Source organism: Pipistrellus hanaki (assembly GCF_964339955.1).
Source record: "Pipistrellus hanaki genome assembly, chromosome: X".
Lineage (NCBI taxonomy): Eukaryota > Metazoa > Chordata > Mammalia > Chiroptera > Vespertilionidae > Pipistrellus > Pipistrellus hanaki.
Genome location: NC_140524.1, coordinates 77,744,069 through 77,816,157, shown reverse-complemented (window position 1 = coordinate 77,816,157; position 72,089 = coordinate 77,744,069). Strand labels below are relative to the sequence as shown.

The 72,089-nt window shown below is 37.9% G+C and overlaps 1 protein-coding gene and 2 pseudogenes across 3 annotated transcripts; 2 read left to right on the top strand and 1 right to left on the bottom strand.

Moving 5' to 3' along the window:
- Window positions 1-26,767: 26,767 nt before the first annotated feature.
- On the top strand, window positions 26,768-27,508 carry LOC311615786 (small ribosomal subunit protein eS8-like; annotated as a pseudogene). Its single transcript has one exon. The product of its transcript is annotated as a small ribosomal subunit protein eS8-like (transcript).
- Window positions 27,509-32,216: 4,708 nt separating this feature from the next.
- LOC311614974 (F-box/LRR-repeat protein 20-like) lies at window positions 32,217-33,529 on the top strand (annotated as a pseudogene). The gene has a single exon. The product of its transcript is annotated as an F-box/LRR-repeat protein 20-like (transcript).
- A 16,580-nt stretch (window positions 33,530-50,109) lies between these two features.
- Window positions 50,110-51,313, bottom strand: POU3F4 (POU class 3 homeobox 4; the record flags this gene model as incomplete). Its single annotated transcript, XM_084869358.1, has 1 exon — window positions 50,110-51,313. The coding sequence occupies one exon, from the start codon at window positions 51,311-51,313 to the stop codon at window positions 50,228-50,230; it is 1,086 nt and encodes a 361-aa protein (XP_084725484.1). The 3' UTR covers window positions 50,110-50,227.
- Between the last annotated feature and the right edge of the window lie 20,776 nt (window positions 51,314-72,089).

Below are 72,089 nucleotides of genomic sequence, written 5' to 3'. Positions count from 1 at the left end.
CCATCTTGTGGTGGCCATCTTTGACCACATGGGGGCGGCCATCTTGTGTGTTGGAGTGATTGTACATTTGCATATTACCTCTTTATTATATAGGATGATTATAAATATATAAGTGATTTTGTTTTGATTTCTTCTTCCTCCACATCTTCTTCCTTCTCCCTCATTATTTAATTTTTTAATAGTTATTGATACAAAAATGAACATAAGTTTGGGTGAAAAACATTGCATCATATATGACAGTTTTCAGATTTCAAATACATTTGAAATTCAAATTTTTTTAAAGAAAAGATAGCATTAATTTGTGAAAATGACTCTGGCACCTCAGTCTGAGTTCATTTGACAAATAGCTTACTGGGATCAGAAATTTCCCCTTTTTATAGTAACTAGTTTGCATTCAAGTCCAGCGTGGACCTGTGCTTCCTTCCACCAAACAGACCTCATTGACACCAAGTTCTACAGATTCTGGGCACTTCTTGTATACACCTGAAACCCTAAATCCAGACTATCTAATGTCTAACAGTTTATGTAGTTCTCTGCAGACAATACTTCTTTTTAAGTGGCCTTATAGAGAGGCCAAATTACAGGTGAAATATATTCCTTTATTGAGTCATAGGCCACACTCTGAAGTATTATGCTTAAGTCCTGGTGATGCCAAATCAAGAGGACCCATACATCTCTAGGCCTTTTCTTCTCTTATATATGTAAATTACATTGGTTTATATAAGTTCTCTTAATAAAAACCTATCCCTTAAATCATATAGTGTGACATTAAGCTTGTCCCAAATTCTGGTGTAGGTCAGACAAGTTTGAGTTGTTTAAATGTTGTTTTCTGGAAATATGTTTTACTTGAAATTGTAGGTTCTAGAGAAGTGGTTCTCAAACTTGTCCATGCATCAAAATCATCTGGAGGGCTTCTTAATACACAGATTATTAGATACCAACCCAGAGTTTGATTTAGTAGATTTTTATTGGGGCCCAAGTATATTTATTTATAACAAGCTCCAAGCTAGTGCTGCTGATACCTGGAACACATATTATGAATCAGCAATATCTATAAATCCTCTTGGTAAATTGGGAGTGTGTTGTTTCAGTGAGGTTTAGGTTGCTTCTGCCAAAGAAATGCAGAGATATTAACAGCATAAGGCTGCTTTTATGTTAACTTATTGGTAGTACTTTGCAGATAATCTAAATTCACAATCCCAAATCATGTGAAGGCAGACTTATTGTTAAAAATTTTTGGAGAAAGTTACTGATTTGTGACTTGGTGCAGTAAATAAAACAACAAAAATTCCTTGTTACCTTTGATTATACTGGTGAATAGAATTTTATAATTTATGCTTTCATTGAGGTTGATGTCCTATATGATTTCTGGCTTTAGGTAGAAATCTTAATTTCAATTATTCACATTCTGTCAGCCTAAGATCATTAAAACTCACACACCTTGATTACTAGGAGCAATCAATTTCCCCCATGGCAGCTGCAGCTTCAACTCATATTTACTGTACTGGCTTTGAGTTTCCTTTTAATTTGGAGCCTAAAGACATTTCTTTATCATATGGGATTTTATATGGAGGACTATATATTATATCCATATTTCTAAATGTATGGTAGAGAACAGATTTTCAAGTTATTTAGCTTTGTATATCGCTGGAAAATTAATCATAGGTTTATTATTTAAAGATAAACAATCTTGTCAAATGCAAAACAGTGTTTATAGCAACAGTTTTCCTATAGATTAATCCAAGTAAATGTAAAAGTGCAGTAGTATAGATCAGGCATAAAGATTACTATATATATAACTTCCATAATCACACACAATAGGGCTTTCTTCATTAATCACTGGCTCTGAGTATTATTTATTTAGTGGCATGGATATGACAACTAATGTGGAAAAGGAAAGTAGGTTTCAACTGGAGAACCACCCGCAATAGATTTGTTCTGGCTCTGGACAGAAATTTTGAGATTAAATTTAGGATCACATATTTAAATGTTTATAATGTGCCATTCTGAAAAGTACTTTACATATATTATAATACTTAATCTTTACAAAAGCTCTGTGAGATTAGTACTATAATTACTCCCATTTCACACATGAGGAAATTGAAGGTTACAAAAGGTAAAGTAACTTTTCCAAGGTCACATAACTAACGAGTGTAAAACAATGATTAGAACACTATATAACTGTAGAAACTAAGGTATTAATTGCCATGCCAAGTCTTTTCAAACTTCATAAATGGTCTCTTTCAAAAGCGAATATTATTGACCCAAACATATATTTAAATGATTTTTCATATTACATTAGTTCTTAATACAGTATATATTCCTTATTATAACTTTTACATGAATATAATAAAAATTATAAAACAGCCGAAACCGGTTTGGCTCAATGGATAGAGCGTCGGCTGGGGACTGAAGGGTCCCGGGTTCGATTCCGGTCAAGGGCATGTACCTTGGTTGCGGGCATATCCCCAGTAGGGGGTGTGCAAGAGGCAGCTGATCGATGACTCTCTCTCTTTTTTTTTAATTTTTTATTTTTTTATTTAATATATTTTATTGATTTTTTTTGCCCCCCTTCCTCCCTCCCACACATCCCCTCCCTCCCCAGAGTTTTGTGTCCATTGGTTGTACTTATATGCATGTATGAAAGTCCTTCGGTTGATCTATTATCTCCCCCAGATCTTCCTCCCCTCCCCGCTGTAATTTGACAGTCTACTTGTTGATATACTGTCTCTATATCTATCTTTTGGTTCATCAGTTTATAATGTTCTTTATTATCCATAAATGAGTGAGGTCATGTGGTGTTTCTCTTTCATTGATTGGCTTATTTCACTCAGCATGATCTCCAATTCCATCCAGGTTGCTGCAAATGATGAGAATTCCTTCTTTTTTATGGCAGCATAGTATTCCATTGTGTAGATGTACCATGGTTTTTGGATCCAATCATCTGCTGAGGACACCTAGGCTGTTTCCAAATTCTGGCTATTGTAGATTGTGCTGCTATGAACATAGGGGTGCATATATCCTTTCTGATTGGTGTTTCTAGTTTCTTGGGATATATTCCTAGAAGTGGGATTACTGGGTCAAATAGGAGTTCCATTTTCAGTTTTTTGAGGAAACTCCACACTGTTCTCCACAGTGGTTGCACCAGTCTGCATTAACACCAGCAGTGCACAAGGGTTCCTTTTTCTCTGCAACCTCTCCAACACTTGTCGTTTGTTGATTTGTTGATGTTGGCCATTCTGACAGGTGTGAGATGGTACAGCATTGTTGTTTTGATTTGCATCTCTTGGACAATTAGTGACTTTGAGCATGTTTTCATGTGCCTTTTGGCCTTCCTTCTGTCTTCTTTTGAAAATGTTCTACTTAGGTCCATTGCCCATTTTTTAATTGGATTATTCATCTTCCTTTTATTTAGTTGTATAAGCTGTTTGTAGATGTTGGAGATTAAACCTTTATCAGTGGTATCATTTGCAAATATGTTCTCCCACACAGTGGGCTTTCTTGTTGTTTTGTTGATGGTTTCTTTTGCTGTAAAAAAGCTTTTTATTTTGATGTAGTCCCATTTGTTTATTTTCTCTTTAGCTTCCATTGCCCTAGGGGGAGTATCAGTGAAGAAGTTCTTTCGGCATACGTCTGAGATTTTGCTGCCTGTGGATGCTTCTAGTATTTTTATGGTTTCCCGTCTGATGTTTAAGTCCTGTATCCATTTTGAGTTTATTTTTGTGAATGGTGTAAGTTGGTGATCTATTGTAGTTTCATTCTTTTGCATGTGTCTGTCCAATTTTCCCAACACCATTTATTGAAGAAACTGTCTTGACTCCATTGCATATTCGTGCCTCCTTTGTCAAATATTAATTGAGCATAGTGATTTGGGTTGATATCTGGGTTCTCGATTCGATTCCATTGATCTATATGTCTGTTCTTGTGCCAGTACCAGGCTGTTTTGAGAACAGTGGCTTTGTAATATAGTTTGAAGTCTGGTGTTGAGATCCCTCCTACTTTACTCTTCTTTCTCAGGATTGCTGTGGCTATTCGGGGTCTTTTATTGTTCCAAATGAACTTTTGGAGAGTTCTTTCTAGGTCGGTGAAATATGTCGTTGGTATTTTAATGGGGAGTGCATTGAACCTATAGATTGCTTTAGGAAGTATGGACATTTTGATGATGTTGATTCTACCAATCCATGAACATGGTATGTTCTTCCATCTCTTTACATCTTCCTCTATCTCTTTTTTCAGTGTCGTGTAGTTTTCTGCATATAGTTAAATTCCTTAGTTAAATTTATTCCTAGGTATCTTAATTTTTTTGGTGGATGGTAAATGGAATTGCTTTTTTAGTCTCTGTTTCTGCAGTTTCACTGTTGGTGTATAGAAATGCCATGGATTTCTTGGCATTAATTTTGTATCCTGCTACATTGCCAAATTCATTTATTAAGTCTATTAGTTTTTTAATGGAGTCTTTTGGGTTTTTTATGTACAATATCATGTCATCTGCAAATACGGATAACTTTACTTCTTCTTTTCCAATTTGGATGCCTTTTATTTCCTCCTCTTGTCTAATTGCAATGGCTAGTACTTCCAGTACTATGTCAAGCAGGAGTGGCGAGAGTGGGCATCCCTGTCTCATTCCTGTTCTTAGAGGGAATGGTTTTAGTTTTTGCCCATTGAGTATAATGTTGGCTGTGGGTTTATCATATATAGCTTTTATTATGTTGAGGTATGATCCTTGTACTCCCACCTTGTTAAGAGTTTTTATGAGGAAAGGGTGTTGGATTTTATCAAATGCTTTTTCTGCATCAATTATATGACTATATGATTTTTATCTTTCAATTTGTTTATGTGATGTATCACGTTTATTGATTTGCAGATATTGTACCATCCTTGCATTCCTGGAATAAATCCTACTTGGTCATGGTGTATGATCTTTGTGATATTCTTCTGGAGTCGATTTGCTAGAATTTTGTTGAGGATTTTGGCATCTATGTTCATGAGGAATATTGGCCTGTAATTCTCTTTCATTGAGTTGTCTTTATCTGGTTTTGGTATTAGGGTGATGCTGGCTTCATAGAAGGAGTTTGGAAGTGTTCCTTCCTGTTGGATTTTTTGGAATATTCTGAGTAGGATAGTTTTAGTTCTTCCTTGAATGTTTGGTAAAACTCTCCTATGAAGCCATCTGGCCCTGGGCTTTCGTTTGCTGGAAGCTTTTTGATGACTGTTCCAATTTCTTCCCAAGTCACTGGTTTATTGAGATTTTTAGATTCTTCCTGATTGAGTTTTGGAAGTTTGTATTTTTCTAGGAACATGTCCATTTCCTCCAGGTTGTTCAGTTTGTTGGAGTAGAGTTGTTCATAGTATTTTGTAACAATCCGTTGCATTTCGGTGGGGTCTGTTTTTATTTCACCTCTTTCATTTCTGATTTTGTTTATTTGGGTCCTCTCTCTTTGTTTCTTGCTTAGTCTGGCTAGAGGTCCATCTATCTTCTTTATCCTTTTAAAGAACCAGCTCTTTGTTTTGTTGATCTTATGTATTGTTTCTTTGGTCTCTATGTCGTTTATCTCCGCTCTGATTTTTGTTATTTCCTTCCTTCTGCTTACACTGGGCTTTTCTTGTTGCTCTTTTTCTAACTCTATGAGTTGTAGAGTTAGATCATTTGTTACCCTTTTTTCTAGTTTTTTGCAATAGGCTTGTAAGGATATGAACTTCCCTTTCAAAACTGCTTTTGCTGTGTCCCATAGATTTTGGATTGTTGTGTTTTCATTGTCATTTGTTGCCAGGATGTTTTTAATTTCTTCCTTGATTTCTCTGGTAACCCAGTCCTTGTTTAATAGCATGCTGTTTAGTCTCCATGTTTTTTATTTCTTTGGATTATTTTTATTGTAGTTAATTTCCAGTTTTATGCCATTATGGTCTGAGAAGATGCTTGATATGATTTCTATCTTCTTGAATTTGAAGAGACTTTGCCTATGTCCCAAAATGTGGTCTATCTTTGAGAATGCCCCATGTGCATTTGAGAAGAAGGTATATTCTGTGGCTTTGGGGTGGAATGTTCTGAAGATGTCAATTAATTCCATCTGGTCTAGTGAGTCATTTAGGATTGATATTTCTTTGCTGATTTTTTGTTTAGATGATTTGTCAAAGGGTGACAGTGGGGTATTAAAATCTCATACTATGATTGTATTGCTATTAATCTCTCCCTTAATGTCCTCCAGCAGTTTTTTTATGTATTTGGGTGCTCCAGTATTGGGTGCATATATATTTACCAGGGTTATTTCTTCTTGTTTGATTGCTCCCTTTAGTATTATGAAGTGGCCTTCATTATCTCTTGTTATGTCCTTCACTCTGAGATCTAATTTGTCAGATATAAGTATTGCTACCCCAGCTTTCTTTTCATTTCCATTTGCCTGGAAAACCTTTTTCCATCCCTTCACCCTCAGTCTGTGTGCATCTCTTTTTCTGAGGTGGGTTTCTTGTAGACAACAGATGTATGGGTCTTGTTTTCTTATCCAATCTGTTTCCCTATATCTTTTGATTGGAGTCTTTAATCCATTTACATTTAATGTTATTAATGATAGGTACTCATTTGACACCATTTTTATTCTATACCCCTGTCTTCCTACTTCACTTCCTATTTCTTTATTTTTATAGTAGACGCTTTTGCATTTCTTGCATTGCTGGTTTGTTGGAGATAAATTCCTTTAGTCTTTTTTTGTCCGTGAAGCTCCTGATTTCCCCTTAAATTTTGATTGATAGTCTTGTTGGGTACAGTATTCTTGGATTCAGACCCTTTCTTTGCATGACATTGTATATTTCATCCCATTCCCTCTGGCCTGATAAGTTTCTGTTGAGAAATCAGTTGCTAGTCTGATGGGGGTTCCTTTGTATGTAACTTTCTGTCTCTCTCTGGCTGCTTTTAAGATTCAAACTTTGTCGTTGTTGTTTGCCAATTTAATTATAATATGTCTTGGCGTCAGTTTTCTGGGATCCATTTTGCTTGGGACTCTGCGAGCATCTTGGATTTGTGTGGGTTTTTTCTTCTCTATCTCAGGAAAGTTTTCTGTCATTATTTCTTGAAATACGTTTTCCATGTCTACCTCGGTTTTCTTTCCTTCCGGAACCCCTATTATTCAAATATTGTTTTGTTTTGCATTGTCCCAAAGCTCCCGTAGGCTCTCCTGCTTTTTAACTTTTTTTTTCTAGAAGCTGCTCTAATTGGGTATTTTTTTCCATCTTGTCTTCTAGCTCACTGATGCGATCCTCTGCTTCTTCTAGTCTGCTCTTGATGCTTTCTATTGAGTTCTTCATAGTAGCGGTGTCATTTTTCATTTCATCTTGAGTCATCTTCATTTCCTCTTGGTTTTTTTTCATTTCCTCTTGGGTCTTACTCATATTGTCAAATTTGTCTTCCATTCTTTTTAGCCATCTTAAGATCGTTACTCTGAATTCTTGCTCTGGTAGGTTGCTTGCCTCTATCTCGTTTACTTCCTTTTCTGGTGATGCCTGCTTTTCTTTCATTTGTGGGCTGTTTCTTTGTCTCCCCATGGTCTCTCTTCAGGATGTCTCTCTCCTGTGTTGATTTATCTCTCCTGCGTTGATTTAAAGGCACAAAATACAACACAACCAGGTACAATACACAAGGCACAGAACAGAAATGTGTTTGCAATATTAATAAATTCCAATAAAGGTAACCATTAGGGAAAGGCAAATTAGGTAATAGGGGAGAAAGAGGAAGAGTAAAAAGAGAGGAGGGAGGGAGCAAAAGAAAAAGATAGGAAAAAGAGTGTCAAAATGAATTTGGGAAACAGGGAGGAGAGAGAGAGAGAGAGAGAGGGAGAGAGAGAGAGAGAGAGAGAGAGAGAGAGAGAGAGAGAGAGAGAGAGAGAGAGAAGGGGAACAAACTATATATATGGGGAGAGAATTTCAATTGAACAACCACTAACCCCAACAAATGGTGTCAGCAGTACCTGGAGAATAATACAATCTACAACATCCCCTAATTTCCAACACAGTAAGGGAAAACAGAAATAATAAAATAACAACTAACAAAAACCAATCAAATAAGAAAATACTGAGGAATAGCAACAACAAAAGATTAAGCAAAATATTCTCACTTAAAAAGCATAAAAATACAATATAATCATCATTCTCCCAAACAGCATCGAAAGAACTGTGAGGAAACCAATTATTATTATTTTTTTTATTTTTTATTTTTTTTGCTAGTTAATATAGCTGAGAGAGGGGTGTGTATGCACTTGGCACTAGGGAATGGAGATTAGATATATAAGTAGGGTAGAAATTTTAGCAGGGGCATACAGAGAGAGTAAAGAAATCTAAAGCAGGAAAGGATTAAGATAAACAGGATAGCAAAAAGGGGGAGGGGTAGAAAGAGAATGATGGTGTAAAGGTTGTGTTGAGTTAGGGTTAAACAATGTTAAAGGAGAAATGAAAATAAAATGAAGAACGCTAATTCCAACTGTAAAATAAAGAGAAAATAAAATGGCACTTAAAAAAATTAAAATAACAGTGTTAAAAATGCTTATTGAACCTAAAAATGTAATAATTAAAAAGTTAAAATCTAGTGAGGAAAAAAGGAAAAAAATTGTTTCTTAAGTAAAAGATGCAAAAAATGAAGAAAAAAAAATTAGCAAAAAAAAAAAAATGTCCAGTTGTGAAGGCCATTCACTTCTGTTATTCTATTTGACACGCCCGTTTCTTAGTCCAGCCCGTATTGCAGTTCCCTGCGTTCTGCTGCACCTCAGTGGCGATTCCTTAGTTTCTTGGTTTTTGATCAAATAAAACTAATAATAAACACAGTCAGATTGCACTCCAGACCCTAGGTGGCAGTGTATGTGGATTGATGTCCCGTCTTTTTGGTTGCTTTAGCCTTCTTTTTCTGTGGCCCTCAATACCAGTTTTTTTATTTTATTTGTTTATTTTTATTTATTTATTTATTTATTTATTTATTTATTTATTTATTAATTTTTGCCTCGGAGCTGAATCCTGGATGATTTCTCCCTGCTCTGCTTCTCATTTTCCAGAAAAGCAGTTCCCCCCTGCTGTCTCTTAGGGTCAGCCAATCTGGGTGATCTCTCCTTTGTAATCAGAAGCAAAGTGTTGCAGGGGAACCAGCCCAGGTGCGCGATGGGCGAGTCTGCGTGCACTTACAAACAGACTGCTTTCCAACTCGTATCTTCTCCCTCCGTGTGGGGTCAGAATGGGTTGCTCCTTAGAGAACCCCACTAGTAGCAACCTTGGGGACCCCCGTCCACTCTCTCGAATCACGCCAGCCCCAACACTGGGGGGCTTCTGTGGACGCAGATTTCCGGGGTCCCAGCGCGCGCTTTTTTTTTTTTTCTCTGCCACCCCAGTGGCCGCGCTGTTGTGGCTGCTGCAGCTGCTGCTGCTTTCACTTTCGTTTTCGCGACACAGACACCCCGTGTTATCCCTGCAAAATCCAACCTTTCTGTGGAATCCGCCTGTCCGCTCAGGTCGGACTGCCCCGATTCTTAACAATCTGTTCTGTGTCCCTTGGCGTTTTAAAAGAGTCCCGCTTCTGGGGAAGATTATGCCAGACCCAGACCCGGCACTGGGTCTCCCCAGGCAGGATATTCGCTGCAGCCAAGCCTTCTTTCAGCGCCACTGGGCCTGGGGCGCGGTGGCTGCAGTTGCTGCCAGCGCAGCTGAGCCCCGGATCCCTCACGCTATCCCTGCAAACTCTGAACTTTCCATGGGTGATTGAAGAACTCCCTTATATCCACACTTTTGCGCCAATTGGGGTGTCTCAGCTGCTGGATGGTCTCCTCTGCGGTGGTTTTTCCAGGCCTCCTGTTCCAGTCTTACCAGCGTAAGGAGATCAGGCTCACAAGCTGGGAACTGTGGCGAAACAGGGACAAGCTGCCATCTTGGTCCTAAACTCTCGATGACTCTCTCTCATCGATGTTTCTAACTATCTCTCTCCCTTCCTCTCTGTACAAAAATCAATAAAATATATTTAAAAATTTATAAAACAAATATTTTTCTAGAATATTCACTTATTTCAATTAGCCAATTTAAATTAGCCTGAAAACTTGACAACTATTTTACTGTCAAATTTCATACTCTAACAACAATCTTATTTTACCCTGTAAATATTAGTAGAAAGGATTATTTGCCTTCTTGAGTAGGCCCTGAGCATTCTTGGTGGTAGGCTAGATTTTAGATATCAAAAACCCACTTCCCCACACCATGGGTATAAGACAACTCAAACAAGTCTTGTTGCAGTGAGAGGGCAGCTGCTGTTGGCCAAGTCTCTGTCTGTTACCTGAGTCCTGATTTGAGCTGGGCATGGGAAGTTAAGCAGCCATGGGGGCAGGAGATTTCCCTCAGAAGGGGTGAAGGTTCAGGCTCCTGCAAAGTTGGGGGGATGAAGGTCTGTGCCCCACCTCTGTTGATCCCCAAGTTCTCTCCTGATGGCCCCTCTGCAACTATGCCTGTCTTAGGTTGTTCATTGCTTGAGGAATCTTACCCATCTCTGGCTAACCAGCCATTTTCTGGGTGATGTGAGGTTCAGTTCTGTCTCCTTGGTACCCTATGCTCCCACGGCCTCCATGCCCAGCACCTGCTTTGGGATTTCCTCGCCTGCTGGTGGGGCCCCAGCACTGATCACATATCTTGGGGGACCCGGGTTTCTTCTCCAGAGAGGGCCTAGCTCGCCCCACTGGGCAAGAGACAGATCCATGGTACCAGTCATCACAAGGCTTCAACCTCAGCATGAACAGAAAGCTCAGGCAACAGTTGTGGACAATTGGATTGTGAGAAGAGGGTCCCTCTTGGCCAAAAGGGCAAGAGGGGGCAATAAAGAATGTTCAGGTGCCTCCCCATGGGGCCCTCTACACAATGGCAGAGATTAAATTCATGTCCTTTTTAAATTGCTGCCAGACATTAAAAGAATTGGTTTGTAAGTTTGCTTGGGATAATTGTGTATTATGCTGTTGTAATTCTAAAATATCAAGAGATGTGTTACCTTTGTCTCCAAGGACCAAAAAGATGAATTTTTATTGATTCCCAAGGGTGCGAGGTACTATTATAGATAATGGGGGTAACACAAGTATGGGAAAATTTATAATGACATTGTAGAATAATATCATATAAGGATATTCTTTGCTCTAGGTCATGGCAATTCCATTTCAAACTGGCTGTCCATTTCTTTTTGTATAGACGAGATCTTAGTTACATTTTCTGTACCTCTCCCAGGGGCCAATAACATTAATTTAATGTGATAGATAATGCCTTTTGCTTAAGCTAAATAAGAAACTTGAATCTTTTTTAAAAAAATCCTCATCCAAGGATATTATTCCATTATTTATTTATTTATTTATTTTAAAATATATTTTGTTGATTTTTCAAAGAAAGGAAGGGAGAGGGATAGAGAGTTAGAAACATCCATGAGAGAGAAACAGCCCCAGTGACCATCAGTAGAATTGATTAAACAAGTTGAAGTAAGACTTTTTTTAAACACAAGTAATAAACTCACAGAAATAGAAACTAAAAAAACAATTCCATTTACCATTGTAACAAAAAAATTAAGATACCTAGGAATAAATATAACCAAGGAGGTAAAGAACCTCTACTCAGAAAATTACAGGACGCTGGAAAAAGAGATAGAGGAAAACATAAACAAATGGAAGAATATACCGTGTTCATGGACTGGTAGAATCCACATCATTAAAATGTCCATACTACCAGAAGCAATATATAAATTCAATGTAATCCCAATTAAAATACCAAAGGCACATTTCAAAAATAAAGAACAAACTATCCAAAAATTCACCTGTAGTAAAAAAAAGACCCCTATTATCTTCAACAATATTGAAAAAGAAGAAAGCATTGGAGGGATCACAATACCAGATATCAAGCTATATTACTATTCTCAAAACTGCCTGGTACTAGCACAAGAACAGACACATAGATAAATAGAACAGAACAGAGAAGACGTAAAATTGTCACTATTTGCAGATGACATGATACTGTACATAGAAAACCCTAAAGACTCCATAAAAAATTATGACCTAATATTGTAAATTAATTCGTCAACGTAGCAGGATACAAAATTAACGCCAAGAAATCTATGGCATTTCTATACACCAATATTGTGAACTTTCAGAAAGAGAAATTTTAAAAAAGCAATCCCATTATCCTCACACCAAAAACAAAAATAAGATACCTAGGAATAAACTTAACTAAGGAGGTAAAAGACCTTTACTCAGAAAACTAGACACTCCACAAGGAAGAAAGGATACGGCCAGCAGCACCAGGGACGACCAGCAGTGACTGCTCTCCCTATGCTTCCTCCAGGTCACTCAAGCCTGTCCCACTCCAGATGAAGTGTGATCACTGAACACGGAAAGAATGTAGTAAAACAAAAAACAAAAACAAACAAACAACAACAAAAAAAACAATGACCAGCCCTAACCAGTTTGGCTTCCTGGATTGAGAGTCGGCCTGAAGACTGAAGGGTCCCAGGTTCGATTCCAGTCAAGGTAATCTACCTTGGTTGCAGGCACATCCCCAGGTGGGGGTGTACAGGAGGCAGCTGATCATGTTTCTCTCTCATTGATGTCTCTAACTCTCTATCCCTATCCCTTCCTCTCTGTAAAAAAATCAATAAAATATATTATAAAAAAAGAAAAAGAAAACAATGCCCAAGTGACCAGAAGGACAACCAAACACCATGCTCACTGTATCCACTTACATAGGGCTAGGCACTTGAATGTGAGCAGACAGAAGGAAACAAGACCTTCAAGGCCTGCTGGTGCCCCAAGGCAGGTTTGCACTTAAAACCAAGTGCGGTGACATCGGAATTGCCCAAATGCGCCCCTACCCCTTTCACCTGCCCAGATGCCTAGGGTCCCCTTACAGCTGGGCTGAACTCTGTTCAATACTCCCCGTCCCCAATGCACAATGACAACACACAACTCTGTGCCACGCCTGAGCAGGATTTCTGGCTGAGCTCCTGCTAACTGCCAGGGAAGGCATAGGTCCCGCCCCAGCGCCCAGCCCCAGGCTCTGGGCAAATGGACCCACATCTTAGCAGACCAGGGTCTGAGTGGTGCAGGCTCTGGGTGGAGACACCCTGATGGTGGCGCCTCATGATGGCTTTCCCTCTCTGGTCTCTCCGCAGGAGTGCAGCATCAGCTCACTACACATGGCTCTCCCTGCAGCCAGCAGCATGGTTTGGAGCCGCAGCTCCAAGGCAAGGGATGGCTCCATCTGGAAGGGTGCTCACGCGGGGAGCTCCCCTGCTCACTCGGCGATGGCTCTGTCCAACAGCAGTGCACCCCCGCCCTGCACTAGGAGATGGTTTGGTCCAGTAGGGGTGCCCCTGGATGGCAGCTTGGATGGTGGTGGGGGCTGTGGCCTGCGCCCCTGGTGTAGGCCAGGACGGGGAGGTGGAGGGTCTGGGTTGGCCCCGCCGCCAAGCCCAGTGCCGCCCAGTGGCCTGGACACCTGACCGCCTCTATGGTTTGGCCCAAACATCTAAAGTTTGAATTAGTTGCCAACTTAAGAAATTAGAACATTCATGTAAAATCAGGATTCTCTACTTCTCTTTCCAAGGTGGCCGATTGGGCTTCCAACCAAGGGTGGTGAGTGTCACTTCAACCCTAAGAGGAACCCCCAGCTTGGGGGTGTATTGAGGAGGAAGATATCTGTGCAGACAGCACAGTTGCGTAAACTCCCGCTGACTGTGGCATAACCCAATAGTGTGACCACGCAGCTGCGACTCAGCACAACCATGAAACAGTGCAACTGTTAAAGGAGGCCCCTCTCCAGCTTTCAGAGGGCTCCACCTGGTCCAACACAGTGCACCCCACTCTGTCCTTAGCTGCCCAGTGCACCCCACTCTGCCCCAGTGAGACAGCTTCAGTGTTTCAGCTCCAGCAGACAGAACACATCCCAGTGAAAAGGGAAAGTGTAGCCCTGGCCAGTGTCGCTTAGTGGATAGAGCCTCCGCCTAAAGTCTGAAGGGCTCAGAGTTCAATTCCCAGTCAGGGCACATGCCTGGGTTGTGGGCTTGATCCCCAGTGTGGGGCATACAGGAGGCAACCAATCAATGATTCTCTCTCATCATTGATGTTTCTATCTCCCTTCCTCTCTGAAATCTATCTATACTAATAAAAGGGTGATATGCTAATTAGACCAAACATCTCTGAATGTCCTTTTGGACAAAGCCCTGGTGGCAGGGCCAAGGCAGAGGTAGTTAGGGGCAATCAGGCTGGCAGGGAAGAGTAGTTAGGGGGATCAGGCCTGCAGGCAGGTTAGCAGTTAGGAGCCAGCAGTCCCAGATTGTGAGAGGGATGACCAACTGTCGGACATCCTCTGAGATTGGAGAGGGTGCAGGTCGGGCTGAGGGACCTTCCCCAGCCTCCCCCCCCCCCGCCCCCATTGCACAAATTTCATGCAACGGGTCTCTAGTAAAATATAAAAGGACAATTTGTGTGAATGTGTGTGTAGTCAATTGAAGATTAGTGATGCGTAATTCATTGGGTCCATAAATTACTCTTTAAAATAGGAAAATCACATCTTTTTAATTTTTAATATTTTTAAATTACTTTTCCTAAGGGGTTTGGGGAACTGGGGAAAATCACATCTTACAGGGAACTGCAATCTCTTTTCCACACCTCTACCAAGTTGCCTTTACATTCACATTTACTGGTGTTAGACTATGCAGCTAGTTAGATATTGAGGAAATGGAAGGATCCAGATATTGAATTAAGCTGGATTAACTAGGAAGGTGGAGCTTCACAGATACCCCTAGGGACAGCTGCATCTTCCTCAGCCAAACGAAAAATTCCAGAATAGGTAGGAAAGCCAGCTCTCCAATCTTCCCAGGGAACAGTCAGCTCCTAGCCATAGATTAACAGGGGAAGGGTTAAAACAGTAAGAGGGAAATTCCTTTGTTGGGCACTTGATCAGTAGAAGCCAAATGGTGCAGGGAGAGGTCGTTCTACTGGGGCATGCACAGTAGAAGCCAAATGATGAACTAGAACTTTATAGGAAAAGGGTACAGATCCCTGGAAGATTGAGAAAAAGGATTGGATAGGGGGAGGGCCCAGTACAATCCCACAAAAAATTAAGAATATTGGAATGTTTGAAAGAAAGCCTGCTCTTTTCCAAGCCCAGGGAAATATAATCAAAATTTAACAAAGGTATGAAGTTCCTTCTTGCACTTTCTCATAACAGCCTCCTAAGCCTGAGTGTGGGAGATTCCAAGTGCCAAAGTACAGCACGGAAAGGGGCTTGAATGGGAATGGAGACTGTGCTAACTGTTACGTAGAACATCGGATGGATGTCAGGCACAGAAACTCTGGGTACTGGTCCTCTTCCTGGGATTGTTGAGGCAAGTATGGGTTTCAGCCCTAGAGGCTGGATTTCTTCTACATCTAGAAGGAACTAAGCTGCCTGGTTGTGGATGAGTCAATGCGGCAGCCTCTTCAGGGGCTTCTATGCCCTGTGAAACCTTTCATTCAATTTTGTCATTGCCAGCTTCCATGGAAGTCATGGTTTGATTCCTGGTCAGGGCACATGCCCAGGTTGTCGGCTTGATCTCCAGTGGAGAGTGAGCAGGAGGCAACTGATCAATGATTCTCTCTCATCGTTGATTTTTCTATTTCTTTCTCCCTCTGGCTTCCTCTATGAAATCAATAAAAATATATTTTAAAAAATCTTGTCAATATATCTTAAATCCTCTCTTTATGAATCCCCAAAATGCTTTTCTCATAACTTCACACGAACCCATTTCTAGATCAGTCCAACAGACGAGCCTTGGTCCTGGTCTAAGTCAGACAACACTGAAAACTATTTTACAAGGGAAGAGATCAGAATAAGGTCAAGTAGTTATAAGTATGATCATTTTGACTGGCTCAGGCTACACACACTGTGAAGTGAGAGACAACTGTCAAAATAATTCAAGGCAAAAAAATATTGCTTTAATGATCTGACTATTTCAAATGAATGTGTTTTGAATGGAGTTACCTAATTGCTTCAATTTTTCACTACACTTTGGGTGGAGTGCCAAATTTGCTAGGGTATTGAGCTGATGAATATGCCTACTCAAATCTATTTTTTCCTTTACCAACTTTACACTAGCCTGCCTTTTCAAGAATCAAGTCCTCAACAGGAATTTTAGGTTGTGCCAGACTTAGAGATTTGAATTCCAATGTGATCTTCAGTGGTTAATGCTATTGTTACAGGATTTCAGGGCAGGAGTAATAGGGAAACTGAGATAGGAAAGTCAAAACAAGACCAAACAGTGTGGGCAATTTGCAGCCAGCTTGTAACTTACAATCCATTATCCTCCTCAGCCAAGGACACGGAGGGAAAATGGTTAAAACCTCCCTAATGAAAGAATGGGGAAAAAGAAAAGGAAAAAAGGGCAGTTTTACTTCCTAAGCAAGAAGCCAGCAGTCTCAAGGCTTGGCAAAATAAAGCTGCCAGGTGTTTTTCATGAATTCTGGGAAGGCCACAACAAAGTAAAAAAGAGACCTTGAGAATTAATCTGTACCAAAATAGTCAAAAGAGGGATTTGAGACCTATAGACAGGGGGCTATACAACACCTTGGACCCCTACCCAACCTGCTCTTCAGATTATCTGCGACCCCATCTGTGTTTCATAAGCCAGATTTGCTTGTTTTACTTTTTCAATAAAGGTGCATGCTTTAATAAATTGGCTTTTCACAATACAGTCAAGGTGTTTCGTATAAATTCTTTTCTATGTGAAAACAAGAATTGAGGTTGAGGACAACCCGCTACTACTGACTCAGGGGGCTGCCCGGTAACAACTCTGTGGTGTCAGTGAGAAGTGCATCTAACTAACAGTACTTTTCAGAATCTGCTGGAAATTTTAATAATCTCATAGGACTCTTTCAGCTCTTATATTCTGTTAATGTTTTTGTCTCGTCAAACTAGGATAAGAGATGTCTGAACAAACAGTAAAGCTTGGTCACTTATATCCATATAGCCAACATCCATGCAAATGCTGCTGGACACTGACAGTCTTTGGTGGGGTCTTCATGTCCATAGCTTCAATCCCAGAAACAATCTTTATTTTGCTACACAGCCTTCTAACTATGCCCAATTCTGAAAATTTGGCTGGGAAACCACCATAATTTTTGAGAGCAAAATATACCTTGTGTTTGCCCATATATACATTAAATTGTCTGATGCTGGTTCTCCTGTAAAATATTTCCTCTCCACAGCAATGACAGGCAAAGGAGATTGGCCACAAGGAACAAGAGGAAAGTGAAAGCTGAAAGAATCTGGTGGAATTGCCTATAAATGTCTAATACTTATTAAATGAAACCATCAAGCTGATTTTCAAAGGGCTTTGTTTCAGAGACCTGTTAATGAGTTGAATTCGTTTTCCATTCCAATTACTTGGAATCCATGTTTCTACAGTAGCCTGCTGTTAGCCTCTCATGTAAACACTATCAACTACTTTTGTAGTTCCTCTTACAGAACCAAGCAGACTCAAAGCTGAACTAGGTTTCACTTGCAAATGGAAGACTATTGGTAATTTTTTCACCCTTGGTCTGGGAAAGTTAGTCATCAAAATCTCTGTCTTCCTTTTAGGTTTAACTTGTCCAGCTAATATGTTAACAAACTTCTTGATGAGCTATAATCATATTGGTAGAATTTCCAGAACTGAGTTGACAGCCATATCTCTAAGTATTGTCTTAGCCATTAGAATCATTTGAATGTGGAGGGAAAATTAATGGAACATCCCCAGCCTACATCAAATAATTTATGATGCTGTCTAAACAGATGGTTGAATATATGATCACTTTTTCCAAACTTCTTGTTTTATTTATAATTTTCTCTAGGTTTAAATGTCAGAGTTATAAAAAAGAAAAAGAAAAAAATACAAATTCTCTTATTTCCTGCCCTATTTTCAGACCATGAGACCCAAAGTTTGAAATACTTTTTCTTATTACAAATTAAGGGTCCAGTGCATGAATTCATGCATCTTGAAAGGAACTGTGGGCCACGAGGCTGTGGTGGGCACAGGGGTGGGTCTTGGCCCATCCTCCCCTCCCCAGCCTGGCCCCTCACTTCTCATCTTCCCCATCCCCTTTCTGCCAACAGCCCAGCTCCTGCTGAGGCCACTCCCACATGCTGACAGTGCAGGCCATAGGCAGCAGGTGCTAGCAGCAGTTTCAACGCCGGCTGCAGGTGCAAACGGGGCCAGCACCGGTGGTGGATGCAAGCAATGATTCCAGCACCAGCAGCAGTGCAAGTGGGGGCCATCGCCAACAATGGGTAGAAGAGGTAGCTTCTGGCCCCAATCACCCCTCAGGAGCAGGGGGAGGTGGAGAAGCCCTGAGGGGCGATCAGGGCTGGCAGTTGTCACTTGCACCCACTGATGGCACTGAGTGATTGGGGCTGCGCCAGGTTTCAGCAGCAGTGCGAGAGGGATCAGCACCTGCAACAGGTGCGAATGCTGGGCAGGACCTAAGTGTGTGGGAGCAAAGTATTTTCAGTAACCACCAGAGGCTCGCCCCAATGACAGTGACCGGCACCCCACCTTGGTCTAATGCCCCCACTCACCTGCTTTACTATTTCACCATGGCCAACATCAGTCACTGTGGAAAAGAGAGATGCCTTGCTCAACTTTTTTTCTACTTCTAGAAGGGCTTGGTATGTTTATCCAGTGGTTGGCAGGAGGAAGAACACAGCAGATGATGGATATGCATGAAGTAGTGGGCAGGCGTCTGGCTTGTAGTTAGCCAACAAGTATCTTCATCCCTGAGTGATTACATTATTAGAAATAAAATAAAATGCACTATGACAGGTCAAGAGCGACCGTGAAAAGGAAGGAAAAAAGCTTTACAATATTTTTTTGGCTTTTAGAATGGAGGTCTTACATTTTAATTTTGTACTGCAACCTACAAATACAGTATTGCATCCTTCCGCGCAGGCACTGCAGGCAGTCGTTAGTCACTGCGCTTAACTTAAGCACGTATCGCGGCAATCGTTCTTCATTACGAATTAAATCACGCACGTATCACGGCAGTCGTCCTTTTAAGTTAAACTCAATACACTGTATCCGGATTCAGCTGAAGCAAACAGGATCAACGATCTTTACTCCGATACTCTTGTCCGTTATTTCCGGCAGATGTTGGAGAAAAGAGAAAAACAAACGACTTTGGACAGGTTTTTCATGAAACCATCGGCCAAAAAGCAGAAAATGGATGAAGATGTGCAAGATTCGGTAGACTCTACTTAGTCTGTCTTAAAATTAAAAAAATGTGTGTTTTTTTTTTAAAAAAATTATGTTTTTAGATGTATCTAAATAAAAATAATAACAAAAAATTTATCTTTTTTTATGTCATCTTAGCATATTTTATGCTACAGAACGAATTATTTTTTTTAACATGTATTGTTATGGGAAAACGCGTTTCACATAACGAACTTTTCGCATAACAAACTTGCTCCTGGAACGAATTAAGTTCGTTGTGTGAGGCACCACTGTATATTGAAATGCACAAGTCAGACCCCACCCCCTATGTCAAATAGTTTTCCAGCTTAAAATGTCAATAATGGCAAGCTTGAAAATTTTAGTAAGTCATACTATCACTTTGGATTCAGATTAATTAATTTCCCATTTTTTTCTTAACAATGGGTTAAGGCTTGCTAATGATAGAATTATGACACAATAACCAAATCAAAACTGAAGAGGTGTTGACGAAAGTTGTTATTGGAGCCTGATGTCTAGAAATGGGAACATATGTCTTCTGTAATCTTTTGTTTGCCAAGGTAGGAAAAGAATGAATAAAAGTAGTTATAAAAGTCTTTTACACATAACATACAGAAGCATAAAAAGTTAGGGCTTCATTCTTGGACTAATTATTGAACAATTTTTTGACTGGTCAACTTTATTGTACTGGTGGAATATTGAAGGTGATGATTTTCAGCTACCATATTTTTGCACAGGAAATAAGCAGAGAGCTTTTTATCAAAGCTAGTCATCACTATCATTAATAAACTGTGGAAATACAATAAGGATGCTACTAGTTAACTACAAGATTTATTTTTCCATTAATTAATGCATTCAATATTTTTATTAAATTATCATCATTTTCCATTCTTTTGAATAATTATTAAAAATTATTTTTTAAATGCCTAGATAGACACTCATTTGCATTCTAATAGTTGTAGTAAGACATACACAAATAACTAAACCAAAATTTAACTAATAATATGTAGCCACAAAATAGTATGGAATAAGTGCCATAGGTTGTAAAAGAAGAGAGAGAGAGAGAGAGAGAGAGAGAGAGAGAGAGAGAGAGAGAGAGAGAGAGAGAGAGATCTTTAGAAGTTAAGGGAAGAGAATGGCTGTTTTTGACTAAAGTGGTCAGGAAGTCTTTGTGCACTAGGTGATTATTGACCTGAATTTTACTCATATAGTAGAATTTGGATAACTGTATTATCTTTATTATAGTGAATACCCAAGTGAAGAAGATACAAAATGAAAATCCATTATTAGAATCAGAATTCTGTAATGAGATGATATATACACAGGGATTTGGGGAATGTAAGTATTGGAACCCCAATTCAAAGTACTTTGACCCAAAAGAGCAGTTTATATTTAGGGTCCTGGGTATTTCATAGAAACCAAAGATGGAAATTAAAGAAAGAAAGAAAAATGAGGCATGATAGCAGAAAGAAGCAGAGACTAGAGGAGTGTTATGATTTAATTTCAGGCTCTGTTTCCAGTGGTTCCTGAAACCCAACTAAATTTCCTCTGAATACCCAAAACTGACTGGGGCATTACTTGGTTTTGTGTTCACCCTAAATTAATCAACTGTAACTAGAGGTGGCTATGCACATGGTACTCCCAGCACTCTCAGTTCTTATGAATGGAGTTAGAGTGGGGTGGAAAAGTCCAGAATGAAAGAATTCTGCAGGAATAGGGAGAAATATACTTGGAAAAGGGGGCCCATCAGTTATATTTCATTCTAAGACATTCTTTTAAAATATATATATATTTCATTGATTTATTTTTTTACAGAGAAGATGGGAGAGGGATAGAGAGTTAAAACATAGATGAGAGAGAAACACCTATCAGCTGCCTCCTGCACATCCCCTACTAGGGGTGTGCCAGCAACCATGGTACGTGCCTTTGACTGGAATCAAACCTGGGACCCTTCAATCTGCAGGCCGACACTCTATCCACTGAGCCAAACCAGCTAGGGCCTAAAACATTCTTATAGTCTCATGTAATCCCCTTAATAATTAAATAACATACTTTATATTTGTAGAGTGATATATGCCAACCAGTGTGTACACCTATGAATTGTCTCACCTAGAACTTCAACATAGTCTTATGAGGAATATTATTTAATTGCCACAATAATTGTAGATGAATAAATTCAGTCTTAAAAAGATAAAAATAACTTGATCAAGGTACTATACAAATATGATGTCAAGGGACCAAGATAAAAATGGATACTCTGACTCAATGACTGCACAATAATTTTGCCTCAAACATTTTTGTGACATGGTTATAAGGCCAACTTCATGGGCATATATCAGTACATTAACACAAGGCCATATGCTAAAAAAAAGTTCCCCCATGCTTGGGGTTTAATGGTTTAAGCTCCTTGTCTTAAAATTTTTAACATATTTATCCTTGAGTATATGTTTTCTAAGTGATCTCCAATGGAGAAAGGGAACGTGTGCTAGGGGCTTGCAGTTTTGGCTCACATGCGACCCAACCTCATCCCATCTATCTGCTTTCCTATGAATATCTTTATGCCTGAGAGACTGTATCATTCAATAGCAAATAAAAAATAACATGTCAGGCTGTGGAAGAGACTGCAGAAGAAAAGAAAAAGGTTTTTTATTATCTTTAACAGCACTTTCCCCCTACCTCTTGAACAAGGGGCCATGCACTTTTTTATTTTTGCATTGGGCACTGAAAATTACTAGTATGTACTTAGCCCAGAATAGTTAAGAATATGTCAGTGACCAAATAGAGTTTCTGTGGTCCAAAGCTAAATTCCTAATAAAAGGAGAAATGCACTATTCATAGTCTAAAATCTCAGATCCCTATTCAAGAAAAAAGTAAGTAATACCAACAGATATAATTAAAGCAGGTGTATTGCATCCAATTACATAACTCTCCAGAAGCATCACAGCATAATATATTGAGGGCATATTTTAGAACCAAATACCTTAGTTCACATCCTATCTTATTATTTTATGTGTGTCCTTGAGCAATTTTGTTAACATCTCTGTTGTCATTTCCTTATCTATAAGAAGGACAAAGGTGATAATAACACATATTTATAGGACTATTATGAGAATTAATTGAGTAGATGTACTATGTAAATATATCTACTTCATGTAAAATATGCTTTGAATATTGCCTGGTACTTAAATAAATAATAAACGTTGTTATTCTGAGTAGCTATGGAGACAACATATGAGGGCAATTCTATCACATAATAAATGTTATCATAGAGCTTGTGTCCAAAAAATACTATTGACCTCAAATTTGAAATTTATATATCTCATTTCTAAAAGCTTACTAAAAATGTTATTTTCCCAGAAAATGTTTCCAATGTTTTAATAAGTCATAGAATACACTGTTCCAAGATAATAAAATTTTAATTAATGAAGCAGTTAATAATGAAGGAACTGTGTGGAGCATGCTCAATTTTGAAAACTTTTTCGACTCCAAGGGAAAATATTTAAATTAGATTGAACTTTAGTATCAGGCTCAGCACATAGGGCTTTAATAATTGTATTTATCCTTGCAGCCCAAGATGCCATGACTATAAATGTACACAGGAAATATCATTGTTTAAATAAAATTATACATGTTAAACATTTAGCATAGTTTCTGGCATAAATTAAATGCTCAATAAATTATAACTATTATCATACTATATAATAAAAGGGTAATATACAAATTAATACTAAGGGCAGAATGACCAGGAAGAACTGATTGCTATGAAACACACTGACCACCAGGGGGCAGATGCTCAATGCAGGAGCTTCCCCCTGGTTGTCAGTGAACTCCCACGGGGAGCTCCTGATGGCTGAGTGCAGTGGTGGTGGTGGGAGCGTCTCCCGCCTCCTCAGCAGTGCTAAGGATGTCCAAATGCAGGGAATGGGTCTAAGCCATTAGTCAGACATCCCCCAAGGGCTCCTAGGCTGCCAGAAGAATGACTGACTGCCAGCTTAGGCCCAATACACCAGAGAGCAAGCCTAAGCTGGCAGGTGGACATCCCCTGAGGGATCCTGGACTGTGAGAGGGTACAGGCAGGGCTGAAGGACCCCTCTGAATGCACAAATTTCATGCGCCAGGCCTCTAGTTAGTATTGAAGTCTGCTGAAACCTCAGTAACTAGGATGTACAATAATTCAGCTCTCTGACCACTGGGCATCTCTTGAGAGTGATTGAAACTGATGCTCTTTTAAAGGATTCCAGATCATCCATTATAATGCTACATTTTATGGCTGAATAAGTCAGTGGCTATTACCTTTTGGGGAAGAATGTCAAGAAAGGAATGTTATGAGAAAGGTCACAGATGTGAATTTTATGAACAGTTTTATGAAAATACCATTAGGTGGCAACATTAGTTCACAAAGTTGTTCTGCTATTTAATACTATTACCTACATGTGCTAACTTGCAGTGTAAAATCATAGAAACATAGACTCCCAGAGCTTCAAGAACCTGTGAAAACATACAACACAATGTAAAGCAGACAGAAGTTACTCAATAACTGCTAGAATCCTTGTCCCTTTCCTTTGAGATTGTATAGTTCAACCCCCAATTTTGCAAATGGAAAAAATGAGAGATGACTTGCTAAGCTTATACAGGTAATTTTATGATTAAGTAGGAACTGAGATGTCCACAAAATGTCTCAAATCACTCAGCTTATGTTCTTCACCGTTTTGGGGAAAAAACAAAAAACAAACAATTGAATCTGGAGGTTAGAGCTTTGAATATATTATATAACAGCATGAACAATGAGATGTCGTTTTTCTCTTAATAGCAAAACAACCAAAAGCAACCTGTGAAAAAAAGCCTCTGCCCCAGCATATCTATCCCACTTCTCTCCAGTCTGCTAAACAATATTCCATGCAAGGAAATATCTAAAATAATCATACACACTCAAAGTGCTAGAAGAGTTTTATCCAAACTTTTCCACAAAACAAGAATTCCTTTTTAACCATCGCTAATGGGTTTTATGTTCTACAAGCTAAAATTTCCAGCTCTTTCAGCAAGTCAAAAGCTTGGCAAAGACCCATGAGTGAGAAATATAAATGCTTGGGTTGCAATTCATTGTGTTTTGGGGGTGGTTTATTACATAATATTATTGAAACAGTAATCAACCAAGAATTCCTATGGCTGACTACTTAGCAGAGCTACAGTGGTTTAGAATCTAAGAATGATGCAGGCTAGTAGGTTTCTTTATTTTCTTTATTTAATTTTTTCATTAAAAAAGCACTTTGAATGTGTAAAAGATTTTAGTTTTATATATTTCTTTTTTAAAAAATATATTTTATTGATTTTGTACAGAGAGGAAGGGAGAGAGATAGAGAGTTAGAAACATCGATGAGAGAGAGTCATCGATCAGCTGCCTCTTGCACACCCCCTACTGGGGATATGCCCGCAACCAAGGTACATGCCCTTGACCGGAATCGAACCCGGGTCCCTTCAGTCCCCAAGCCGACGCTCTATTCATTGAACCAAACCGGTCCTGGCTATATATTTTTTTTTATAGAAGTATGATTGACATACGAAAGCTGAACATATTTAATCTATATATATATATATATATATATATATATATATATATATATATATATATAATCTATATATATAGTAGAAAAATATGCTAATTAACCAGGATGCTGTAAGGCACATGTGTCAAACACAAGGCCCGCGGGCCAAATCCAGCCCGCCAGGCCTTGCAATGTGGTCCGCACCGCGCTGTCATCACTGCACTCCGCTGTCAGTTTATGACATTGTCAGTTTATGACTGTTCAGTAAACCATTCGGCCCGAGATTTAGGCTGGATTTTAGATTTTGGCCCCTTCTCTGATTGAGTTCGACACCCCTACTGTAAGGGGTTGACTGGACATGAGGAAGTTGTGTACACAGTGTCAGGGGCAGGGCAGCAGGGGCCTCCACGTACCTGTGCTGGGGGAGGGCCTGATCAGCAGTGTCTATGGATGCTTCAAGGGCCAGAGAGGGAGGCAGGGGCAGACCAGAAACTCGAGGGTGGGAGACACTGCGCGATTTCAAATCCCAAGCTGGGCTCCTAGTGTATGCATAATGATGAATTTGAAGATTAGATATGTTGTCACAAGGGGTAGCATTTCCTTCTTTGTAAGGCTATAAAATATTTCTTTGAGTGTATATACCATATTTCTGTTATCCATTTATCTGTTGATGGATATTTAGGTTATTTCCATGTCCTTGCTATTGTCAACAATTCTGTATTCTACATGCATTGATAAATATCTCTTTGAGATATTTATTTCATTTCTAGGTATAAGTCCAGAAGTGCTAGATCACGTGGCAGCTTTATTTTTAACTAGAGGCCCAGCGCACAAAATTTGTGCACTGGGTGTGTGTGTGTGGGGTGTCCTTCAGCCCAGCCTGCACCCTCTCCAATCTGGGACCCCTCAAGGAATGTCTGACTGCCCGTTTAGATCAGGTCTAAATGGGCAGTGGGACATCCCTCTCACAATCCAGGACTGCTGGCTCCCAACTGCTCGTCTGCCTGCCTTCCTGATGGCCCCTAACTGCTTCTGCCTGCCAGACTGATCACCCTCTAACCACTCCCATGCCAGCCTGATTGATGTCTAACTGCTCCCCTGCCAGCCTGTTTGCCCCCAACTTCCTTCCTCTGCCGGCCTGGTCACCCCTAACTGCTCTCCCCTGCACGGTTGATCGCCTCCAACTGCCCTCTCTTGCAGGCCTGGTTCCTCTCAACTGCCCTCCCTTGCAGGCCTGGTGCCTCCCAACTGCCCTCTCTTGCTGGTCATCTTGTGGTGGCCATCTTGTGTCCACTTAGGGGCAGGATCTTTGACCACATGGGAGCAGCTATTGTGTGTTGGAGTGATGGTCAATCTGCATATTACTCTTTCATTAGATAGGATAGAGGCCTGGTGCATGGGTGGGGGCCAGCTGGTTTGCCCTGAAGTGTGTCCCAGATTAGGGTGGGGGTTCCCTTGGGGTGTGGGGCAGCCTGGGCGAGAGGCCTGTGGTGGTTTGCAGGGTGGCCATGCCCCCCGGCAAAGCAAGCAGAGGCCCTGGTATCTGGGATTTATTTACCTTCTACAATTGAAACTTTGTAGCCTGGAGTGGAGCTAAGCCTCCTGCTAGCTCCGTGGCTGCCACCATTTCTGTTTGAATTTGTTTACCTTCTATAATCAAAACTTTGTAGCCTTGAGTGGAGGCCTAGGCTGGCCAGGGTGTGTGGAAAGCTTGGCTTCCTCTATTGGCAGAGAAACCCAAACTTCTCAACTGTTCTCTGTGGCTGCAGCCATCTTGGTTAGGGTTAATTTGCATACTCGCTCTGATCGGCTGGTGGGCTTGGCTGGTGGGCATGGCTTGAGTGGAGTGATGGTTAATTTGCATATTACTCTTTTATTATGTAGGATTATTTGAGGAACCTTCATACTGTTAATGACTGTACAAATTTAATTTCCACCAACAGTGTACAAGGATACCCCTTTTTTCTCCTCATCCTCATCAACACTGTTTTCTTTTTCTTTCTTTCTTTTTTTTTTTTAATAATAAGCATCCTAATATTGATCCAGTTATTTTGTCTATTTTAAAAAATACTTAAGAATAGACTTAACCATCTCTTTCCAGCTGGCACCGAGCTATGGGTATCTCTCGGGACAACTGGCATGAGGGCCGCAAGACCAAGGGGAAGAGAAAGCCCTACCACAAGAAGCAAAAATATGAGCTGGGACGCCCTGCTCCCAACACGAAGATTGGACCCCTCCACATACACACAGTGTGAGTGCACGGAGGCAAGAGGAAGTACCAAGCCTTGAGGCTGGATGTGGGCAACTTCTCCTGGGACTCAGAGTGTTGCATGCACCAAACAAGGATTATTGATGTTATCTACAATGCATCCAACAATGAACTGGTCCGCACCAAGACCCTAGTAAAGAACTGCCTCATGCTGGCTGACAGCACACCCTACTGACAGTGGTAGGAGTCCCACTAAGTGCTGCTCCTGGGCTGAAAAAAGGGGGCTAAGATGACTCCTGAAGAGAAAGAAAATTTGAACCAAAAACAATCAAAGAAATTTCAGAAAAATATGATGAAAGGAAAAAAGAATGCCAAAATCAGCAGTCTTCTCGAAGAGAAGTTCCAGCAGGGTGAGCTTCTTGCATGCATGCTTCAATACCAGGCCAATGTGGCTAAGCAGATGGCTATATGCTCGAGGGAAAGGAGCTGGAGTTCTATTTGAGGAAAATCAAAGCCCAGAAAGGCAAATAAATTCTCTTTCCTTCTATCTTAGCTCATGTAATAAAAGTGTTTATTCTAAAAGGAAAAAAAAAATAGTTTAACCAAGGAAATAAAAAACTTATACACTAAAAAAATATAAAACTTGGTGAACAAAATTGAAAAAAATGGCTAAATGAAAAGACATACTGTCTTCATGGGTTAGAATAAATAGTATTGTCAAAATATAAATATTATCCAAAGTAATCTAGAGATTGAAGGCAATTACTTTCAAAATACCAATGGCATTTTTTACAGAAATATAAAAATATTATACTAAAATTTATAGGGAACCACAAGAGACCCCAACTAGCCAAAGCAATCTTAAACAAAGTAGATGGCATCACACTTCTTGATTTCAAAATACATTACAAAGTTATAATAATCAAAACAGTATGATATTGGCATTAAATATATATATTGACCCATGGGACAAAACAGAGAGATCAGAAATAAATCTATACATTTATGGCAAACTTATCTTTGACATAGTAGGAAGTGATACACAAAAGGGAAGGGATAGTGTCTTCAACAAATTGTATTGGGAAAACTGTATGTACACATGCAAAAGAATGAAATTTATCTTATAGTGTACACCAAAATTAACTCAAAATAGATTAAAAACTTAAACATAAGACCTGAAACTAAAAATTTTAGAAGAAAAGAGGGATAAAGGTTTTTAATATTGACCTTGACAATGTTTTGGGTTTGTTAAAGATGATCCAAAAAACATAGGCAACAAAAGCAAAAATAGATTAGTGGAACTACACATACTAAAAAGCTCTCACCTAACCACTTTGGCTCAGTGGATAGAGTACTGACCTGCAGACCAAAGGGTCCCAGGTTTGATTCTGGTCAAGGGCATGTGCCTTGTGTGTAGGCTCTCCTTTGCTGGGTCCTGGTCAGGGCACATGCAGGAGGCAAACAATTGATGTGTTTCTCTCACATTGATATTCCTCTCTGTCTTTCCCTCTCTCTTCCACTCTCTCTGAAAATCAATGGAAAAATATCATCAGTTGAGGATTAAAACATAAAAAAATAAAAAAATAAAAACTCTCTACAGCAAAGGGATCAACACCAGCAAAGAAATCAACACTAAAGTAAAAGGGTAACCTACAGAATAGAAAAAAAATATGTACAAACCATATGATATGCAAATTACACTTTTCCTTTTGTTAAGCCTCATCATGTGAAATTTTAGGTGGGTTGAAAAGACCCACTAGTGGGCTCTTAAATTCATTTTGCATAACGTGACCTAACACTGTACAAAAAGTGAATTCATTCGAATAGGAATTTTCTTAGGAAGAAAAGTGGTTTATAAAATGAGATGTTGCTCAAGTCTACTTTCAATCTTCCAATGCCCCTTGATAGAGTTTCTGCAGAAACCAGTTTCTAAATACATTTTCCATTGTTTTATTTTTCACTTACATGCTCCAATTTTATTATAGAACAAATTCTTTTTTTTTCAAATTTCCATAAAATCCATGACAATGGAGCTGAGAAAAAATATTAAAATTTGATGGTTGCAAGAGTTAGATAACCAAGAGACAAATTATCAAGGGATCACAAGTAGGTTTCTAAATTTGTTTTCATTTCTATCTCAGGTGCAACTAGTTATAGGTCCCAAAAGTGCACCCATACTTTGTCACTGAATATCCTAAAAAGGGGGAGGGGGAAGTGGCCAATTATGTTAGCAAGTGGCTAATTGTGCACACAAGGAGCCAATTGTAGAAGTGAAAGTACAGACCCCAAAATTGAAAGAAATCTTTAGTACATTGAATCTTAGAGTGGCTTATATATACTGTGTGTTTATCATGAACAGATATAAAATATTTATTTATGTATTCAGGTATTTATTTATTACTTTTTTGGATTAATAACTGTTCGATGTGCTATGGAAGATACCGAGATGAAAAATAATCTGTTTCTGCTTTCAAGAAATAAAACAAAAGCAAAAAAGAAACAGAGTTTTGCTGAGATATGGCATATGCAGGAAACAAAGCCAGTAAGTAAAGACAGTACATCAGAGGTTGTCTTTTTACAAAATATGTTTAAAATGAGATAAAATAAACTGCAGTGTCCTAAATCAGCAGCTTCCAATGTCCATTATTAGTTTAATGTTAATACACAATTCATATTCATGGAGAGTTAACCTAAATAAAATGAAAAATAAATTGAAGCGCTTTTGAAGAAGAAAGGCCTGAAATGTGATCTGGGATAGCTAGAGGTGAGTATGATATTGGTAGATCATGTGGAGAATGATGGTCTACAGTGGAGGAGTTTGAGAAAGAGAAAGGAAGATGCTAAAGAGAAACTTTAGAATACTACTTTAGCAGGCTTCTTTGTCTCCTAGACTATAAACTGAGTGAGGATAAATCTGTTAGCCTTGTTTGTTTATCTTCTTGAATAGATTGTGAGAGAAGATTATAATTTTATCTCTAGGGCCTAGCCCAATATTTACACATAGCAGTCACTTAAAAAACATTTGTTGAATGGAAAATATTTCAGATATCTGCTAAAATGATGGATAACTATTTTCCCATCCATTTATATTTAATTATTTGGAAACCCATCTTATTTTTCCCCCATAAGCAAATCCAACTTATAAATAAAATTTGTTTAGCTAATATCTAATTTTAATTTTCTTTTTTACACAATGCTTTCAAAAGTGGCATTCATTCTACAGTTATCACTACTCCTTAAAATCAGGTACTAGTGTATGTTTGTCCCCACTTTAGCTCTTTGCTCCAGAATATGTGTGTGTTGCTTTCTCACCTTTTTTTCTTCCAAATTTTTCTTCTATTTTATTCCACAAACATTTTGAATCATTTATTATGTACCAGATCCTATAATAGGCAATTGTATAATAAAAGACACTTTCCCTGTCCCAGGGTAGCTCACAATACAGTTGGAGAGATGGACATATAAATAATTATAGATACCATGTTGTAAGAACACATAGCCACTCATTCCTTTCATCTGTTTTATTTTCCATTTTAATGATCTCTTTTTATTATCTTTTAATCTTTCCTTTTTTCTGGCACTAAGAACTATTTTAACTCAGAAATGAGATAAGAAGCTGGATTAAAATTATTGTTTATCCAGAATGGAGGAAAATTAACCATCTACTCATTCACTCATCCTTGCAAAATGATGTCATGAGAAGCCCATGGTCTTTGGAATATAACGTAAGTTTGAATGATGCTTCTGTCAATTAATAATTTGTACAAATGAATTAAACTATCTGAACCTCAATTTCTAATTTGTAAAATCAGGATAATAACTATCTTATATTTAGGTTGTTAAAGTATTCAACATAATATAGTTAAATCATGATGCACAGTGCCTTCTACTTGGTAGGTAATCATTACTAGTAACTCTAATTCACTTAGTCAGTGTACTTATTAAATATCCATTTTATATTACTGGTGGCCCTGTGCACAAATCTGTGCACAAGTAGCTCTCTGCCGCTTGCCTCAGCTGGCCACCCTGCCCACCACCGCTGTAGCTCTCAGCTGCACATAGCTGGCTGCCCTGCCCTCCTGGTGATCGGTCGTTATGTGGTGTAACGACCAGTTATATATTACCTCTTTATTATATAGAATGACTCAGCCTTGTCTCTAGGTTTTGAGGAAATAAGGTATAGTCCCTGACTACAGGATCAGATAATGACTATTTAATCTAAGATAACTGAAACTATGAATCTGATCATAAAATAAAAATAAATGTATAACAAAATTAGGTTATATTTACTTAATCATTAGTATAGAGATCAAAAGTGAATTATTAAATACAATATTTTAGTTTCAAAATTAAGAAATTAAGAATGGAAGCTTTAAATTTGTTACATTAAATATATAACTCAAATAGGCTTTGGTAAACTCTCAATTTATAGGCTTTTACTATCTTTATGAGTCTCAGGCACTAAAACTTTCTAATTTTTAATTTGTTACCTCATTTCTCAGTCCTGGAAACAAACGAATATTCCCATAAAACATTATTATGGGAAACACACACATGTATACAATATACATACACGAGAAAAACACTACTATTCAAAGAAAAAATATCATCATGTACAGTTGAGAACACAAATTAAATTGTGTTGGATACACTTACAGTGGGGAGGCAGTAAAATACTGTACTTAAGAGCACAGATTCTAGAGCCAGATGTCCAAGTTTGAAGCTCACTAACACTTATTAGCTATATGTCCTTAGGCAATTTCCACAATTTATCTGTCCTGTTTCCTCTCTGTAAAATGAGGATGAAAATAATAATGCCTGCATTTTAAGATGACTGTGAGAAAAAGATGACTTAATGTATTTATAGTACTTAGAATAATGATGCATAAGTGCTGCACAAACAGTAGCTGTCATTGTTGCTTATATAAAGCCACATACCTTCGTAAACACCTTATATTAATAATAATATTTTCTATGACTATTCTCAATTAAAGAAATGGCAGGCTTCTGGAGCAAGGAAAGAAAGATACAGGGAATCTTCTTTTAAAATTAGAAAAATAAGAGAGAAAAGCTAGTGACCATCAGTCACTGCCGCCGCTGCTGGAGGTGGAGGAGGCCCAGCCGGAGTCCAGATGTCTTTTCTCCAGGCCTGCGGCCCCTGACCGCTGCTCCTCTGCCTCCTCCCAATCCCGGAACTCCCTAGCCTGCCCGGGGCGGGCCAGTCGCACCCACAGGCCTCATGAGGTGGGACATGAACGGAATCACCAAGAGCAGGTTTGAGATGTTCTCAAATAGTGATGAAGCTGTGATCAATAAAAAGCTTCCCAAAGAACTCCTATTACAGAAATTTTCTTTTCTTTATGTTGTTACCTTATGTGGCTGTGCTCAGGCCTCCAGGGCCTGGAACGTTCTGGCTCTAGATGGCAGCAACTGGCAGCGAATTGACCTGTTCAATTTCCAGAGGGATATTGAGGGCCAGGCAGTGGAGAATATTTCACAAAGATGTGGGGGCTTTTTACGGAAGTTAAGTCTTCATGGGTGTCTTGGAGTAGGAGACAATACATTAAGGACCTTTGCACAAAACTGTAGGAACATTGAAGTACTAAATTTAAATGGGTGTACAAAAACTACAGACAGTACATGTACTAACTAGCCTTAGCAAGTTCTGTTCCAAACTCAGGCACCTTGACTTGGCTTACTGCACATCAATAACAAACATGTCTCTAAAAGCTCTGAGTGAAGGATATCCACTGTTTAAGCAATTGAACATTTCCTGGTGTGACCAAGTAACCAAGGGTGGCATCTAAGCACTAGTGAGAGGCTGTGGGGGTCTCAAAGCCTTATTCTTAAAAGGCTGCACACAGCTAGAAGATGAAACTCTCAAGTACATAGTTTCACACTGTCCTGAACTGGTGACTTTGATCTTGCAGACCTGCTTGCAAATCATAGATGATCTCATTACTATATGCAGAGGGTGCAATAAGTTACAGTCCGTCTGTGCCTCCGGCTGCTCCAGCATCTCAGAAGCCATCCTGAATGCTCTGGGTCAGAACTTCCCACTACTTAGAATATTAGAAGTGGCAAGGTGTTCTCAATTAACAGATGTAGGCTTTACCACTCTAGCCAAGAATTGCATTGAGCTTGTAAAAGATGGACCTGGAAGAGTGTGTTCAAAAAACAGATAGCACCTTAATCCAACTTTCTATACACTGTCCTCAACTTCAAGTTTTGAGTCTGTCTCACTGTGAGCTGATCACAGATGATGGAATTCATCATCTGGGGAATGGGGCCTGTTCTCATGACCAGCTGGAGGTGATTGAACTGGACAACTGCCCACTAATCACAGACGCATCTCTGGAGCACTTGAAGAGCTGTCACAGCCTTGAGTGGATAGAACTCTATGACTGCCAGCAAATCTCATGGATTGGAATCAAGAGACTCAGGACCCATTTACCCAATATTAAAGTCCATCCCTACTTCGCACCTGTCATTCCACCCCGGTCAGTGGGGGGCAGCAGCCAACGCTTCTGCAGATGCTGTATCATCCTATGACAGTGGAGGTGGCAGCCATGGTGAACTGAATATTTAATGACACTTCTAGAGTTATCACGGAGTCTCCAGTGGAAGTGACCCAGTGTTCTGGACAAGGGTTACTACGTGAGTCAGTGTTCAGATTCCTAGAGCCACACGTACATATACATACCCATCCACTCTAGCTCTGTGACAGGAGACTGAAGATTGTGCTGGCTTTATCAAGTGGATTGATAAAACTTAGCCATTCCTGTTGGACCAGAAGAAAATCATAGGCAAGGTAGGGGGAAGGGCAAACCCAGTGTTACTGCTTACTACTGTTTCTTTATTTTATTAAGGGGTTTATTTGGTGATTTTGGAACAGCAACTACAGTCCTCCAGGGTCAAGGAAAGCATAGAAAAAAACAACATATGTTGTATCCAGAGACCAGAAAGAAAATTTCTTTGCATCCTATAAATGGTAGCCATCCCTTGTGAGATGACTACACAGCTTCTGTGCTTCCTCGTTCCCATGCCAACATTCTGAGCATGCTCACAAAGAAGGCTCCTCCATTCTGCCCCCTGTTGAATATTTGGCCCAGTGGTTTCCTAAATGGTCGCATTGAAATTACTGTGGTCCAAATGTGATTACCTATTCACTCAAATTGACACTGTCTGTAGCACACTTGTGCACCTGTTGTCCTTTGTTACTCCCTCCTGCATTTTTGCCCCATCTGTCACCTGTTCATAGTCTGCTTACTCACACTCAGTTACTCTTTTGCTGTTGCTGTGTTTACAGTTTGAATTTTGGATGATTGGTTGGGGTTACCAAACATTTTTAAAAGAGACATTATCAATAAATATTTTTTTAATTCTAAAAAATAAAATAAAATTAGAAAAATACCAAGATGGTATCTGGTACAAAAATGGTGAGTACATTCAATGAGGGGATAGTCCTCCAAAGGAGAGAAAAAAAGGAAGAATCATTTAGGTGATAGTTAGGAATAGGTAGGGTGCTATGGGCAGCCAAGAGTAACTGCAACAAGATCAGAGATAAATACCTAAGATAAATTTTAACATCTTTAAAAAGTTTTTCAGGGGAATCCAGAGGCCTATAGTTTGAAAATTGTTATTATCTCATTTAATATACTAAAATAGTGGCTGGTGCACAAAATTCGTGCACTGCGGGGGGGGGGGGGTGTCCCTCAGCCTGGCCTGCACCTTCTCCAATCTGGGACCCCTCAAAGGATATACTATTGCCGATTTATAAGAATCAGGCCTAAACTGGCAGTCAGACATCCCTCTAACAATCCAGGACTGCTGGCTCCTAATTGCTCACCTGCCTGCCTGCCTGATTACCACTAACCACTTTGCCTGCTGGCTTGCTCGCCCCCAACTGCCCCCCATCGCTGGTCTTCTTGCCCCCAAATGCACACCCCCCCAGCCTGATCACCCCTAACTTTCCCCATGCCAGTGTTCTTGCCCCCAGCCGACCCCCCTGCTGGCCTGCTCACTTCAAACTTCCCCTCCCCCTGCTGTCCTGATCACCCCAACTGGCCCCCCACAACTGCCCTCCCCTCTTGGCCTCTAACTGCCTCTACCTCAGCAAAAATAGAGGACTCAAATAAACAAAATCAGAAATGATAGAGGTGAAATAACAACAGACCCCACAAAAATACAAAGATTGTTAAAAAATACTATGAACAACTCTATTCCAACAAACTAGACAACCTGGAGAAAATGTACATATTCCTAGAAAAATACAACCTTCCAAAACTCAATCAGAAAGATTCTAAAAATCTCAATAGGCCAATAACTATGGAAGAAATTGAAGCAGTCATCAAAAAGCTTCCAGCAAACAAAAGCCCAGGGCCAAACAGCTTCACAGGAGAGTTATACCAAACTTTCAAGTAAGAACTAAAACCTAGCCTCCTCAGACTACATAAAAAAATTCAAGAGGAAAGGACACTTCCAAACTCATTCTATGAAGCCACCATCATCCAGTACCAAAACCAGATAAAGATAACACAACAATAGGGAATTATAGGCCAATCCAATTAAGAAATGGGCAACAGACCTAAATAGAATCTTTTGAAAGAAGACAGAAGGAAGGCCTTAAGACATATGAAAATATGCTCAAAGTCACTAATTATCCTAGAGATGCAAATCAAAATGACAATGCAGGACCATCTCACACCCGTCAGAATTGCTATCATCAACAAATCAACAAATGACAAGTGTTGGCGAGGATGCAGAGAAAAAGTAACCCTCGTGCACTGCTGGTGGGAATGCAGATTGGTGCAGCCTCTGTGGAGAACAGTATGGAGTTGCCTCAAAAAACTAAAAATGGAACTCCCATTTGTCCCAGTCATACCACTCCTAGGAATATATACCAAGAAGCTAGAAACATCAATCAGAAAGGATATATGCACCTCTATGTTCATAGCAGCACAATTTACCATAGCTATGATTTGGAAACAGCCTAAGTACCCATCAGCAGATGAGTGGATTAAAAAACTCTGGTACATCTACACAATAGAATACTATGCTGCACTAAAAAAGAAGGAATTCCTACCATTTGTAACAGCATGGATGGAACTGGAGAGCATTATGCTAAGTGAAATAAGCCAGGCAGAGAAAGATAAACATAAGTATCACATGATCTCACTCATTTGTGGAATATAATGAACAACATAAACTGATGAACAAAAACAGTTCCAGAGACAGAGAAACATTGTTCAGACCATCAAACCTGAGAGGGAAGGTAGAGGAGGCTGGGAGTAAGGGGGAGAGATTAATCAAAGGACTTGTATGCATGCATATGGGCCTAACCAATGGACATAGACAATAGGGGGGTGAGGGCATGATTGGGGGGGATGATGAGGTAATGGAGGAATAAGGATGCATATGTAACACCTTAATCAATAAAGAAATTTATTTAAAAAGTAAAATAAAAATAGATAAAATCCTCAAGGAATAAAATAATAATAATAATATACAGAGATCCAACAGCAGACTAGAGGATCACAAGAATAAAACCAAAGATTGGAAATACAAAGAAGCAAATAATACCCTACCTGAAAAACAAAAAGATAAAAAAATGAAAAAAATATGAAGATAGTGTAAGGAGCCTCTGGGACAACTTCAAGCGAACCAACATCAGAATTATGGGGGTGCCAGAAGAAGAGAGAGAGCTAGATATTTAAAACCTATTTGAAGAAATAATGACAGAAAACTTCCCCACCTGGTGAAAGAAACAGACTTACAAGTCCAGGAAACACACAGAACCCCAAATAAAAGGAATCCAAAGAGGACCACACCAAGACACATCATAATTAAAATGCCAAGAGCAAAAGACAAAGAGAATATTAAAAGCAGCAATAAAAAAACAGTTACCTACAAGGGAGCACCCATAAGATTGTCAGCTGATTTCTTAACAGAAACTATGTAGACCAGATGGGAGTGGCAAAAAAATATTCAAAGTGATGAATTGGAAGAATCTATAACCAAGATTACTCTACTCAGCAAAGCTATCATTCAGAAGTGAAGGACAGAAAAAGAGCTTCACAGATAAGAAAAAGCTAAAGGAATTCATCACCACCAAACCAGTATTATATGAAATGCCGAAAGGTATTCTTTAAGAATAGGAGGAAGAAGAAAAAGGTAAAGATAAAAATTTTGAACAACAAATACATATCTATCAACAAGTGAATCTAAAAATCAAGTGAATAAAAAATCTGAGGAACAGTATAATCTGGTGAATATAATAGAATCAGGGGTCATACTCTATCATATGACGTGTACATTTATGGTTCAAGACAAGGCATTCATACTGGGCAACTATTGTTTGTTAGCTGTTGTCTTTTTTTTTTTTTTCTTTCTTTCTTGCAGAGACGTTGAGCTTATTAAGCTTAAATGACTGGTAAAGGTATATCAGCCACCTTACACATATTATCTCATTTAATCATTACAGTAATTCTATGAGGTAGTTATTATTATTACCCAATTTTTCTTTAATATTGTCTAAAGTTTTACATATGTCTCCCTTTTTCCCTAACTGACCCCCCAAGCCATTCCCACTCTGGGCTAACCTCTCACACTGTTGTCATTTTTTTTTTTAATTTGGCAATCTAAGGGAAAAGGCTAACTGCCATTGACTAAATCTTCAGGTACTGCATGTTTTATAAATTCTTGTGGCAACCCTGTTAAAGATCCCTTACTTAGAATATATAAGACCACACAATTTCAGAGAAAGCCTTTTGGATTTAAGTTAGAAATGTGAACAAAAATAGAATAATGTGAATTTTTAAATGATGATGAACACAAGAAATTCCTACATTATTATAGTGGAGTTACTTTTTAATTATCTTTCTTAATTATAAATAATACACATTAGTCATTAAAATGCTTAAAACCAGAGAATACCCGTATTAGTTACCTATGCTTTAGTTTAAGAAATTCATGGACATCCTTGTGTGCAAATGATTTTCAAAGTTAATGTGCTAACACACCATTTTGTTTAATGTGTTTTGAGGTGTGTCACAAAGGATGTACTACTAATGATAGTTGTAAGAGCAAATTATATGAATTATTTGCTTTTTTAAAATTAAATCAAAACATTCCAGGTAGCCTTAATAATATAAGCTTCTGCATTACAACTAATGTTTAGGGAATTCAATTTAACCCTGGGAAAACCCATCAATTGTGTTGCTTATATAAATGTCAACTGTCATGTGTATTGCAGTGGGGGGGGGTGTTGTGAAGCACTACAGTAGTCAATACTGAAAAGGTATTTCTTTATAACTATAGAACATAGAAAAGGAGGAGAAACGAGCAGAGCAATAAGAGCTAATATCAAATCAGCACATACTGTGTGTCAGACAATAAGTTAATCATTTGGCATAAATTATATTTTTATTTTTACAACAATCCTGTTAGATGCAATCATTATTATTACCATTTTACAGGTTAGGAAAGTAAACACAGAAGTTAAAGGACTTGTTCATTGTCTTACAGCTAGTTAAGCTGCAGATCTGGATTTCAAAATGAGGCCAAAATTAAGAGGACACAAAATAGATGATCCAAAGCTGTACTGATCATAAAATTTTGGGATGCAGCAGGTGTTCAATAATATTTATTGAATTAATGAATGTTTTTGAATCATTAAAACCATACCTCCCCACTTTTTGAGGGATTAATAATTGGGTACCCGGTATTTTGTGTTGTCTTTCCCTGAGTTAGAGCTAACACTGGTTTATAGTCATCTGGTAACAGACTATAAAATAAGCAGAAAGCATTTCAGGTAAATCACCAGGGTTTCCAGAGTCAGAGTGTATTTAGGGGCTCTATAAGCGCCAGCAACAGGAACTTATTTCTAGTCCAAGAGGAACTGAGAGCAGGCTGGTTTTATTATGGCACTACTCCCCAACACCACCTCCCTCCCCTGCAAAAAAGGAGAAAACGCAGGAAAATGAAACACCGATGTTTAAGTCTTGAATTTACTGGATGACAAGAAAATAATTTATACCAGCTATTTTTTAATTGTAAAATTGTGCCTTGGTTTTTGGGAAAAGAAATGGAGATAATTTTAGATGTATACGAGGTTGTAGGGAATAATATAGAAAGACTGGTGCACCCTTTACCAGGTTTCACCCAATGGCAACATCTTGCAAAACTATAATGCAATATCACAACCAAGATATATATATATATATATATATATATATATATATATTACATACATACATACATACATACATACATACAGGTTGCTTTACAACAAACTCAAATGAATTTGCTTAGTCACTTAGGGTCCCATTGGCCCACTGCTTGTTATTACACTTATGTGACTCTACCCATAGTTTATCTCTGTTCCCTACAGAATGTGGCTAACAGTAGTGGCAGTCTGTCTTAGAAGGCTTAGCTAAGAAGACAACATGATCAGGAATTGTCCACTGTGTTCCTAGCCCTTTCTCCTAAGATAAGCATGTCCCTGCATCCTATTACTTATGATTATTTAATTCTGCAAATATAGGCCCATTGAGAATTATTTTCTTATTCCTCTGATTATTTATTTTACCAGTGTTAGAGAATACATTTCACACAGACCATATTTCCCCCAAAATAAGTGGACATTTTAAAATAGTGCTACAAGGCTATTTTGTTGAATGCATTTGTAATAGGTAAATACACATTTAAAAAGGAAAAAAGGAATATAGAATGCATTCTATACTTAGTTTTTGTTAGAGATGTAGTTCTCTTTGGTATTCGAAAATCATCCTAACCAGTAAACTAAACAGTTACACTTTAAGCATTAATACCATTTTCCCACAAATTTCTAAATTAATAGATATGATTTCATCAATTCCTCGTCAAAAGAAAGGAGCACAAAATCCTTTCTTTTGTTTTATTTTATTTTATTTTGTTGTTTAAAGTATTGAGGTTGGTTTTTATCTGGGAATAGTTTGATTACAAAAAGTGACTGCCAGATGTGTGTGTGTGCGTGCGTGTGTGTGTGTGTGTGTGTGTGTGTGTGTGTGTGTGTGTTTAATTTAATCACAATATCCTTAAATGTTCCAAGAGAAATTTTTGGTCTGGAAATACATTTTTCATGCTCTTCTTTGCTTACTGTTTAGATCATGTCATAAAATCTCATAAAATGAAATCCATAGTGAGAGCAGAATACTTGCACAGAATTTAGTCGTGTTGAAGTATGAATCTCAGCATCTGCTGGCGAGGCTTTCACTCCTTTTAATTCAAGCCCAACTTAGTAGGCGCAGCACTGTGGAATAGACTAATCCTTTAATGAGGAAGGAAGGGAAAACAGGGGAGGAATATATTTTGCATTGCTCATGTTACCTGACATTTATCCCAAGTTTTCAGAATGTGCAAGAGAAAGGAAGCAAGTTTTAGAAGTCTGCCATGTGTTTATATTTCCACACTTTCTCCTTTAAAGAAAAAACAAAACAAAACACAACTCTCCTACAAAAATAATTCTAGCTCATCAGGGATAAATTCAATCATAGGAAATCATAAATCATGCTATGATTTTTAGTGTGTTTACCTATGAGTTAATTAACAATTTCAGCTATGTGCAGATCAACAAAGATGCACAATATTATTAACCTAGTACAAATAAATGCTGTTTTGACTACAAAACTCTATTATAAAAATTAACAATAGGATGTAGAGTGGTGGCACAAAATTGACAATAGTACATATCTCCAGCTCTTATTTAACCATTAGTTGTATACATTTTTCTTATTTCTATTTTCACAAGAGATTGTTAGCTCCTCAAAGCAAAATTCATACCTTGCTACACATTCTTTATATTCCACTCCAACAATGTCTTCAAAATAGTATACACTTGATAAATATGTTTGTTAAATTAGATGCTGTTGTTTATTTATTCTACAACTTCTTACCTATTTTTATTTAAAAAATAACTCGGCTTTGAAAATCATACGTGTGTATGTGGAAAGGTGGAGAATAGCTTTAAGCTATTATTATTCTGCCCCATTCTTGTCACTTTTTAATTTGTCATTGATCTTTGAGCAGGCTCTGCACAGTTCTGACAGCCAGCAACATGCAATAGGGTCAGGTCAAGCACAAAGAGTTTAAAGCAACAAATCGTTTCTAATAAATACTACGCTTCATTTTAGGTAGGTTGATATTTGATGTGTTTTTCAGAAAATTTAAAAAAAAATGTTTGCATGCTATCAGAAAGTAATGGCTGTATAGTTTGCACTGCTTTCATTTAAGAGAAGTCACCATTTATACCACGTATCTCATTGTCAAGAGGGTTAAAAGTAAGCCAGAAAATAAATTAAGCATTAGGGGTCTTTGCCCTCAAAGTCCCCTTTACCTTTAAAACATCAAGTCTGCCCATCCCCTTCATCTAAACAGCTTGGTCATTTTTACAAAATACAGATTGAAATGTGGGTGGTGTTAGTGGGCATTGGAGGCGTTTCTTACATGGATGTTATTATTAGCTTAGGAATAGTTTTGATGATTATTTTTAAAGCAATAAGTCCAAAGTGTATGTTCTAATTTTATTTATATGTCTATATGTAATTAGAAGTAGCCAAGAGACTGTGATTTTAAGATAGACTATTTATCTTTTTAAGTTTTTTCTACAATGTTTGTAACAATTGTAATTTAAAATATTATACATCTTAAATACACAATTACTCTTGAATATCACTGATTTTTCATTGACCAAATAATTTTTCTTCCAAAGGCTCAAAACTAATTTTGCCAATATTATCAAATGTGTGTGAGTTCTATTGTCTTTATTTCTCCTGTATCACATGAGTTTAAATATAAGACTATTTCTTTGCAGTGTGAGCCCATGTACTTTTATGCTCTCACATAGCAATGAATGCAACCTCTGGCATATACTGCCCTTCAATTGTGCACAGTAATCCTATTGATATTAATGAGTTTTTGCCTGGACTGAGTATGGTCATTTTATATGGCCTGAAGTGGTCGTTTTGTTGTGATTTGCATATTGGTTGTTGCAGAGTATAATGTATACATAATTTCTAAAGTGCCTAAGGATCTTTACAGAGGAAAGTTAGATACATAAATTAAGAAGATTATTGTTGCCTTTAAATTATTTTATTTGCAAATTTTCTAAAGCATTCATAAACACAGTACAAAGTGCAAATGTGGTGCAAGAGAAACCTCCAGAAAATAAAATTATTTCTGATCAGCAATTCTAAAATTTCCACTTGTGGACATATTTTCAATCCATTTAAAACAAAGCTAATTAGCTTTCTAACTCTACAGAAGGTATTATAGGAGATGTGCAGAAGCAGAGCACTAAGCAACAGAGGAGACTATAGGACTTGAACTTCCACAGTAATTGAGAGACTGAAGCCCTCAGGGTGAGCAGCAGGCCCTTTGTCCTGCAATCCCTTCCATACAACTTCCCTACATCTGCACAAAGGAGGTCAGTGGGGAGCACCTGCAGAGCTAACACTGTCCACTCATTGAGGGACAGTGATGGAAGGAAAACTCAAGGTGGCTACAAGAGCTACTTTGAAATAACACTTTAGTTTCACTTTTAATGTTAAATCTGGAGAAGCTCAGATTTTTTTCTCCCAGGATATAACATGACAATGAAAGTGAATAAGGAAAATGTGTTTATTTAGTATTTCAACCACTCTCATCAAAAAAGGTCAGAATTCAGAATTTTATGTTAGCACACTTGGTTCCCTTTCCTATGATGAAATAAATTCATTTGTAGAAAATTGCTCTTCACTGTTGACCAAGTCAATCTTTATCCCTTAGCAGTTGGCTATTGTACACTGTTCTAAACAAAGTCCTTGATTATGCAAATATATCTCACAAATTTTATTTTTTCTTTCTAGTCAACGACAGGCTTAAGAATGAAATACAATTATTTCTGATCAGCAATTCTGAAATTTCCACTTGTAGACATATTTTCAATCTATTGAAGACAAAGCTAATTAGCTTTCTAACTCTACAGAAAGTATTATAGCAGGACATGCAGAAGCAGAGCACTAATTTTTTTTTTTTAAATAGTCTGACGTTTTCTACATGTGCTCCTGCGGCAATAAAAAAAAAAAAAAAAACCTGATGTAATTAAATTAATACTACCAACACCTCCACAGGTAGACTGTGGATAGTAAAACATTAAGAAAAATAATATTTCTCTGTGAATTGAGTTCACTCAGGTAGCTAATTCTTGACTGATTGTTTTAGAGACCGAGGAAAGGAGAGGAGAGAGAAACATCGATGTGACAGTAAGAGAAAAACATCCATCAGTTGTCTCCTGAAGTGCCCCAACCTGGGGTCAACCCACAACCTGTGTATGTACCCTGACCAGCCTGGGCAAGTGCCCTGACTGAATTGAACTCCTGACCCTTTGTTGCAAGAGATGATGCTCCAACCAACTGAGCCACACCAACGAGAGCCCCAGGTAGCTTTTTGTCTGCAGTTGGGAATTATGTTTCATTTGAAGTCCAGTAAACTACTACCCTTGTACATAGCCCTCTATTTTCAGTGATTTAAAAATATGAACTCAAGTAGTAATCTTAGCAGGTGGTATGTATATGTATGTGATTTTCTGTATTCAGATTGCAAGTATTAGGAAGGGAAAATCCTTAACCAGATATAAATTCTGTGGGGAAAAAAATGATTCTTAATATTGATCTGGGGGGTGGGGAGAGATATACTAAAACCCAGTTTACATGTTCACTTTTATAGCAGAATTTACCCTGACTGTTAAAAAGAAGGTAGAAGGGCAAAAGCTAGTCTTTGATCTGGTAATATCTGGGAGATAATCAGCCATATTATTAAGACATTTTCCAGTATATAAAAAATAACTGAAAACACAAGAAAAAATCAATATTAAAAATGTTTATATGAACCCCATCTCAAGAATCAATGCTGATATATGACAGAAATTGCTTACAAGATGACAATGCAAGCAGTCAGTTCAGTGTGTGTGTCAAGAATTTGGGGGAGGACAACTCAAACTGTTTTTTGGGTTTTTTGTTAACATTATTCAGATAAAACAAGAGTTTTATAGACTGATATTTTTTTTTCAATTGACTATGCCAGAATACTGTGGACTCAGTGTAAGTAGCTGGAGAGATGAAAAGACATACCTAATGAATTGGCCAATGAGTTGATTTCTTTTCGTTCTTTGAGGACAATCTGTTTTCTGTTAAATCACCCTGTCTTTGTGCCAGGGCAGGGATAAAGAGAGGGGGAAGAGGGAGCATGTTTACAGTTGTTGATATGTGTCTACACATATATATCATATATATTAAATACTTAGCGTTTCACCCAAAAGCAAATTGTCCTGTGATTTCCTCCCTTAGAGACTGAAGTCACCTCACACAAGGCCCCTTTGAAAGTTGAGTAAACAAGCCCCCTTGGAAGCCATCCAAAATGAACTGACCTTATATTAAATTCTCATTGATAACAAATAGTATTATAAAGAGATCCTAGTTTTCTAGCCAGTGAGTTAGATCATGTGTGAATGATTATGATCTATACTCATGTTTGTGAAATAATGCATAGTGATTTGATGCATTTTTCACTGGAAGGCACAAGAGTTTAATTTTGTGAATTCCCTTTATAGAAACAATAGTTGAAGTCCTTGTATGTGCTACTCTAACCCCTACCTTTTAGATATAATAGAAGTTAACTGAAATTTGTTTTTGAAACTTTATTCTTTTAAATAATTTCCTAATGTTGGAAATGTTCTATCAGAAGTGCTCTTAAGAAAAGATACATTTATTTGATCTCATGAAAAAAACACCTTAATTGATTTTAAATATATTTTATATTCAGTTTTAATAATGTTTTAAATATATATATATATATATATATATATATATATATATATATATAAATTGGAAGATTGCTATTTTTAAAACTACTATCTGGGGCATGTATAAAAAGTGTTCTATTTTATTTTACAGAATGGGTGAGTGTGAGGGATATCAATTCACATGGTATTGTTTTTCATTGTTATTCTCTCTTCCTTTTAAGACTTTTTTGAAAGGATCACATGTGTGGATTTTTTCATAGATATAATATCTCAATTCTGAGGTTCCAAACATATCTTTATAAAGATCTGACAGGTGGAAAAATACATTCTTTTCTTTGGAAAACTCTGTCTTAACCTCTAATAATTTCCTACTTCTTCATTCCCCTTTTAACTCTTCCCTTCTTACTAAAAATATAATTTAAATAAAAATAGAAATTTATGTTAAGGCTACTTATAGCCTATGGACAATTAAAGCAACAGCAGCATCCTGACTAGGGAGCACAAGAAACATCTAAATGCTAAATACTTCCAAGGGAAACAGTGTTTTATTTTATGAAAGACAAACACAGTTCCTGTACTAATTCAGGCCGTGGTTTCCCCTAAACTTTTCTTTTCAAAGATAAGAAACCAACTTCCAGGCATAACATTTCTTTTCTTGTTAGAAGGCTACCTGCTGGAATTTAATAATTCATTTCCCTTTTGTTATGCATATAGAATGTCACAGACATATAGATTATCAATTCATGTCTGTTTACATAAAAATATATATTTGATTTGCATATGTGACTTTGTTTAAATATCTGTAGCACCTTAATGCTTACTCTTTTCACATCTCACCCCACCCCTCAATATATTCCTTTTGTGTTGCTCTGTTAGGTGATAAAGGTGAAGCTGTTTTACTTTTACCCCATCCAATAAGATAAATAATTATTGTTATGGGAGAGGGAGCCTCTGTTACCTGGATCTGAGAGAAACAGGTTAAAGTCGCCTCTCCTACAAAGGCCTTGGTTGGGATTGAGGTGGTGGCAACCTCAGTACAAAGAAAGTCTAAGGCAGAGGCACCATATATCCTAAAATTTAATGAAAATGTAATACTAATGATAAAATGAGGTTGGTTAGGCAGTCATCATAAAAGCCAACTAGACTTTGTTTATATTTTAAGAAAAATAAGTGAGGCCAAAAAGGAAATGTCTCATAAATATGTATAAAATATATATTTCAGTATTAGCTAGAAAAAATACTGAAAGTGATAAATGCGTATGTATATTGATATAAGTATCTCCTAAATTATCTGCTTGTGGTTCCATTAAAGATTTCAGAATACACTGCTAGTTGGTTTATGTATACTTTTATAAGATCAGCTATAACTTTATAATCAATTCAAGACAAATTTATAGATACAGACAACAGACTTATAGTTGTCAGAGCGGAAGAAATTGGGGAACTGGTTGAAAAAGGTGAAGGGATTGAGGAGTACTTATTATTAGTTACAAAATAGTCTTGGGGATGTAAAGTACAGCAAAGAAAATATAGTCAATATTATTGTGATAGTTATATATGAAGTTAGTTGGGTACTGGAAATATCAGGGGGAATACCTTATAAAGCATATGATTGTCTAACCACTATGCTATACACTTGAAACTAATACAAAATAATATTGAATATAAACTGTAATTGAAAAATTTTTTTAAAGAGTTATATGATATTGAAAGAGAAAGGTTAGTTGGTATGAACCAAAAGAGAACCAACAGGTTTAGGACTATGGATTTTGTGTTTGTTTATACATCTCTATAAAAATCATTATTATTTATAAAGAGAAATATGCCTATGAGTATACACACAACATGTAGTATATTTTATATATAATGCTCATATATATGGTGAATTGTGCAACTATAAATGATGACAATCTAAAAAATGGAGGACATTACATGTGATAAGCATTACCTATTAAAATGAGTAGATAATTTCTTTTCGTCTAACAAAAAATACTTCTGAGTATGAATTGAGGAAAATTTTACTGTTGGAAAATTATAGGCTTGTGATGAAATAACAGAAGTGAAATGGTATGTAGAAGTAAGATGAAGAGTGATGAATCAAGCTTTTCCTCCTAATGTCTCTTTGTAATATTTTTCCTTTCCCCCAAACTCAGATAGGAATGAATAGGAATTAATTTAGCTTTATTGGGCAACATAAAGTGGACAATTTACTGGAATTTCTGCATCCAAGGAAAAGGAGAGCACTTCTCCTTACATATAGTCACCTTCTTAACCCTTTTCAGGAGAATTGGGGCTCACCTACCAGGATACTGAACAGGGATGGAAAAGAAAAAGAAGAAATGTGGTTGCAACTAGATGAGTAAATGCCACATCAACAGTCTGGGTCAATTTCAGGAGGCACAGTTTCAGAGAAGTCTATCTTTTGGACTAGAGAGACAAACGCTCTTTTAGGAGAACATTAAAAAGATAGCACCTCTTGATATAAATGTCCTTCCTTAAGCCATCTGTCTCCCAACATTTGGAATGCGTTTTGCCTGGGTATGGGTGTGGGTACAGGCATGATAATGGAGCCCTGCTGTGTGTGCAACTATATGAGAGGCAAAAAGTTAGAAGGAGAGAATCAAGAATCAAAACATTGACCAGTGATTTCTAACCTGAAGCAAAGCCGATGTACTGTTCCCCAGGAATGTGCCTGTTTAAACGCTCCATTTCACACACTACCACACAACACAGGCAGGAGGGGGGGGGGGGGGGAGGAACAAAGAAAAAAAAAAAACACCACAGATTTTTTTGAAAAAACGTTTTATTTAAATGTTTTTAATATTTTACAACAATAAAATATTGTGTCAATATAAACCCCTTGACTAAAACTGTTCACATCAAACATTACAGTGAATTGTTTTCTTTTTTGACACCCAACTCATCTTTGAAAGTCTCCTTTTTAACACAATGCAGAATTTATTGAAAATAAATAATTGCTGGCAACTGCAATAGGCAATTTGAATAAAATAGTTGAAAAAGCAACTCTTAATGAAAATAGCATTTATTATACATCAGTTACTAAATGAATAAACTAAATGATCTTTTTTTTAAATTAATAACTTCAAAAACATTTAATATACAAAACTGTACAATTATAAAGTCAGCAGAAATATTTGGGTTAACTCAGGTTTGAACCATAGTGCTGAACTGCAAAGAAAACAATCCAAACAAATAAACAAATAACCCCAACAGTTGTAAAACATGATCTCAATGTGTGAAAAAGTCCCAGAACTAAAACCCAATTACCAACAGAATGCAGAGGCTTCACACAAAAAGAAAAAAGGGTCTGGGATTTTAATTAACTCATGCTCTTGAACCTGCAGCTGGGGGACACAGTGTGGTAGACCAGAGCCCTGGCAGCCCATACTAGGGCATCTTCCACAGGGGGCACTAGGGTATCTGGTCCTTAGGTAGTTCGAAGCTTTGTCTTCTGCAGCTGCCCCTGGAGGCCCAGCTAGGCGGCTAGCCGGGTCATACAAGCTCCCAGGTAGTACAGGAGGGCAGTGGCTAGGTATTGGGTGCTTGCGATCCAGCAATGTATGCTCCTTGGTTATGAGGTCCGTGGACCAGGTATGTGGACTTGAGAGCTAGCAGTAAAGCCACAGCAAATGCATACTTTTTGGATCTCTACATAGTCTAGCGATATTTTTTTTTGTAGTTTTTGTTTCTTGTAAAGAGTAATAATATACACACAACTATCTACACACATACGTTTGCACGCTAACCCACGCGCATGTACACACACAGAGAGACGCATACACACAGAGAGATAAAAAACAGAAACCCAGCCGCCCAGGCCCTCACTCGCTAGCTCAATCCTCGCAAGTGGCATCCCACCAGCTGTGCTTGTCCGAGGCATGGAGATGGCTCCCGGTGTGAGCTCACTCGGGGACAGCGGTATATACACACATGGGAAGGATGTGGTACGAGGCTAGACCCAAATCCCTGTGACCTTTGCCAATCATTTCATTGTAGTTCTGCACAAAGCAGAGAGCGCCCTCACCATCCCTTCCCGAGGAATTTTTTTATTATTATTATTCAAGGAGCAGACATTGCACTGGAGGTGAACCGAACTGGGAGGCACTGACTGTCGCCAGAATCTCTGGGTCCTCTACTCCAGCGAAATTAATAGCCTTTGAAGGCAAAGTCTTTCGCCTGGGAGGGCCGAGGTGGGGTAGCGCTGGCGGTCGGTCGGTCAGCCTGGATAGGCTCTGGGCCCTTGGGGAGCTTGGAGTGCAGGCATTCCAGACCTCCGCAGGTTCCTAGTCCTCTCAGCTCCTCAGGACTACCTCTATCGCCCTAGCGCTGCCACGGAATTCTTCTCTGGCACCCAGATCTGCATTGTAAAAGCCCAGCAAGGGCTCAAACAGTCTGGCAGGGAGGGCAGAATCTTTCAAAACAGCCTCTCCTACTTCGCACTAGTTTGCAAACCCAATCAGCTTGCCTATTCTGCCCATTCTAGGCACTCCGCCCACGGGGGAAACAAAACAAAACAAAACAAAACAAAACAAAACATAACAAAACATATACGTATATATCACCACCAAGAACTCTTTCCATTGTACCCTTTCCTCTTCTTACAGATTTGGGAGAGGGGCCATGGGTGAAAGGTGGGCACATCTCTCCCCCTCCTCCTCCCAGCCTCCTCTCGCTTTTATAAGCAATTAAAAAACCATTAGCTCAACGAAGGAATAATAATAATAGCGATAATAAGGTGGAGTGGTCGATTAGATACAAATTATCTCACAAATATTGTGTACAGCTTGTAGCAAAACACCGCAGACATTTAAAAAGGCTATTAGAAGTTTTTTCTTAAAAAATGCAAAACTAGTCTATTGTAAAACAGATTTCACCTGAAATACAGCTGCTATAACCAAGGCGCTGAAAGGTTATTTAGAGGCACACATCTTCTGTCTTCCCCTCTCCCTCCCCCAATCCCTAACCCGCCCCCAAGTTTCCCCACTCCTTGCTCTTCCTAGAGAGGAGCAACCAAACAAACCTTACTCAAAGTAAACAATATATATTGATCTGCAGAAAAGGTTGTAGAGAAAACTGTTGCCAGACCGCAGGGGATGCGAGGATCCCGCCGGGAGTGCTTAATGAAACTGTGTATCAGCGTTAAGAAGCCTGAAATGCGTGAGTGTGTTTCCTTCCTTAATATAAGTTAGAACCCCCTGTTGAAAGGGTGAGGGATAAAGAAATAAAATATAAAAAGAAAAAGAGGGAGAGAGAGAGAGAGAGAGAGAGAGAGAGAGAGAGAGAGAGAGAGAGAGAGAGAGACTACAAAGATAGCAACTATGAAGCTGGAGTGAAAGGAAGGGAGTCAGGAGAGAAAGAGAAATCCGCGTTGCCCCAGTTCGTTTGGCCGATCACTTGCTGGCTTCCTGCAGTCAGAGATCATGGCAGGACGTGTCTGTTTTCACGGTATGCGCATAAACCTCATGTGGCTGCTGATCCCCTGGTGGAGTCATTCTTTTCTCTTTCTGTCTTCTATTACAGAACCAGACACGCACCACTTCTTTCTCCAACTGGAGGCTGTCTGCCAGCGAGGAGATCTCCTGTGCAGCCGGCTTGGGACACTTGAGGAAATGCGTCTCCAGCACACCTTTGACACTCACCTCGATGGAGGTTCGCTTCTTGCGCTTGCGGCCTTGCGCTGCGATCTTGTCAATGCTGGTCGGGCTCCCCGTGGACGAGTCAGCCTCCTCCAGCCACTTGTTCAGCAGTGGCTTCAGCTTGCACATGTTCTTGAAGCTCAGCTGCAAGGCCTCAAACCTGCAGATGGTGGTCTGGGAGAACACGTTGCCGTACAGGGTGCCCAGCGCCAGCCCCACGTCGGCCTGCGTGAAACCCAACTTGATTCTTCTTTGTTTGAACTGTTTGGCGAACTGTTCCAACTCATCCGAGGTTGGTGTCTCCTCGTCGGAGTGGTCCTGGCAGTGGTGAGAGCCTAGATCGCTATGGTCTGGGGGCTCCCGAAGCACTGGGTGCAGGCTCTGTGCGGTGGCAGAAGCCGGCGGTGGGGTGAGCCCCCCGTGCTCCAGCATGCCGCTCACGGTGAAGCCCGGCTGCGAGTACACGTTAAGGGGTTGGCTGCTGGACGTGATGGACGGGTTGGAAGCCGGGGTCGATCCCCAGGCATTGGGGTGGTTAGTGTGCGGAGAGTGGTGGGCGACGTGAGGCGAGCGGTGATGGATGATCGCGCCCAGCTGCAGGTCTTCGCGCCCGGGTTTCACGTCCTGCTGGTCCAGGGGGCTGGTGGCCAGAGTGGAGGACCATGGGCCTCCGTCGCTCAGACTGGTCACCCAATGGTGCCCGAGGGGATGCCCATTGCTAGGAACTCCCTGCAAGTAATCACTTTGGAGAAGTTTCTGAGGATTTCGGAAAGGACTCCCCTGCTGCATGCCCGCAGAGTCCGCATGGACCAGAGAGCTGGAACTGAGAATGCTGTAGGGATTCGAGGCAGCTGTGGCCATGGTCGGTGAGGATCCCCTACTAGTTATAATGTGGCAAAAGGAGCAGCTTCAGCCTTTGACATCTATCCTGCGGGGGAGCCAAAGCAGCCAGAGAGTTACTGACACCCACTGCGGCCAATCGCAGTGCGTCTCGGTCTGGCCAGCGTGCGTTTGGCCAATGGGTGTGCGGGAGGCTGGGCTAGCTTTCCAAATGAGGCTGGCGAAGCTCTGAGAGTCGCAGTGAGACCCAAGCAGGAAGTGAATCAAATCTTTCTGATCGGTTGGCTGCTTCGCGCTGAGTGGCAGCAACAGATTAGTTGGTTAACCCACCACCGCCACCACCACCTCCACCACCTACTTCGCCGGTGTTTGTAGTGGAGCGGGAAAAATGAGAGGGATGTGTGTGCGCTTTTAGGCTGATAGGGGCTGAGGCTGCAAACTGGCTTTTACATTATTTGGGTGAACCCAAATAGAGAACGAAAAAAATATGAAGAAAACAACATCACTAGCTTGAATGTCATCTATATCTTAGTGGATAAAGATTTTGCTCAAATTCGTTTGACTTTCTGGGTTAGTTGTGTATAGAGGACTGCAAAACAGAATCTGGCTACAAACTTTGGGCAAGGGAACTTCTTTGATAGGAACTGGAATCTAGACTGAAGTCATTGGTTCCAGGAAGAGTTGTTTTGACTTATTTATTTACTTTATATTAATAAGAAACACAATACTAAGGTCAGAAAGCATCTAGAAAAGAGATGCCTAGTTTCTTCTGGAAAAAAAATAATTTAAGATATGAAGAACTTGACTATTCTGGAAAGTAAAATCCAATGTGATACTGGCAAAATTCAGTTATTTTGAAGTTTGCCTTCCAATCCAGTTGGTCACTTGGAAGACTTGGTTTTTATTATGGCTCTATGTCAGCTCCCATCAGCAGTCCGCAACTTCTGTCAGAGGCAATGCTTGCTTGCGGAAGCTGGCAGCCCTTCCTCACACTCACCCAACTCTCAGCAGACCAACTCCCAATAGGCACACAGGAGAAGTTTCCGCTGCCCAGCCCCCAATTCTGTCCTTTGGGGGGAAAATTTAATGTATTTATTCTCCCCCACTACCATTGCTGATCAGTTGAAGTAAATAAGAGTAGTTTAATGTACTCTAGAGAGGGAGAGGGAGAGGGAAAGGGAAAGGGAGAAGGAGAGGGAAAGGGAGGGAGAGGGAGAGGGAGAGGGAGAGGGAGAGGGAAAGGGTAAGGGAGAAGGAAAGGGAAAGGGAGGGAGAGGGAGAGAGAGATTGGCATTAAGTACCACTACCCCCATCATCCTCATCAAGCTTGCATTTGTTCAGCTTGAAAGAACGAGACTGTTTTAAATTTTGGTTAAAGGAAAGGGAGAAAGATTTGTACCCCTCCTAAGCTTTTAGAAGTTAAGGAAGGATAAGTCCGAGTGCTCCAGAGACCACACAACGGTTTTGCTTGTCAGCAGAGTGGGGTGAAATACAAAGATTTGCTTTAGCCAGGATAAGGAAACACTGGATACACAATGCGATCTCTGAAGTTAAAAAAAAAAATGACCTTTCCTTGCATAATTTTGGAGGTACTCTAGCTGCATAATTATATTTGCATTTACAGAAGACAGCATTAGAGTTCCCTTATTGGTTTGAAATTCCATTAAATATATTGCAAGAGCTCCTAGGTTAAACTTGATTTAAATTTGCATACATTTTCATATATTTAGCAGAAATAAAAGAAGGCTTGCAGCTACCGGAAAGTCATTAAGGCATTAGTTTCCCTAAGAAGACAGATCTGAAGAAAATGCAAGAAAATGAGAAAAATAAAAACAAGGTGAGCTTATTCTGCCATTCCTTTATATAGCTAAAGAGATCTATTTCCTGTGAAATAAGTAATTACTTATGAGAGCACAGAGCAATAGGAGTTTATGTTGGTAAATGTAAAATTGTCTATTAGGCAGGAAAATCTGGCATCTGGTTGAGATGTATTTGTTTCTTTTACTCTTTCTTTTAAAAAGGACAAACACTTAATAATTATTGGCAGATAGGATTGATCATTTACCATCTTATTCCCTCCTCATCCCTCACTAAAATTGTGCTTTTATTTGCTGGTGTTCTATTGTAAAGGTTTATCTGCTTTTAACCTAGAACTCTCTCTCTCTCTCTCTCTCTCTCTCTCTCTCTCTCTCTCTCTCTCTCTCTCTCTCTCTCTCTCTCTTTGTCAAGGAAGGTCATTTCTTTACCGCCAACTGTGTGTATCTTCCTTTGCAAGAACGCAGCCTCATTTGTGCTTGAACTCTTGTTTCCTGAAGAAAAAAAAACTTGTTAAAAATCAAACAAAATACAAGTTTTCAGGTGTTCTGTTAGTCTGTCTGTTCAAGGATCCATTTGCCAGTCTGTGTCAGGTCACTTTAGAGGTCAGAAGGAAGCACAGTGAAGAAACCATACTAGGAAAAGATCATGATCATTGCCACGTTGTTGTTGGCTGCAGCGGTGGGTTCCCCACCCCCACCTTGCAGCTGCCTTTGGGTGAAAGAGTTGCTAATCTTAGTCTGACCATTCAGGGCCTTAAGGCAATTATCAATTGATAAGGCTTTTGCGTGAAAAAGAAGGGGTCCTTTTCCCAGTCTGATTTGCCAGAGTTCTTTACAATCAACCTTCCTCTTGCCCTTGGCCTCTGCTCTGGGCAACTGGTTTGGCCAGACACACAAAAAAGGTTCAGACAATTTGTTCCCAGGCTTGTGTGGGGCAGGTGGGGGATTACAGAGTAGGAGGCATCTGTGCCCAGGGACAAGTTTTTTAAACCCTTGTTTTGCAGTCTTTTAATGTAAGAATACCTTCTGTCAGCAGCAAAACCCAACCGCAGTCATTTTCCTTTCCTTTCCTTTCCTTTCCTTTCCTTTCCTTTCCTTTCCTTTCCTTTCCTTTCCTTTCCTTTCCTTTCCTTTCCTTTCCTTTCCTCCTTCCCTATTCCCTCCCTCTCATTCTTATCTCTGTCCTCTTTCTATTTGTTTTAAAAATTACTTCCCATAAATATAGAGTCCACCTATTAGATTCAGGTGCAAGCACATCCTGGAGCAACTGTGATAAGAATCTTCTCTTGCAAGTAAAGTGTTTTGTTTTTTTAGTAAAATATCCGAATATAGTCAAATCTTCTTGCTGTTCTAACTGATCTACTGGAGAGGTTTCCTTGGCCCTTTCCTGTCAGTCTAACTTCCCAAGTGTAACAGATGCCGCTCTCAAGCGTTCCTTTCTGCGGTTTCTCTTTATTCAGCTTCGCATATTTCTCCCCATGATCTGGGTTTCCATAGAGAGAGGAATAAAAGGGGGGACCATGGTCACAAATCCCCTGCCCCATACAAAATAAAAGAGCCTCATTCAATAGCCGACCCCATCTGGACATGGGAGAAAATTAAGTCCATGTGAAGCTACTGTTGCAAATAGTTGGTAACTTATTTTTCATGGACTGAATTTTGCCTTAAACTCAATATTACCACTAATAAACTGCTCTCTTGCATGGCTGGACCATATATACAGCTGGTATTCTCACATTGATCTTGAAGTCCACTGCTGGGTCCTCGGATCTGATTTACCCCATCCCCTCTAGAGCTATGGTTTTAATATAATAATAGCAACCCCAACACTACCAGGTTGGGGAAGCTAAATGGTCCCCTGGAGTGGAGCCTGATTTACAAGTGGAGGAAATGTAATTTTAGCAAATCCACACACAGGTTTCCATTCCCTTGCCAGGCTAGTACCACACACCAACTCCCTTGCCTCTTTGGGTTGCCTTCATACCCCAATTTGCCACCTCACACCACCCATCCCATTCTTGGTTTCTAAGAGGGCAATTCAGTTAATTTCAAAAGCAAGTCCAATTGGCTTGATTTACTTGTATGTTTATTAAATGATTTGCAACCTAGCAGTTCATAGTGGCTCTCCTCCCTCATAAAATTTAAGGATATATAACAACTCCCAAGAGTCTTCCCAGGACACTTTCTCCTCCCTTTCCAAGCAAGAAAAGGATTCACAAAAGAAATTAAGCATATTAATGTGATTCAGGTTGCATGACAAGAAAAGAGAGAGTGTGATTGCAGCTGGGCAGCCTGTGCCAGGCTCTTTCTGAAAGTGCCCCAGCCACAGGGATTATGCCTCTTGTATATTTCTTATATGATTGTGGATTAGGGAGAATTCTCATCATCCCTACAAATTGGAGGAATGGGAGGCAGTCTGGAGCTGGGGCTGGTGTAGGTTGGAGAATAGGGTCAGGAAAGAAGTCTAAAAGGCCAGATTTGAATGTCTATAATACAGCATGAAGCTCCCGATCATAGGACGTGGCACATAGGCATGACCTAGAGATAGAAAACTTCATCTTCAACCTAGTTCACTTTGGAAACAGGGCAAGTTAGATTGGGCTTGCTAGAGAAAAGTACACATTTTCTTTTTATAACTCGGTGCTCATAAGGGAAGGGAAACAATTGGACAGCTTCTGAAAGCAGCAGAGAAAAAAGCCTTTTTCTTAGTGTTTGTACATTGAGCTCATGAGACTTTCTTTGGTGTGAGACTCAGCTGCCCTTCAGAGCATCAGCCCACTCTTATAGCTGTCATTGTTATCGTTCGTTATTCTTTTTCTTTTAATTCTTGAGAAACTGTGTGGGGGAGGGAAGGGGTTCATAATATTCTGGGAGAATTTTTTTTTATTAGCTAGCATTAGTAGACATTAGTCAATATAGATTCAAGCGCAATTAGCTTCTTTTTAGATCTCTCTTGGCTTTCCTGTAAATGTGAAGAAAAAATTATTTAGAGGAAAGGGGAGAGGGAGGGAAAGGAGTGGTAGCATACAGTGAATGCCACATAAAATACAGGGTAATTTAAAAAACAAAATATTCATCATGAAAATACCCAGATCTTCAAGAACACTAATCATTTGCTAGCAAAACTGAATGTCAGTGGGGGAAGTGCTGAGGCATTGTGTGGCTGAGGCTTCTGACAGGGTGGTTAGAGGACAGACAGGGACAATAGAGACCCTCACTGCAGAGAGAAAGGATGCTAGCTCCCACCACTGCTTTCCTAAAGTCGTGTTGATCCACTCTCTGTTTCTCTTCTGAGGTCACTTCTTCTCTTGCCATTGCCATTGTCAGTGGGTGAACCCTACTGTTACAGGGTTCCAGGAAAAAGATTTATAGAGACAAAGCTACTCTGCAGTACTCTGTGTGGCTATCATTTACCCAGCACCAGTATCTGGGGTGTCTAGGAATTATTGTGAGCATTTGCCAGTCATTTGTTTTGCATTGTAAACAGAGCTTGGTTTTGAAGAATCTAGTGAATGGTTTTACAAAAAGTTTCCATGTGGAATTGCTTTTTTTTTTTTTTTTTTTTTTTTTTTAATGGAATAGCAGAATGTTTCCAAATTTAAATTGTAGTGGTGGTTCTTATTTGTATCTTAATGTTTTTGTTAAGGTCAGAAATGATGGTATTTAAAGATGAGAAAAAATTACAGCTGTGTGATCGATTAGAGGGCCTGTAGAGATGATCTATTACTTTAAACTCTGTGGATCAGTATTTGAAGCATCACTAACTCATCTAGTTGAACAATAGAAGCTTTTTATAAGCTTTTTATAGTAGATAATAGAGGTGCTCAAAATTACAATTCTCTTTCTTCTTCGTGGACAGATTGAGGTTTTATTGTGCAAAATTGTAAGAATGCTCCAACTTCATTCATAATTGAGATTTTGTTTTAGTTACACTCACTGCCCCCTTCCTTAGCAAGTAGTATTTATTGAATTAGCTGGTATCTGCATCACCTTGCAGTAATGAAAGTATGGAAAATATAGGCTCCTTCTAAGAAAATAAGTAAGTAATCTGCTGATATTGGGGATTCATGTTAATATTTCTGGGTACCACATTGGTAAAGAACATATATCACATTTGAAAATGAGCAGGCGAGCAGATTTAACTTGAAATAATTATTTAGAAATGTCTATTATTTTTATGGGTTTAGGTAGAGGAAGAGGGCTAAGGATTCTGAGAAAACCTGATTAAATAAATAAATATAATATCTAGAGCTATCTGTCTATATCCACGTATCCATGACTGGAGAGAGAGAGAGAGAGAGAGAGAGAGAGAGAGAGAGAGAGAGAGAGAGAGAGAGAGAGAGGGAGGAAAATTCACTTTGCAAATACATTTCTTTTTTCACAAGAATGTTAGTGTTCCCTATGTTGTGATTGTTGTGTTAGTTTTTGGGGCAGGGATGCTGGTTTCCAATGTGCTCTTAAAATCTCCTGTAACTGTCTTTCAGATATCTCTTGCACTTTGCCCCACTCCCCATTGGGGCAATCAATTTGGCTTTCCTGCTGAGAAGGATATCTACTTGATCTGGTATTTGGGCTTTCTGCTGCCTGGAGATACATGCCATTGAGGGTGTGAGTGTGTGTGTGTGTGTGTGTGTGTGTGTGTGTGTGCGCGCGCTCGCGCGCATTTTATAGCCAATAACTTTTTGGAATGTCTTTTCAAGTTACTGGTGCTCAGGAAGCCAGCAAAAGAACCCAGCTTCTTACCAGGCTTTTCCCTTTTGTGGGTCTGATACTCAAGCCATTTATCCCTCCTGACTAGTCTGTCTTGATTGATCCAACCTGCAGAGGCACACCCAGAGAGAATCCAGGAGCTGATTCCAAAGTTCAGTACACCACCTCATTGTTGAGGGGGAAGCTATCTGGACAATAACAGGATCCCTCGCCTCTTGAATTGCCTGGCTAAATCCTGGGATGAATCCCAGTGACTGGAGCAGAATTTAGCCTTCTAAGTAGAGGTCTTTGAGCCAGGACCAGGGTGGCAGTGTTAAACCGAGAGTCTTGTCTTAAGATAACTTTGTGGATTACAATTCTTTGGGCCAACTGGGTCCTATTTAGACAAGTAAGCAGCTGGTGAGGGGAGCTAATTTTGCCAGCCTCCTGGCCCTTACAACCCCCTCCTTCTTAGGCTCTTGTCCTCTATTTGGAGTAGGGCTCTTATGATGGAGGTGAAGCTGAATTTCCCCTGTTAGAAGTGAAAGGAGGGAGTGAAATTCAAGAAGAGCTGGAACAAGGGCACCTGTGTGAGCTGTATGAGATTGGGGACCCTGCTAGATGTGAGTCTCTTAGAATCCCCTGGGCCTGGTCAGTGTGGCCCAGTATTCTTGTCCCTGAGCAATCATACCTCTTGCCAAGTGGGCCCCTTGACCATTCCTAATCCCAATGTCCCCCTTTCTAGACAGGTACAAACTTAAGGTAATTTAAGGAAACCCTTTCTCAGGATACAAGGCCCAGCCCCTTCACTGCCAAATGTTGTATGTTACCACAGATCTGCATCAGTGACACACTCCCTTGGAGTGTGCTTAGAAGGACAACATCACCAGGACTTTTCTTGTGTGTGTTGGAGGTGATAGTTACCCTGAAATATTTTGTCCTGGCACTAAGATGTTAACTCAGATCACATTGAGAACAGCAAGATTTAAACCTGCCTAATTCTCCTCAAAAAGAACAAATTTCTTGTTTTTAACAATAACAAGGGCAAAAGAAACCTTAGGCTTCTAAGGAAACTCAGGACAATCTAAATACTAACAACTCACATTACTTTTGTACAGCCAATATATATATTTTTAACGTACTCAAATGATAGTGAAAACGAAGCTCTCTCCCTAACCTACCATCTTTCTACTTTCTACTTTTTGAGAATGATTTGGGTTTCCGTTTTCTGTTAATCTATAATCCAATCATATCTGCTCTCTTCTTTATCTTTAAATACAATATTTCCCCAGGCACTTGATGTAAGCATTAGATATGCTAGATATGCTCCCCCCTCCTTAAACCAATGGATCATGAACACCTTTATGAAAGAGAGAGAGAGAGAGAGAGAGAGAGAGAGAGAGAGAGAGAGAGAGAGAGAGAGAGAGAGAGAGAGAGAAGAGAGTCTTTACATGGCTGAACCTTTGCATATTGGAAAACAAATAAATTTTAGTGTAAACTGCCTTCAAAAAAGATCTGAACTCTACGTATGGATCTGAACTCTGCTGAAACTGAGTCTTATGGCTATGGTAATTTAGTTTTCTTTGAACATCTAGTTGACAGCATTGTAGAAAACTAATATTTGTCATATACAAACACCCACGTTAGTGATGGAGAGAAATATTTCTGTCCCCCATTTCATTACCCCTTAAAGTACAGAACTGCATTATCAAATATATTCCTTAGGCTGTTATTAATATTATAAAAGAGTCTGCAAAGTTTTCTAAAAAGGAGGAAAATAAGTCACAATACATAAATAGAAACGTGTTAGGAAAAATAGGATGTTTTTATTTCCTGAGGTTTGACTACTGGAAATGGAAAGTGACCAAGCTTTTCAAAAACATCTATTGAGTTGCATCAAATTATAAATATATTTAATCTTTTTTTTAATCTCTTTAGAATAAGTCTCTCCCATACAGTTAAATTTAAAACTCTATTTTATAATCTATCCTACCATATTTTAAGAGGTGTGATACTTGTACATGTTATTAAAGGAAACCAGAATAGTTATTAGATGGTGTGGGGAATGCTGGGAAACAATATAATAAAGTTCAGGCTTTAAAAAGTGCAGTTAAATTTTAATAGCCTTTAAGCATTATTTATAAATTCTTCCAAATACTTGTTTGGAAACAGAAATCATCCCTTCATGTACAATATATCAGATAACATTGTGTCTTCATGGGATTGTGCTTAATTTTGGAGTTGATTGTTGAAAGTAAATAATGATTATTAAATAAGCTAGTTCTGATGAACGATGGAGGTTTGTTTAAAAGGATATGTTCAAGTATTCCTAGCTTACATACTTATAACTGGACACTTCTCAGATACGTTGGAATATTCCTGGTTTAGTGGATTTGCAAACTGCTTTGAAATGACTGCCAGTGTATAAGTAAATTGCAAGTAAATCTAGTGAATTGAGATGATTCTATATCAAGTTTATTTCATGTTTTATAGTTAGCTTAGCATTCTGATTTGATTGCCTTAGTAATGTGAATTGCCTACAGCTGCTGATGATACAGCTTTAATTCTGTTTTAAAGGTCATGTAAACGTGCCTGTAGCATAAGGAATGCAAATTCAATTCTCTTTTAATGTTTCTTCACATTCACTTCACAGGCTTCACCTAGAAAATTAGTAGGATTTAATATAAAACTATTTTAATGTTATGATTTCATTAAAATTCGTTTTCAATGTTTTACTTTTCCTTTTGCAGGGTAAAGAAGTCTCCCTCCGCTTTGCAGTGCATAGCTTATGCAACATACGTCACTCATACTGAAGGCAAAAAACAACAACAATAACAACAACAACAAAAAAACACAACAAAACACAAAAAATACACACATAAACATTTCTGTTAAGATCTATTTACTTTTCAAATGCTTTTTACTGACAAAGTGTTGAGAACTTAATTTCAGTCTCCCTGTAGCTGCAGGTAAAAAGAATGCAAAAACAAATTAGATAATCTAACCAAATTTTAGATTGCAGTGGAAAGTCAGAACATTGTGCGCGTATGTGTGTAGGAGTTCCTAGTCACAGGGCAGTTTTACAATATGAACCGTGATCGAAAATGAACTGTGGAAAGTATATATAGAGGGGAAAAAACATTCAAAATACAATTGACATAGAGAAAAAAGCTTTAGTTATTCCACATTAATATAACTATGGCTGCAACTTTCTATGACTTAAATATTGTTTGGTATGGCAAATTATTTTTTAAATTACTTTTAAATATATTAAAATTTTCAGACTTCTGCAAGATTATGCCATTAGATCAAATTAAAATTTTTAAAAATGTACTTTAAGGAATTGAAAAAGTCTTTACAAAATATGCAATTGTCAGTTGAAGAGACAGTTATGTGGAAGTTGAGAGAAGGTTTGTTTAAAAGGATATGTTCAAGTATGTAAACACAGAGGTTGAGATAAAGTGGAAAACTTAACCTAATGCTGTGGTGGCACCATTGGGCGGTTTTAGTTTATATCTCTGTTGTTCATAGATCTCTGAGCTAAAACATGTTCCCACTGAATTTTAGCTGGAGATGAAGTTTTCAACTATCTTCCTCCTTAAATTGGATTGACCAAGTGATGGGAGTGCTAATATAAATTGAAAATAAATGAATGAATTGTTAGCATATTGTTAATATAACAAAATTAAAATAAAAGAACATAAATGAAGCCTGAGCATGATCTCTCTCAAATGTGGATTCATTTGATATTGAGGAACAATAATTTAAAAATTTGGAATTCATCTTCGAAACAACAAAAATTTCAAAAGAAATGAGTTTTGTTTTTGTTTTAAAATTGAGTGTTACCCACAATACACGTGTAACCATGAAAATCAATAGAGGAAAAGAGCTATAGCCATAAAAATCTTAGGTGCTGATATTAGTGGTTGAAAAATTTTTTGAATTGCCTATAGTTTGCTGCTTAAACTTTTCAAGTACTGTTTTTTTGTTTTTTGTTTGTTTGTTTGTTTTGTGTGTGTGTGTGTGTGTGTGTGTGTGTGTGTGTGTGTGTGTTCTTTTTCTTAGTAGCAGGGAACTCAAGAGACAAAATTTATATTTAAAGCCTGGGAAAATTGCTACATATTCATTAACACTTGGGACTCTAGCAATGTAATACTGCAGAGATAGCTGATTGGTGATAAAATCAGTATGAAAATAGAGTGTTTTCTATGACTTGGCCCTCTTGCCTTATGTCAGTATAATTAGAATCAAAATTGAATGGAGATGGATTTAGTTTTTGTTGTTAATTTTATATAACATTAGTATCAATATACTGTATATGTTCTCAGAATGAAAACACAACTGGAAAAGCTGTATTACACACAAATTGTAAAAATTCTAAGTGTGTTTGCCTTTAATAGAAAATCTTTAGTTTAAATGAAGATTTTTTTTTTTTTGCTTATGAAAATTGAAAATGAACAACAAGGTAAGCCCTACATTTTTGAGAATTTGCATTTCGAGCAATAGGTTTTAATGGAAAAATTTCTAGCTTTTCATCATGAGTTAATAGTTTAAGGACTCTACTGAAAAAGTGTCCCTTTAAATGGAAATAAAAGTAAATAAAACTAGACCACTGAATAGAGGTCTATGTTGTGTCTGAGCCTATGATCATCACTCACTCATTTGGTTGTGTGCATTTGCTATCACCTTAGTGAGATGATCTGGATCCATAGGTATCAGTTTTAATGTATGTACACATTTTCCTTTGGTGGTACTTTCAGTGCCAATTTCCTGTCAAAAAATTTAGAGATAATCTCACAGGTGAAAATTAGCTATTTCATGACTGCATATTTTTGCATCAAAGAGAGAATCTTGTTCATATGTGAGTAGCATGTATCTCAGCAAATTGCTTTTCCTGGAGTAGCTGGTCTAAAAATAATATTTAAAATGGAAAACCAAACAAATAAACCTCAGCTTTATATCTAATTCAGACATTGTAATCCACTTGCTAAATAGTTAATAGCCATGCTTCTTTAACTTGGGTTTATTCACACACATCCTGAAAACAAGCTAGGGTGCTTTATCTTATAGTTAAGCTTATCATCATTAATTTTAGATTTCTTTCAACTGCAACCTGTTTCCACAATTTTCTAATATAGTTTCTTCCATTGAATAATGGCACTTTCTATTTTTATTCTGAGAATGAGTGATTTCAATACCCACAGGTTATATAAAAGCAGTTTGTGGCTAATTCTATTAATGTTGCCATTATCTGTAAATAGCTTCAACTATGAAGAAGTTTAAATTACTCTATTGAATTAAATATAGCATTACAAAACACCTATCTATAGTTAAGGCACCACTTTATATAGTAATACACATGGAACTTCTGTGCTATGCGTATTCAGAGAAAGTTTATACATTTACTTAAAATCAAATGTTATTAGAACGACTGAGAAACACAATGTGTTTGAAACAATGAGTCACAAATTGACATTTTCTAATAATGTATGTTCTCGTATGTTCTATGTGTTTTTCTTTGTTATCTTCTTATATATGAAGTTCTATTTCCACCCCCTTCCCTCCACCCCATGTATTTGATCATTTCTCTAAGTCCCTTGGCTGAACCAATCTCTTTTCATGCAGAGGATAAAAAGAGAAAAACTTCAAAGTAGGTTCAGGTAATTAACAGCTGAGGGGAATATAATCTAAACCATAGGCCCTGCCTTGCACCCAGGCTGGCTCTCTGAGCCAGCCGGCAAGGGAGTGCCTATTCCCTATAGCATCTAAATCTGCTTCCTCTGAACAGCACTGCCAGGCCTCCAGTTATCACATCTGCATTTCAAACACCATGGCTCTGGCATTAATTATTAATTAGCCTACAGTCACCCTAGAGGATTCAAGTTCCAGTCTGCACATACTTATTCATTGACCTCTATCTTAGATTTTGTTGGGAAAAAACACTCAGTAGAATGCTTAATAATTTCCTTTCTCTTAGACCTTCTGTTTAGTTTCATGGAAGGGAAACAGTATATTTTTCAAGTGGGAATAATCACACAGTGGCCCCAAAGTTTGTTTATACTAAAATGCTTTGTCAAAGGTGGAGGGGCAGAGAAGTGCAATGATTTATAGACAGTATTGAGTGATGAAATACACTTTTAAACATTCAACACATTGACTATCTATAGATTCTTCCAAAATGGAAGATATGATCATGGGACAAAGCTAAATATTCTTTAGTTCTCAGTGAGAACAACTACATAGAATAACAGAGTTTCATTGAGTTGAACAGAGTTAGACAGACCCAGGTTCTATCTCAGTCCTGCCACTTAATAAATGAGCATAAATCACATATAGTTTCTGAGACTCTGACTTCCATTAGAAAAATAAGAATAGCATTAGAACCTACTTCATGGGTTTGTTATCAGTATTAAATAATATAATGCATATAAAATGCTCATCATTGTGCCTGAGTTACAGTAATGCTCAATGAAGGTTAATGATTTTTAAATATATATTTATTTCATTATTTTATTATGAGATTTCTATAGTTCATCTTAATTTGATTTTATTTAAGTGAAAATTCCACATTTCATGCCTTCATCAATATGGGTTTTCTTTAAATAACTATGTATAAGTATAACCCTTGTTGTCCTACTCAGAGACTACTATCACTAGTGTCCCTACTACCACTCACTTGCCATCACCATTACTCTTTTGTCCAGTCCAAGTGCCATTTTCTATTCTTGCTTTGCATTCTGACAGTTATTCTGGAACCTAGTCACCACTGCTGCAAATCTTTCCCTTTAATATAAGAGCCCTATGGGACCTTCACAAACACTTCAACTTTTATCCTTGGCATGTGGAGCCTTATATAGAACCACAGTTCTTGTTAGATGTTTCTTTTCCCTGGAATTTATTCAGGAACCCCTTCCAGAGAAAATGTAACAAGAATAAGATTGGGGCACAGGTCTTGCTACTTCTGCCAAGATTGCGAGTCGGCTTCTAATACTGAAGTGGAAGAAAGTGTTTTCCTATTGTCCTGAGTTTAAATTCAGAAATACTAACAAACGCAAATAAAATTATGAATGATAGTTAAGGCCTGGTTCTATGAAAATGTACAATGTTCTAATTATTTTGCCATTTGTATATGAAAAATTCATGTTTTTCTCAAAGATTTATAAATTTTAAAATTATTATCTTATGGTTTTTATTGTCACTATTTACATTGGCAAAATTAGGCTTTAGGCAAATAAATAGATCAGCTGAGGAAAGAATGTCAATTTTTTATGAGCAGATAATAATGTCAAAGTGGATTTTAAACAAATAACACAAGTACAGGTATAGAGAACCACCAAAATTAACACCTAAAGAACAGCTGTATTGTGCAGATTGTTAATGGCTAGTGAATCATAATTTTCTAGGAGTGTGGGGTAAGGCTCTGTATCAGGCCTTGCTCCTTTCTTAGTTTTTAATGAATTACTAAAATGTAAGCATAGATGCCATGTTTAGAGATTTATAGGGATAATTACTATATTGTATGGGAATTAAAATTCCAAGAGTTTTTAGCAGTGTTGAATGTTAGGATGAAATTTTGAGACAGAGCAAGTTGGAATTAAATGGGACTTCAAAAGTCATCTAAATTAATGCAGAAATATCCACAGAATTCCTGAACAATGGTCCTCTAGGTTTAACTGGAATATGTCTACTAATAAGGAGCTGACCACTTCCAAAAGCAGTTCATCCTATATGGGTACAACTTTGTTAGAATTTTATTTTTTATATTGAACCTGTCTCCCAACCTTCTAGTTTGCAAATGCATTTCTGTTTCCACATGACATGTCATTTAATATCTGAAAACAATTTATCTGTCCCACCATGCTCCTCTTTTTCCCCATTCCTACCACTCCCATTTAACATTTTGGTGACTTTTTTCCTTTTATTTGTTTTGTTTTTAAATTATGTAAACTTGTGATAATACTTTATGAGAAATTTTATCTGCTTATTTTTCAACTTATAATAATGTTATATGAATTTGGTATGTTATTATAAATTCTTCCTAAATATAAATTTAAAGCTTGCATATAATTTATTTTGAAGGTGTACCATAATATACTAAGTATTTTTTCTACTTTTCAAATACAATATATAGTATAATTTATATTTGAACTCAAATTTATTTGTAAAATATTTTATGATTTTTTTTTAATCCTTAGTTTCAGGCTATTGGCACACAGGTACAGGCACACATTGTTGTTTTGTTATCTCAAATACTAGCTATTCTTTTTTGATTGTGTCATATATGTCAAAGATCCTTCTATATCTAAATTTAAATTGGAAAAAAAAATTGTGGCCCTGCTGGTTTTCTTAGTGGATAGAGTGTTGGCCTGCAGGCTGAAGGGTCCCGGGTTCGATTTAGGTAAAGAGCACATGCCTGGGTTTTGAGCTCTATTCCCAGTGGGGAGAGGGGGAGTGCAGGAGGCAGCCGATCAGTGATTCTCATCATTGATGTTTCTGTCACACTGCCTTCTCCCTTCCTCTCTGGAATTAATGAAATGTATTTTTTAAAAATAAATAAATAATGTGGAAAAGTTTAAGGTTAAAGATGCAACCAGTTTTAGCACTTGAGATTTCTGTCCAGGTTTGCAAAGATCCACTAATCAGCATTCTAAGAAAACTTGTATATGAAAATCATGAATCAATTATTCTTCAGCAGAAATTTAAGTCATGTTTACTAGGTAAAACTCATGGGATTTTAAGTAAAAAAAAAAAAGACCTTATATAATCATATAATCAAGGCCAGTAACATGAAATTTTTAATGATTTTTAAAAGGCCACTGTGTGTATTGTGGTCCCATCTAGTAATCCTATCAGAAAATGAAATAGTATTGGTTCGACATGATTAGTTTTTGGTGAGTCCATGAAGACTATCAATGCTCATCTCTGGATTTTTTTATAAGTTGCCACAAAAGTTTTTAAAAATCTATTTCCAATGTTAAGCTAATTGGTTCATAGATTCTTCAATTTGTCTTTTCTCTCTAGTTAAGATTCAGTTGTTATCTGCTTGTTGTCTGACTCTTACTTTAATCAATAATATGCTTAAATTAAATAATTATTTATCTTGATAACAGATAACAATATTTTTGGGAAAATATTACATAGCTAGCTTTGGAGAGTAAATATACAAGAATCACTGGCTCCTCTAGTTGAGACAAGGCAATAGGTAATGTGAGAAGCATGACTAGAAATAGGGGAGAATGGAGTGAGATTTTACCAGATAACTTTTAAGGCCTTCAATGCACCAATTCTATAAAAATTGTTAGCTGAAATTATTCTCAGATTAAGACATGTTAATCAACCCAACATTATTTACAATAGCTAAAATATGGAAATAGCTCAAGTGCCCACCAGTAGATGAGTGAATAAAAAAGCTGTGGTACATCTATACAATGTAATACTATGCAGCTGTTAAAAAAGAAGGAACTCTTATCCTTTGTGACAACATGGAGGGACCTGGAGATTATTATGCTAAGTGAAATAAACCAGTCAGAAAATGTAAAATATCACATGTTCACACTTTATGTGTTATCTAATGAACAAAATTAACTAATGAAGAAAATAAGACCAGATACATGGGACAGCCTGATATATCCTAGAGAGCGTAAGGGAGTGTGTGTGGGGGTACTGGAATAGATTAATTAAAGAACATATATGCATATATGCATAGCCCATGGGCACAGACAATAATGTGATAAAGGCCTGAGGAGGGGTGAGTACTGGGAGGAAGGGGCAAAGTGGGAGGAAATGGGGGACAGCTATAATACTGTCAACAATAAAAAAAAGTAATTTGGCTCAAAAAATAGACTGGTAGAAATAAATTTTAAAGATTTTTTGGTTTTGGTATCCTTTTAAAGTGACAAATTCCATTTGCAACAAAAAATAAATTATTTTTATAATCACTGTTTTAAAGCAGCAGTATTTAGGATATTACGTTCAAATTGTGAAATAGCTATAGTGGAACCTTGGTTCTTGAACTTCATTCACACAGGAAGGCTGTTCAAGAAACTATATGTTTGGAAAACAAATCATCTTTTTTCCATTAGAAACAACGTAAATTGAATTAATCCATTCCAGAACACCTAAAGGAAACAAACAAAGCACCCAAATAACTGGTATATAGTGATAGAACAACTTCCTGAGACATTAACAATGCAAGGTTTACTGGTAAACTGACTCATACTACTGCATTCTCTCATTTGTTTGTGGCCTGAGAGATGCTTGACTGATCATACAGATATCAATCAGCATGAAAAGGTTGTTGGATGAGAACTGAAGCTTTGTATGACAACTGGGGATTTTTTCTCATAAACATCTTGGTCCAAAATTGAATTATTTGAGATGGGAGACATCAAACTGAGGTTTGATGTATACTGTTCAAAGATTCCAAATATTTATTAATCCTCACCCGAGGATATATAAGAGAAAGAGAGAGAGAGAGAGAGAATTTATTGGACTCTGACTCAGAATGGAACTTGCAACCTAGGTATGTGTGCTGACCAACAATAGAACCCACAGTCTTTGGATGTACAGGCTGATGATCCAAACAACTGAGCCACACCAGCCAGGGCAATTTAAAATGTATTTTTGAAAGCAGTTTAAAACTGCATCTGATAGAATTTTAAATTATTTTACAAAAAAACCCAAAAAACAAAAAAACCTGAAAATGCATCCTAAATGCATCCTAAATTTAGTGCTTGGATCCTAAATCACCTGAATAAAAACACCCTATGTGGCTTATTCAAAATGATAACAACATATCTACAAGTAACAAAAGAATCAATTGTTTAAGATGTGAAGACTTTAACATGATTAATAAAAAGTGTCACATACAAATGGCCAATAAACATAAGGAAAAATGCTCAATGTCACTAATCATCAGAGAAATAAATTAAAACGACAATGAGGTATCACCTCTCACCTGCAAGAATGGCTACCATCAATAAATCAATAAACAACAAGTGCTGTCGAGGATGTGGAGAAAAAGTACCCTAGTACACTGCTGGTGGGAATGCAGACTGGTGCAGCCACTGTGGGACACAGCAGAGAGTTTCCTCAAAAAAATTAAAATAGTACTGCCATTTGGCCCAGCAACCCCACTTCTAGGAATATATCCTAAGAATCCTGAAACACCAATCAGAAAGAATATATGCACTCCTATGTTCATAGCAGTGTTATTTATAATAGCTAAGACCTGTAAACAGCCCAGTGCCCTTTAATAGATAAATGGATAAATAGCTGCGGTACATTTACACAATGGAATTTTATGTAGCTATATATAAAAAAAAAAGAAGGATCTCTTACTCATTTAGACAGCATGGATGGACCTGGAGATAGTTATGCTAAGCAAAATAAGCCAGTCTGAGAAATATAAATGCCATGTGATATTACTTATATGTGGAATCTAATGAACAAAATAAACTGACAAACAAAATAGGACCAGTGGCATGAACACATGGAATACATTGACAGATCTCGGGGGGAAGATTGGAAGAGATTAACCAAAGAAAATACATATATATATATATATATATATATATATATATATATATATATATATATATATAGTCCATGGACACAGACAACAATATGGTGAAGGCCAGGGGGTGGGGTCAGGGGCTGGGCAAAGAGGGACAAAAGGAGGAAAATGGAGGACATTTGTAATAGTGTTAAGAATAAAAAAAAAAATTAAAGTGTCTCTGATAACATTGCTGTATGGAGTTAAATAAATTAATATATAATAGCACCTGGCTTTGTACCTGGCCCCAGAAAGTACTTGTTCCACCCTAGGAAGCATATGATCACATTTGTCATGTGTGATTCTCAGTTCAAAGATAGGAAAATATGGGCTAAGGAAAGTTCAGACACGTGACTGAGATTTTACAGTCCAGATTCAAGCTGAATTATTTTGATTAAAGACTGCAAAATGTATTTTGACTAATTAGATAACTTATGTTTACATTTTATTGCAAATTATAATTTACATGCTATATATATAAATATTAATTTAAAATCATTGTAAAGTGATTCCCTGTGTATTTTCTCCAGGTGAAAAAGCAAAACATTGTCAATATTCTAGAAGTCCATGTGTATTCTTTCTTGAATATAGTCCTCTCCTCCATTTGGAGCTTATTGTTCTTCTAACTTCATTGGTTTCCCTTGTAATTTCACACTGATGTTTACTTCCTAAATCACATAGTTTCGTTTTTATTGTTTTTTAACTTTATATAAAGGGAATCAAACTGTCTGTGATATTTTGTGTCTGGCTGCTTTTGTTCAACAGAATATTGATAAGATTCATCTACACTGTTGTACCAGTTATAGAATATTCATCAACATTGCTGATATAGTATTCCTTTGGGTGACTATATTAAACTGCATTTATCTCTTTGTATTGTTGTTGAACATTTTTGTTGTTTTTAGTTTTGGCTATGTGCAATGATGTTATGGGAATTCTTACATATGCATTAAGCATATAGAACTGGAGTTGTAAGATATCTCCAATTTTACTGGATTACTCCAAAATGACTACAAATTAACCACTCTGATTCCATACCATGTTCAGGGTAGAAATTTCTGATAATTCTATATTTTATTTTTTAATATTTAAATTTATACAATTAATATGTGTATGTGGGTATTTCATTACTTTAATTTGTTTTTTCCTAATTGTGAATAAGGTTAAAGGAATTTCAATGTGTTCATTGGCTAAGTAGGTTTCTTCTTTTGTACAGATTTTAACTCATTTTCACATACTTATTGAATTGCCTGAGTTTTTCTTATGGCTTTGGAATAATTTTGTGAACTGAAAAAGATACCTTTGTTAGCTATGTTTTTTCAATTATCATCTATCATTCTGTGCCTTCCCTTTTCACTCTTTTAATGTGTCTTTTAGTAAATATAAATTTTTAGAAGTCAAATTTATTCATCTTTCCATAAATGGTTAGTGCTTTTGATATATTAAGGCATCGTTTCTTATCCTGAGGGCATAAAGACAATCTTTCATGTTATCATCTGAAAGCTTGTTCTTTCTGTTTTACATTTAGGTTTTACATTTGTGATGGTATGAGATTGGGCTCCAATTTCTATTTTCCTATATGGATACTTGGTTGTCTTACCATTGTTTACTGAAAAGACTACAGTGCTAAAATTGCTTAAATCTATTTCAAGATTCTCAATTCTAATTAGTATTTTTGTCCAAATATCTTATTATTTTTATTATTATACTTTATTAATCTTATTAACAAACTTGTTCCAATTCTGCATAATGGGTATCTTGCCTATTAGAATTTTGTGTTGCAATGTCAATTTTAGAATAATTGTATCAGTTTTCACAAAAATTCCACTGTCATATTGGTTGGGATATCATTACATTTATACATGTTTTTATACCATATAGGGATCTCTCAATACATAAACTTGGTATCATTATATATTTTTAGGTCTTTAAATTGTATTATTAAAGTTTTATATTTTTTCATAATTTTTTATTATTATTTGTTTATATTTTGTTTAGGATGCTCTTTTGCAACAATTATTTTATAAACTTTTGTAACATATAGCATGTAAGTTATAATTCATAATACATATAAACATATTGTATAGAAATGCACAATAAAATATATAATTCACAATAAATTGTAAACATATTGTATAGTAATGCAATAATTTTTTTCACTTTTTATTTCCATCAATGTTACTAATATTTAATGTATTTAAACTTTTACATACAGATTCTGTAGAATTCTTTAGGAGTACAATCATATGACCTAGATAAATTAAGGTATTTTTTAAAATTATTTACTGTTTAAAGAATTACATATGTCTCCTTTCCCCCCCCATTGACCTCTCCCCAGCCACTCCTCCTCTGCTCCCGCCCCCCAGCACATTCCCTTACACCCCTAGTGTCTGTGTCTATTGGTTATGCTTATATGCGAGCATACAAGTCCTTTGGTTGACCTCTTACCTCTCCCCCCACCCTCCTTTGCCTTCCCTCTGAGGTTTGACAGTCTGTTAAGTGCTTTTCTGTCTTTGGATCTATTTTTGTTCATCAGTTTATGTTGTTCATTATATTCCACAAATGAGTGAGATGATGTGATATTTATCTTTCTCCAGTTGGCTTATTTTGCTTAGCATAATACTCTTCATGTAAAAAAAAAAAAAAAAAAAAAAAAAAAAAAAAAAAAAAAAAAAAAAAGACCCCAAATAGCCACAGCAATCCTGAAAAAAAAAAAGAACAATCTTGGAGGGATCAC